We start from the raw sequence: 70,756 nt of genomic DNA on the forward strand, positions 1-70,756 counted from the left end.
ATTCTTTGAATTCAAGGACAGCTCTCTTCCCCACTCACAAGGATTTAAGAAGCCGGGCACTCTGGGGCCAGAAGGTGCCCCTATCGGCCTCTCCAGAAAGGGGGGAATTATGGATGCACCACATCATTAACTCAGACCCTACCTGAAGGTCTGCAACAGGAACAGCCTGTGCCCTCTGCCACCCAGAACCAGTCATGGCTTCTAACTTAAATGACCACAATCTTCTCACTACAGCATCTAAGGAGACGTGTAGCTGCATGTGATGAAACCACAGCGGAGGTTCACCTGCCTCCTCCAGAGCCCAGGTTAACCAGCAGGCTCAGCGAAGGCCTGAGGGCAAAAAAAAGGCACTCGCTTACTCTCAGGGGGTTTTCATTGAGGTAGGGGGGTTCTCCTTCGATCATCTCGATGGCCATTATCCCCAGTGACCAGATGTCCACTTTGGGCCCGTAGGCTTTTCGTGTCACCACTTCAGGCGCCATCCAGTACGGGGTCCCCACCATGGTGCTGCGCTTGCTCTGTTCGGGAGTGATCTGGGCACAGAAGCCAAAGTCAGCTGGAAAAGCAAAGAAGGAGGGAAGAAAAAGTTAGAAACCAGCAGGTTTCTCCAAAAACAACACGTACTGATGCCAATGCTGTGGTACAAGCTAGCCTGTTGCACTGCCTGCTACATTGCTGCTGCAAAGGAGGCCCTGGTTTTGTGGTTAACAAGGTGTTCAGGAGTAAGCTTCTAAATCTGACTCGCTGAGGCCATCAACATCACAGAGCTGCTCACTTGTCGATGTGATGTGATGGTGATCAGTAAAGAGCTGTACATGGATGCTGTGAAACGTGGCAGTGCAGCATTTGGCAGCTGTAATACACTGTGTAACACATGCTCTCAAGCCTGTTCCTGGGTCTGTGAAAACAGAAACCAATGCCCAGTCTGTCCTCCCTCCACCCACACCCACCAGCATTATCTGGTCGTATTTTCAGTCCCAGAGATAGTATTTCCCCAGAAGATGTACCATCTCTCAAACACGATTTGCTTTCTAGAGCAAATACTGTGTTCAGAATAAATTTAAGGACCTAATTTGGTACTTATTATTTTCTTTGAGAAGACAGAAAGCTGGAGAGCCTTCCTGTGGAAATTGCTTGGCCCTGTCTTATTTGCATTTGACTTTCCAAAAGATCACAGAATAATAGAATCATAGGAAAATTAAGGTTGGAAAAGCCCTCCAAGATCACCTGGTCCAACCATCCCCCTACAAACAATGTCACCCACGAAACCACGTCCCCAAGCACCACGTCCAACCTTGCCTTGAACACCCCCAGGGACAGGGACTCCACCACCTCCCTGGGCAACGCGTCCCAATGCCTGACCGCTCTTTCTGAGAAGAAATGTCTCCTAATTGTTTTAATTGGTGAAGAGTAGCACTCTTTGTTCAATTCTTTGTTTTAATTGTTGAAGAGTAAGGGCATGACGTTTCCATTTTTCCACTCACCAGTGACATCACCCGACTGCCAGGACTTTTCAACTGTGATGGAGAGCGGCTTGGCAACCCCATCAGCCAGTTCCCTCAGGACCCTGGGATTCATGTCACCAGGTCCCATAGACCTGGACCTGTTTACATTCAGCAGGTGGTCTCGAACCTGCTCTTCACTTACCGTGGGTGGGACTTTGCTCCCCCAGCCTCCACCTACAGGTTCAGGGAAATGAAAGACTTGGGAAGCCCATCTACCAGTGCAGACGGAGGCAAAGAAGTTGCTGAGTACCTCAGCCTTCTCCGTGTCTGTCGTTACCAATTACTCAGGTATAGAAACTCACTCCTAATATAAGAAATTAGCCACCTCTAATCGCTTCCACACTACTATTTTCACCCCTCAGTTTATTTTCACAAATGTTAAAGGCGCATGGTGGCCCCTGGGGACTCCTCCTGTCAGCCCAGCGCAGCAGCCCGAAGGGAGCTGGGTCCTCTCTTGTGCTCTTCCTCGAGGCTCTGTGCAGAGGGGCTGACACCTCTCGCACAAGGGCTGGCGGGTGGGAAAGAAACACGCACACAAGCCCTGAATATCAGCAAGAGTTCTTTATTGCCAGTTGTTTGGTGGCTCCAAGCTAATGCCTGGGATGGAGCCTGCGCGACGAGGAGTAGGGAGCTCGCCGGGCCCTGCTGCGTAGCTACCGGTGTTCTCTCATGGCACGCAGCAGAGAGCTGCCGGGGTAGTCCCAGGTCTGATGTGGCCGAGGTGGATCCACTTCCATGGGTTCCTCCGCCTCTTCTTGTGGATCCACCTCCATGGGCTCCACGGTGTCAGGCAGGAGGACAAGCCAGTCCTTGCCTGGGACTGCCCACACGGGATGCCTCCCATCAGCTGTGTTCTCCGGCCAGGGTGCCGAACGAGGGGGTCGCCCAGTTCCATTGCCTGGTCCCATGCCACTCTCCACTTGATATTCATTCGTGGGTTTCACGCCGCCATCTCTTTTACGGCCACGGCTGGGTCCCTCGCTGCGATCTGGCCGATGGGCACGCCTCTGCTCCCCACGGCTCTCCGCATCACGCTCCCGTCTTCGCTCCACACCACCACTGCACCTCTGGTTAGGCCCAGGCCCCCTGCTGCTGGATGTCTGAGGGGCCGGCCTGTTCCCCGCATCGCTGCGGTGCCAGTGATATCTCCAATAATCGTCTCTGGGCCGGGCAGCAGACTTCCCCCAGGCACTGATGTCTTTTGTGCCGCAGGTGCTGTCCCTCTGCCCATGAGACATCTTTCTCCCATTAGCTGCCATCTTCTCGGTGCTTCCTCAGATCGCTTCGCGGTCCTCACACCGAGGAGGGCTGCCGCTCGCCTTGCTCCTTTCTCTGGCCTTCCTCCTGCCGCTTACGCTGGCTCTCAGAGGACCGAGTCGCTGAGCAAGTGGCGGGCCAGCGGCAGGGGGCCTCTTTTATAGGGCCCGGGGCAAAGGCGTGACAGCGGTGGCCACTGTGACCTCAGCAAGGCTCTGTGATGGAGTGGCCCGTGCGAGGCCAAAGGCGGCTGCGTTGGGAGAGGCCTGGAAGATGCCCTCATGTGGACAAGGAGGAGGGCTGGGGGGGCTGAGGGGCCCCTTTTCTGGGGCTGGCTCCCCCCCAGGCCATTTGGCTTGACAGAGAGAAAGGCTGCCCCATGCAATCCTGCCTCAACCCATTTTTTCTCCCCATCTCCAAGGCTTAGAATCTCTAGTTAACAAAAGAAAACTCCATCAACAAAACCAAACCAGACCCATTCAAAAGGCTAAAGCGGTCACAGCTGAAGTACCCATCTTCAGGAGATCTTTGATCTGTTTGAGGGCAGCACAGCCCCAGGAATTGGAGGGGAGCAGCCAGGTTAAGCCCGGCAAGCTCACGGAGTTCAAGCTCTAAATTCTCCCAAAAGATGAGCCTCGGGACCAAAACTTGGGACCCTTCTGGGCAATAAAAATCAGGGATGCAGGAAAAACATCACTTATATAAAGTGCAGCAGTTTTCCCTGAAGCATGCGATAATAACCCTCTCTTCCTCTCTTGTACCTACCAGCGTATTGCCTCTGCTCCTGCTCATTCCCCCCACTTCGCTCCCAAATAATAAGACCCTGCAGAACTGTTCCCACCAGTGAAAACGCTAAATTTAGGTATGAAAAAGTAAAAGTTTAAAGATCCAGGGCAGGTTTTGTGTGTCCCAGTGCATATTTAGCCTTGGGACACCCCTCTGAGATAACCACAGGTACATTTCCCTCCCGTGCAGGTGGAAAAAAAAGGCAGCAGTGGGATGAGAGGACTGGGGTTGGGAAGCATTTTGCAGCCACGAGGTTTCAACCAGGACCTCTGCAGAAGCTCCTCTCCTTTGCCATGGGACTAAAAATAAAATAAAATAAAATAAAATAAAATAAAATAAAATAAAATAAAATAAAATAAAATAAAAACACTCAAGTAATGGTGTTGAGGGAAATACTGGCAGAGCCACCAGCCCCGTTACCACTTTTTCAGGCACTTTTGGGGTACGTTACCAGGCCCTCCGGTCTGCCTGGTGCCCGGCTTTGTGAAGTTTCACGAGGGGAGCAGCAGGATGCAGGATGACACAGTTTGGCTGCCGGGCTCTCATGGGACAAGGACATGGACATGGGATGCACATCGCAGCAGTGCCACCACCAACTAGTTTGCCAGCTCCCCCTTCCAGACGTTCCCTTTTTCTTCCCCCTCCGACGTGGGGCTCAGCACCCAAATGGCTTGTGAGAGCTCGGCAGGGCTCCCAGTGCCAGGAGGCTGAGCTGGGAAAGTCCTCTTCACGTTAGGCTTGGTTTCTTGGACTTCCAGCACCCAGCTCTGCCCTACAGCCACAAGCGGATAAAATCCTACAGCAGGGGGCTTGTGGGGGCACATGTGTCCTCCCCTTAATATTCCTTAATCCAAGCTGGGACGAGGCACTTGCACAATTATGTAGGTGATAAACTCCTGCTCTTGTCATCAGCCTCACCCTACTGACCCCACATGTAAAAGTGATGCTGGGGAGGGCAGCTTTAGGGACCGATCCCAAATCCTCCCCCGTTTCCTCCTCTGCACCTGGAGCCGCAGATACCAAGCTCTACCTGGGGAGACAGCAAGCAGCCAGGAGGGTCCATTTCATCATCTGCCTCCTCCTCTTCCTCCTCAAGCTGGGCTCTACATCCTGCTTCCACACTGGTGTTTCTCAGAGCATTAATGACTTCCAAACAGGTGAAAATAAGCAGTAGAAATCACACTTTCTGCATCAGCTTTCAGTGTAAAGTCACTTTGCTCTATCAAGTAAGATCTAATTAAAACAGATCAGAGAAACACAACTCCTTCAAGCACCCCCCAATTCATTTCTGCAAGCGTCATTGAAACAAAGGGGAGGAGAAGCAGGTCATTCATTCAGGTTTTATTTAAGGTTTCAGCTTTGCTTTCTAAATGGCTGAGCTGACCCTAACAAACCGGGCACTACCGGAGAGTTACACCAAGGCAGTACAAAGAAAGAGAAACACGTTTTCCAGCTGATTTTAAAATGGCAAAGGCCCTTATTTCCCAGCAGGACAAGACACACAGACACCTGGCAGCAGGTCAGATTAGCTCCAGCTCACTTAGCACGGGTTGTTGCTCAAAGACATAAGGCTCAGTCCTCACTCTGAGCACCCCTTCATTGCACAGGAGCCCCCCGCTCCTTCCTGCTCCCAAACAGGATGCCTCAATCCACCGTAGGCTGCTCCAGCATCCTCCAAATTCCCTCAGCAGTTGGGAAACTGAGCTTTTACCTTTTGCTTCCACCTACACCTGCAACCATCCTCTTCCTCAGACCAACACCATCTTCTGTTGCCTTCCCACCCCTTCCCTGGGGGCATCCATTTCGGCTGCAAGTTTCCGTCCAGCCCCTGCCGGCATCGCTGTTCTGCCACCACCGGCAGCTCCCTGCTTCTCCAAGACCCCAGCCTTGATGCTGAGAGCTGTCATTAGCAGCAAACCATGAGATCCGCCCTAGGACATTATCTATATGCTCAATCCAGTGTGTTTACAACCCCAAAATACATCCACATGTTCTCTATTACTATCAAAATAAGCCACTGAAAAGTCTCCGTATTTTATGCTAGGGAGACAAACAGACTCAGCCTTCACCTTTGACAGCTTCCATATGAAAGATGCTGGGGAATCTGTAAGCTCATAATTAAGAAAGGCGTTCAGATACGTACCGTTCTTCTTGGACTTTGGGCTGGACCTTTCACTGCCAGCTGAGCTCAGCAAACTTGAAGTACCAGCAGCCTACAGGCCACTTCAGCCCATCCTTGCATGGTAAATATCATCTGGTGATACCAACCCGTGATACCTTGAGACAGACACGTTCGGATACTAACGGAGATCTCAGCTCAGAAGCGATCTCAGCTCAGCCAGCCCCTCTCACCCAAACTCTTGGCCCCACTGAACTTAAATCAATCATTTGTTTAAAGAAAACCTAGGGCTGCAGTAATCCAGCTCAATATCAGCTCTTTAAATATAGGAAGCTTGAAATGCACCAGCTGCTTCTTAAATACGATATTCTTCAGTGCTTTGGAAAAAAAAGAGATGGGTTTTACCTTCCGCCACCACCCGGAGCTCTGGGAACTGTAGCACGTTGTGCCATTTCGGCACCTAACCTGATGGGGTTGCTGAGGATCCCATAAAAACAAAGCAGGTTTTCAGGATGGATAGTCAAACTGAATATTTCATGTTCTCATATAGAAGAGAGAATCTAATAATCAAATAAATAAGGGCTGTGATTAAAAATGGTTCAGACTCAGTAGAATTTGTTCATACTGTAGGTATATTAAAATATATTTTAAAATGCTACCAAATCAGTTCTCTTCTCTTGGAAGTTGCGTTCAAATCCCAGCAGTAAGGATGTTCTCAGAAAAAAAAATAAGAATTATTAAGTCAGACACTTGTGCTAACAGCTCTCTGTAGTGACCAGAAAGTGCTGTAAAAGGCTATGCAGCAGCTGCCACCAGTGCTGAAGCTGAGCGATGCCCAGATGAACCTAAGAGTAGAGAAAAGGATCCATCTCTGGACAAAAAAAAATGTATCTCATTCTCCTAAACTAACTACATTCTTTTATTTATCTTTTTATTTAAGATTTCTGAGACCATGAAAACACGATGCGTCTGTTAACTTGGAATTGGGGCTAGGTACAAAGTAGCAAGTCAAACTCTTTCGCATCACAGGTTGGTAAAATAAAAACAGGAGAAGATGACATGTCTACAGCCGCTGTCTTACAGCTTCCCAGTGCATAGCTCTCAGTCCTTACCAAACCAGTAAGGACCAATCCACAGTCGAAGTCAATGAGACAGAAGCACATCACGGGCTTAAGAATGGGGAGAAACAGTCACTCCTGCAGATTCCTTTCCAATAGGCAACAGAGAATCCAGCAGAGTAACTTAAATACAAGTCACCCTTTTTACCATTTTTCCTCCTGCAGAAAAATAAGCTCACGGATTTGCTCGCAGGTAGGGCACATCTGCATTACCACTCTCACCTCAAAGGGGTGCCAAGGATGGAGTGGGAAGGGAAGGCGAAGGGAAGTCAGCAACACTCAGTACATTCATGGATCAGGTTTAATCCTGTGCTGTCAAAAAATGTCAATTGATGGGTCAATAAGACCAGAGCAACATTAGATTTTAGACCTAGTGAGATCTAGCCCATCATTCCTTCCCATCTACCCCACGCGTGGCATTTGAGACTTGCACAGAAAATAAAAGCAAACTCCTCACCAAAGAGAATTATCCGAGGGTAGTGGCCTTCCCTTTCCCGATCTCCACCCCAGCCCCAAGCAGAGGAGCTCATCAAGAGATCAGGTCCCCCCCAGGGCTGGCAGCTTTGCTGCTCTGCCCAAGGAATTCATCTTGCGAGGGGAAACTCTCCATATTACATGAAGATGAAGAATGTATACAAGGGGAGGAAGGCAGAAGATTTGGCAATGGGCTTCAGACATTACAGACTCACGTCAGACAGTGGCCACCCTGTAGCCTGAAGGATGGGAGAAGACACCAAAAAAGCAAGGGACCTTACAGGCTTTATCTACGCCTGTAAAACCAGTGCAAGGGCTGTCACGTATCGCAGAGTGAATGGGGAAAAATATATGCATATATTTCAATCACAAGCCCAGGGCAGGGAGGAAAGGACTGATCCAGCAGCAGGTCTCAGCAAGAAGCAGGAATGAGTTTCTGTGCAACACAAGTGCTTTGGGGAGAGGAGAACTGGATTAAACTCACCCTGGAAATGACCAAAGCGATACGTACAGAGAAAGCAAGATCTTTTATCCGTTCCCTCTGTGTGCAGTTACTCCTCTTCAGAGCCACTCGCTATCCCACAGGACTACAGAAGCTTGTATCACTTAATGCATCGCTTGTAAGCGCCCAGTGACGATAACATGAAAACCCATCCCATCCGACAGAATTGTCTGGTGACAGTGAATTCTCCAACCCTCCCTCAGCCCCGAGTTAAGAAATGCAGCAGTCCTTTTATTAAAAATCAGGATACAGTTCAACATAATGCCAGTGTTTACACCCGATCTCTCTAGTAGTTCCAGGATCGCTGTTGTTTTACATATCATTAGCAACCAAAGGAGTCAGTAGCATAAAGATATCAGTTCACTCGCTCATTTCAAAAAAAAAATAAAATGAATGCCCCTATGCTTCCAAGGAAACACTGTCCATGATCAGTTTGTTTTCTGTTGGCCTTGGTCTAAGAAGCAAGAGTTTTCACCATCATCTTGCAGGCAGATCTTATCTTCCTAAGAGCAATTTTTCTGTTTGCTTTCTCTTACAGGGCAGGTCTCCACGAAGCCTGACAGCACTAATAAAATAACCCTAAAAGAAATCCCAGTTGATTTTTCCTGTGATTTTTCTAGAATATCAGAACTCTTTGAAAGCTGTTTAATTACTTGAGTTGAAACGAAAGTGTGCGGGGAAGGACCTTGATTCACACAATTTGGCAAAAAGATCACGCGTTGTCCAACAGCTGCAAGAAGCACACACAGGCTTTCTCCTTGCTCCCCCGAAGCATCCAGCGGTGCTGCAGGAGGGCTGCATGGTCCTGCCCTCGTTCCCCTTCCAGTTGTTTTAGCTGTTCCGATTGCTGCTGCCTGCTTCCTTCCCTCCTCAAGTCATCCAAAGCAGAGAGCAGCCTCAGTGCTGGAAGAGCAGCTTGGCAAAAGCAGGAGGAGTCCAGCCAGCAGAAGATTTACTTTATTAAGATAAACATGGTCTAAAGGCTCCACATTATCTTTAAAAATAAACACAGTAAGAAATACGAAAACAAACTGGCTTTGCTACGGGTAGGTCAGGTTCAGATGTTCTCAGAAGATCTTCCCAGCCATAAAATATACCCTTCCCCTACCGTGCCCATCAAGGAGGATGGAAAGACAGTTCACTACGCAAGATCAGCAGCGTACCTGTTGCGTGCCCTCCCACATTCAGCAAACGATACATCTGCTACCCTTCAAGGCAGATCAAAGTTTTAAGAACACCCCTGTGAAGGAGGAGCGGGAGGGGACAGGGACAGGTAATTCGGTTTCTGTAGGGAACATCTAAAAGGCTTGACACGACGGCTGTGCTGGCTCCCCCGCTTTAATGGTTGTTCTTTGCTGCTTCTTTAGCAGCAAGAATCAGAGGAGTGAGACTAGAAAGAGGCTTTGCAATTTTCAGGAACTGGTGCTAGGAAGAGGAAAAAGGAAAAAAAAAGGTTACATTTCTCAGAAAATGTCCCAAAAGCCTGGTGTTTACACAAAATATCAGGACCTAGACCTGTATGAACTCCAACAACCTCCAAGCAGGCGAAACAAAAAAGGCACGATGAGCAAGAAAGTTCACCGTGACTTTTGGGCCTCACCTGAACTGATAAAGATCTTTGCACCCAACACATCCTAATTTCTCCAATGTTTATACACTCTCAAGACTAAGCAAGTTCTCCCAGGAAATAAATTTATGCAAAATCTGCAGGGAAATTCTTTGTGGAAGGGAGGTGTAAGTAAAAGCAACCTGTGCAGTTCCAAAACATTGCACAGGGCTTCCTGAAGCAATCATCTCTCCATTCTTCCTTTCCTGTCACCACAGATCTGCTGAAAACATTGCCTTGGCCTTCTAAAGCTATTAGAAATTTTCAGAACAGCTGGGACTGAGGAGCACAGCACGGAATTCACAACAGGACCAGTCAGGCCATCTCCTATACCAGGTGCTCTGTTCTGTTAAACAATATTGATTATCGAGCACGCAACAAGCAGTAGGTGGTGTCACAAAGTGCTTCTTGCAGCACATGTGGTGTTTGTTTCGGGGGCAAGGCTTAAAAAATAACATCTGGAACAGAGGAAGAAGTTTTCCCTGTGTTCAGGGTTAAGTGGAAAGCTTGCAATACTCCAGCCTCGCAGAGAAAGTCTAGTGGGGGACAGAGACTGACACAAAACAGCTAATCAGACGAGTGGAGGCATGAAGCCCACAAGCTGTTCAGAAAACCCAAAATAATTAAGTCCCCCAGGACTTCTGAGCACCAGAAGGGATCAACCACCCAATCTGAACACACTTCAGAGGTGGAAAAATCCGAGGCTAAAAGGTAAAGGCAGGCAGAAATGCTGCAGTCCCAATGTTCTCCTGCCCCAAGGAACACAACCCTGCTGCTGTCTGATACTCTGGAGCTGGCAAGTCCAGGAGAAAAAGTCAGCTTTCATCTACTGCCATTCTTTCTGCCGGTGATTAATGCTTCATTAGTGTCTCAGAAAGGCAGCAGCACTCCCAAAGCTGAACCCAGTAGACAAACTAAAGGAAAGAAAGGAACACCAAAAAAGAGACAACTGTCTCACAGTTGACGTCTGAGGGCCCCATCATCACAGATTTATTTTACAAAGGGATGAAGCACATTTTCCACCCCCGTGGGAGGTCTGACAAAAGGAAACACATGAACACTCCTCATCTGTGTTGGTAAAAAGCCTGGCAGCTTCGTCCTTCACTTTCACCACGAGTCCAGACAAAGACACCAGGTTTTCAGTGAAATAACTGAGGATTTCTCACAAGCTTGGTTCCATCACCTCTGCAGGAAGAGCTGTATCTGGCAAAATGTGTTAACGCCAAACTGCTGCAGTTAATGCAAGACGTGTCCCTTCCAGAAAGCTTTGGGAACTCTCCCCCAGAAGGGAGACAACCAGAGCATTCGATAGCTGGAAGCCCTCCTGTTATCCAAATGGGAACAGGCATGGCCAGACCGCAACACCACAGCCAGATGTTAGGGTGAGCTGCGTGAAGAAGCCACGGGAATTAAGGGGCTCAGCAGTTGGCAGGCTCGGGGCACGGCAATTATTTGAGGTTGGTTACAGAACACGCTGCACAGATGCTGCCAGTAGCAAGTACAGCACAAAAAGGAAAGTACTCTGTTAACGCTTCGTTAGGGATTTGGGGTTTTTTGGTTGGTTGGTTTTGGTTTTTTTTGTTCGTTTCTTCATGGTAAATTATCTCTGCTGTGCTTGTGACTTCAGATGATGCAGTATTTAAGACCCCAAATGACATTTCTCCACATGCCTATTCTCACTCTAGAATGCTTAATTCCGTCCTGTTCCCCAGCACTTACCTGGAGCAGCTCTTTTGCAGAACCTCTTTTTTCCACGTCCATTTCAAGACAGCGATTTAGGAAGTCTCGGAATATGGGTGAAAGCTTTTCTGGATTCTGCAGTTCCGGAGTCCCGTTAGTAGCAATGAGATACAGGGCCTAAAGCAAAGCAAGCACCAAAGAAACAGGAGGTTACGAAGGTCAGACTCCAGCTGCAGATTACAGAGGCACCCATTTTTCCTCTCCCTCCCCACAGTTCAATGGGGAAAAACAAAACCAAAACAAACCCTTATCAGGGTGACGAAGAAATGCTTAAGTTTCAGCAAAGAGAAGAGCTGCCAGCCCTATTTTTATGTGGATGGGATCCAATCCTTTATTGCTTTACCCTCGTAATCTGGGTTTGGATCCTGCAGCCCTCTCAAGGGATTAAGAGGACAAAACCAGCAGTCCAGACTGTGTTTACAGAGGGAAGTTGGCTGGCACAGCTCTGCCGGTGCTCGACTCCTGCAATAACTATATCCTCATGGGAAGGTACCCCTGAAGAAACAGGAGGCTTTCTTCTCTCGATACTTTGCCCAAATGCACAAGGCCTAAAAAGTCAATACTCTAAAGATGCAGTTGGTCCTTTACAAAAGATGGCCAGTAGGTTCTCAAGCAGCACTTAACACCCTACAGAAACAAGTGGAGTCGTTTTGCTGCTTCTTGGGAATGAAGAATTCTCTAAGAATCAGGAAATTCAGAATTCATCCACTGCAAAATTTTACTATTAAAAGAAAATCGCTAGATGCCTTTTAAAAGGAAACAGACATCTGGCAGAGGCCTTCTGAGCTCACTGCTCATCACATCTCAAGGTAGAGGTCTGATAGCCTGGGAACTGCAACAAGTTAAGTTAAATGAGAGCAAAGCACCCCGTTGCTTAGCCATCCTCATTTAACTCCACACCAACTTTTTCCTTTCGCATTTCTTCACTGCTGCGCTTCTCTCCCAAAATCACCTCCAGTCAAAGAGGTGGAAACAAGTTAAACAGAATTGTTCTAGATCCCTTCGTCCTGTTTAGCTTAGAAAAAAAGCCATAAAACTGGCTTACACCAAGAACAGCCGCATTCCTACAAACAGACAGAATTTCCCCCTTCATTAAAGAATACGACGGGAAAGACACCAGCGGGGCAAAGCCTGACTAAAGGCTTGTTAAACCTGGAGCTTTACTGGGAGCATGCAAAGAAGAACAATGCACCAGCAAGAAAAAGGCCTGTTTATAAAAGAGTAATGTGGTATTCTTTGAATTCAAGGACAGCTCTCTTCCCCACTCACAAGGATTTAAGAAGCCAGGCACTCTGGGGCCAGAAGGTGCCCCTATCGGCCTCTCCAGAAGGGGGGGAATTATGGATGCACCACAGTATTAACTCAGACCCTACCTGAAGGTCTGCAACAGGAAGAGCCTGTGCCCTCTGCCACCCAGAACCAGCCATGGCTTCTAACTTAAATGACCACAATCTTCTCACTACAGCATCTAAGGAGACGTGTAGCTGCATGTGATGAAACCACAGCGGAGGTTCACCTGCCTCCTCCAGAGCCCAGGTTAACCAGCAGGCTCAGCGAAGGCCTGAGGGCAAAAAAAAGGCACTCGCTTACTCTCAGGGGGTTTTCATTGAGGTAGGGGGGTTCTCCTTCGATCATCTCGATGGCCATTATCCCCAGTGACCAGATGTCCACTTTGGGCCCGTAGGCTTTTCGTGTCACCACTTCAGGCGCCATCCAGTACGGGGTCCCCACCATGGTGCTGCGCTTGCTCTGTTCGGGAGTGATCTGGGCACAGAAGCCAAAGTCAGCTGGAAAAGCAAAGAAGGAGGGAAGAAAAAGTTAGAAACCAGCAGGTTTCTCCAAAAACAACACGTACTGATGCCACAGCTGTGGTACAAGCTAGCCTGTTGCACTGCCTGCTACATTGCTGCTGCAAAGGAGGGCTGGTTTTGTGGTTAACAAGGTGTTCAGGAGTAAGCTTCTAAATCTGACTCGCTGAGGCCATCAACATCACAGAGCTGCTCACTTGTCGATGTGAAGGCTGGTGATCAGTAAAGAGCTGTACATGGATGCTGTGAAACGTGGCAGTGCAGCATTTGGCAGCTGTAATACACTGTGTAACACATGCTCTCAAGCCTGTTCCTGGGTCTGTGAAAACAGAAACCAATGCCCAGTCTGTCCTCCCTCCACCCACACCCACCAGTATTATCTGGTCGTATTTTCAGTCCCAGAGATAGTATTTCCCCAGAAGATGTACCATCTCGCAAACACGATTTGCTTTCTAGAGCAAATACTGTGTTCAGAATAAATTTAAGGACCTAATTTGGTACTTATTATTTTCTTTGAGAAGACAGAAAGCTGAAGAGCCTTCCTGTGGAAATTGCTTGGCCCTGTCTTATTTGCATTTGACTTTCCAAAAGATCACAGAATAATAGAATCATAGGAAAATTAAGGTTGGAAAAGCCCTCCAAGATCACCTGGTCCAACCATCCCCCTACGAACAATGTCACCCACGAAACCACGTCCCCAAGCACCACGTCCAACCTTGCCTTGAACACCCCCAGGGACAGGGACTCCACCACCTCCCTGGGCAACGCGTCCCAATGCCTGACCGCTCTTTCTGAGAAGAAATGTCTCCTAATTGTTTTAATTGGTGAAGAGTAGCACTCTTTGTTCAATTCTTTGTTTTAATTGTTGAAGAGTAAGGGCATGACGTTTCCATTTTTCCACTCACCAGTGACATCACCCGACTGCCAGGACTTTTCAACTGTGATGGAGAGCGGCTTGGCAACCCCATCAGCCAGTTCCCTCAGGACCCTGGGATTCATGTCATCAGGTCCCATAGACCTGGACCTGTTTACATTCAGCAGGTGGTCTCGAACCTGCTCTTCACTTACCGTGGGTGGGACTTTGCTCCCCCAGCCTCCACCTACAGGTTCAGGGAAATGAAAGACTTGGGAAGCCCATCTACCAGTGCAGACGGAGGCAAAGAAGTTGCTGAGTACCTCAGCCTTCTCCGTGTCTGTCGTTACCAATTACTCAGGTATAGAAACTCACTCCTAATATAAGAAATTAGCCACCTCTAATCGCTTCCACACTACTATTTTCACCCCTCAGTTTATTTTCACAAATGTTAAAGGCGCATGGTGGCCCCTGGGGACTCCTCCTGTCAGCCCAGCGCAGCAGCCCGAAGGGAGCTGGGTCCTCTCTTGTGCTCTTCCTCGAGGCTCTGTGCAGAGGGGCTGACACCTCTCGCACAAGGGCTGGCGGGTGGGAAAGAAACACGCACACAAGCCCTGAATATCAGCAAGAGTTCTTTATTGCCAGGTGTTTGGTGGCTCCAAGCTAATGCCTGGGATGGAGCCTGCGCGACGAGGAGTAGGGAGCTCGCCGGGCCCTGCTGCGTAGCTACCGGTGTTCTCTCATGGCACGCAGCAGAGAGCTGCCGGGGTAGTCCCAGGTCTGATGTGGCCGAGGTGGATCCACTTCCATGGGTTCCTCCGCCTCTTCTTGTGGATCCACCTCCATGGGCTCCACGGTGTCAGGCAGGAGGACAAGCCAGTCCTTGCCTGGGACTGCCCACACGGGATGCCTCCCATCAGCTGTGTTCTCCGGCCAGGGTGCCGAACGAGGGGGTCGCCCAGTTCCATTGCCTGGTCCCATGCCACTCTCCACTTGATATTCATTCGTGGGTTTCACGCCGCCATCTCTTTTACGGCCACGGCTGGGTCCCTCGCTGCGATCTGGCCGATGGGCACGCCTCTGCTCCCCACGGCTCTCCGCATCACGCTCCCGTCTTCGCTCCACACCACCACTGCACCTCTGGTTAGGCCCAGGCCCCCTGCTGCTGGATGTCTGAGGGGCCGGCCTGTTCCCCGCATCGCTGCGGTGCCAGTGATATCTCCAATAATCGTCTCTGGGCCGGGCAGCAGGCTTCCCCCAGGCACTGATGTCTTTTGTGCCGCAGGTGCTGTCCCTCTGCCCATGAGACATCTTTCTCCCATTAGCTGCCATCTTCTCGGTGCTTCCTCAGATCGCTTCGCGGTCCTCACACCGAGGAGGGCTGCCGCTCGCCTTGCTCCTTTCTCTGGCCTTCCTCCTGCCGCTTACGCTGGCTCTCAGAGGACCGAGTCGCTGAGCAAGTGGCGGGCCAGCGGCAGGGGGCCTCTTTTATAGGGCCCGGGGCAAAGGCGTGACAGCGGTGGCCACTGTGACCTCAGCAAGGCTCTGTGATGGAGTGGCCCGTGCGAGGCCAAAGGCGGCTGCGTTGGGAGAGGCCTGGAAGATGCCCTCATGTGGACAAGGAGGAGGGCTGGGGGGGCTGAGGGGCCCCTTTTCTGGGGCTGGCTCCCCCCCAGGCCATTTGGCTTGACAGAGAGAAAGGCTGCCCCATGCAATCCTGCCTCAACCCATTTTTTCTCCCCATCTCCAAGGCTTAGAATCTCTGGTTAACAAAAGAAAACTCCATCAACAAAACCAAACCAGACCCATTCAAAAGGCTAAAGCGGTCACAGCTGAAGTACCCATCTTCAGGAGATCTTTGATCTCCTTCTATGACCAAGTGACGCGCTTGGTGGATGAGGGAAAGGCTGTGGATGTGGTTTACCTTGACCTCAGTAAGGCTTTTGACACCGTTCCCCACAACATTCTCCTCAAGAAACTGGCTGCTCGGGGCTTGGACTGGCGTACGCTTCGCTGGGTTAGAAACTGGCTGGATGGCCGGGCCCAGAGAGTTGTGGTGAATGGAGTCAAATCTGGTTGGAGGCCGGTCACTAGTGGAGTCCCCCAGGGCTCGGTACTGGGGCCGGTCCTCTTTAATATCTTTATTGATGATCTGGATGAGGGCGTCCAGTGCACCCTCAGTAAGTTTGCAGATGACACCAAGCTAAGTGCGTGTGTCGATCTGCTCGAGGGCAGGAAGGCTCTGCAGGAGGATCTGGATAGGCTGGAGCGATGGGTGAGGTCAACTGCATGAAGTTCAACAAGGCCAAGTGCCGGGTCCTGCACCTGGGGCACAACAACCCCAAGCAGCGCTACAGGCTGGGAGATGAGTGGCTGGAAAGCTGCCTGGCCGAGAAGGACCTGGGAGTATTGGTGGATAGTCGGCTGAATATGAGCCAGCAGTGTGCTCAGGTGGCCAAGAAGGCCAACAGCATCCTGGCTTGTATAAGAAGCAGTGTGGCCAGCAGGTCTAGGGAAGTGATTGTCCCCCTGTACTCGGCTCTGGTGAGGCCGCACCTCGAGTACTGTGTTCAGTTTTGGGCCCCTCGCTACAGGAAGGACATGGACGTGCTCGAGCGAGTCCAGAGAAGGGCGACCAAGCTTGTGAGGGGTCTGGAGAACAAGTCTTACGAGGAGCGGCTGAGGGAGCTGGGCTTGTTCAGCCTGGAGAAGAGGAGGCTCAGGGGCGACCTCATCGCTCTCTACAGTTACCTGAAAGGAGGCTGTAGAGAGGTGGGGGTTGGTCTATTCTCCCACGTGCCTAGTGACAGGACGAGGGGGAATGGGCTAAAGTTGCGACAGGGGAGTTTTAGGTTGGATGTTAGGAAGTACTTCTTTACCGAAAGGGTTATTAAGCATTGGAACGGGCTGCCCAGGGAGGTGGTGGAGTCACCATCCCTGGAGGTCTTTAAAAGACGTTTAGATGTAGAACTTAGGGATATGGTTTAGTGGAGTACTTAGTGTTAGGTCGGAGGTTGGACTCGATGATCTTGAGGTCTCTTCCAACCTAGAGAAATCTGTGAATCTGTGAATCTGTGGGAGGCTGTGCTTAGTGGTCTAGTATTCCTTCCCAGTGATCCCTTACACAGCCTGAGACCACGTAGGCAGCAGGTGAATTACGTGGGGACATTTTCATCTCAGCTCCAAAGCATGCACCACTGCTGAATGTAGCTTACCAGACTGATCAAAAAACTCCCGCTCCTGTTTAGAGGGGTTGGCAGCCCATGGAGACAGACCAAGTCCTGTGAGATGTCTTCACCCTGGTGGGTTTGTTCTACTGGGCAATATTCTTTCATTGTTGCTGCCCATCTCCCTCACCACCCATTGCCATCACCCCTTCTCTTGTGGTTAGAAGCTTTTTTTTTTTTTTTTTTTTTTTTTTATTTCAGTAGAAAAGGTGCTTGGGTAGGGTCCAAAAGGGACTTTTCTGAGCCCTAGGAAAGGTAAAATGACTACCTTTGGACACAGCGGGAGACAGATACTCTGTAAAACTGTGAATAGCCACTTGGTGTAAGAGTTCTTTATTCTGGTGTTGTGAACAGCCTTCCAGGTGAAGCACTGGTTACACACAGTCCATTTTATCCCTGTAACCTCTCCACCTTTCCTTTTGCTTTTCCTTTGCCACCAGGCCACCACCCAAGCACACCCTGAGCAGGGTCATGATCACCAAGAGCCGTGGGAAGGACAAGTTGTGGTGTTACACCCGTGAGCCCATCAAACAGCCGTTGCTGAAGAAGATCCTGGGGAGCGAGGAGCTGTCCCAAGAAGCCTGCATGGCCTTCATTGATATCCTTCCACTTCCTGGGGCACCCCTTGGGCAACAGGGCTGACAGGCAAAGGGCTGAGCAGCTTCTTCAGAGACCCAACTAAAGCCCATAGAAAGGTTTCTGGTCCCTCTTAAGGGCTTTGGGACCATGTCATGGACTTGGAGATGGATCTGATCCCGAAATCTGTATTTGAGCATCCTTGAGAGCTGATGGGTGTCTTCTCCATAAGCAAGGTCCAGGGAGTAAGTTACTGAGTCTTGCAGGTACACATCGCTTAGCGGTTAACTCAACAGTTCTGTTTTGGCTTGCTTCAACTCTCCAGGATGCATCTGCTGTAGAAGGGAGTAGACCTAATCATTATGGATACAAACTAGTCCTCATGGCCTCAGGGACAGGGCTTGATGCCTGAGTATCACTTTCCTGGCAGAATAAAGACAGCATGGGAGAAAGAAGCTGAGTACAAATATAAATCTAACCTGTGGAAGTCGCCTTTGTGTTTTGGTAGGGTTTTGCTCTAGGATACAGACTTTAGTTCGAACAGTTCTGTTGGTATAAACCCGGTACTGATGCTACAGCACAGTTACTGCTGCTACAGTTTTCCTCCTAGCAGCAAATAACAGCAGTAGTAGGAACTAAAAGGACTGGTAAAAATTGAGAACATCTGCAATTTTATCATTCTCCTTTCCATGTTAAACACATTTATTCAGAATACTGTGACCTGTTGTCATGCAGAATAGGTACAATATGGTGAAGTGGTGAAGGTCATCATTTGGTTTATGTTACCACAGCTCCAGTGCTGTCTGCAGAGCTCTGCCTCATGACACCAGCTGAAAATCTGGTCTTTTATAGTGGTATCACTATGTGTGATCAGGTAACACAGTAGTCACAGAACTTCCCTAGGCCTACATCCCAACCACAAAGTGGTTCTTTCTGACCTGAGATGATGCATGAAAAAGAGAGAGAGCTCGCTGGACATCTCCTAAAGAAATTTAAAGCCTTACCACTGTGCCCCCTCCACCAAATTGCAGCCACTTCTGTAGTCAAATGTGGGATGTCTTTTATCACATCATCAACAGAAGGGCTTCTCCAGACCTCCCGCTTAGCTGATCCTTGACTCCTGCCTCCCACCAGTGCTGAAGTACATGGGTGACTACCCATCCAAAAGGACCCGCTCAGTCAATGAGCTGACAGACCAAATATTTGAAGGTGCCTTGAAAGCTGAGCCTCTGAAGGATGAAATCTACTGCCAGACCCTGAAGCAGCTTACGGACAACCACATCAAGTAAGAGTCGTTGGTTTTGCTTGGCCCAAAGACACTAGCCTCTGTTGGGCAAAGGAGATCTGGAGCCTAAGCATGTCTCCTCCCCTCTAGCTGAGAACCACCCACCCATGCCAAAGCACAGAGCAGTGTCCATGCCATAACTTTTTTCCTCCTGGATCTCTCCTCGTTTAGGTACAGTGAAGAGAAAGGCTGGGAGCTGCTGTGGTTGTGTACAGGCCTTTTCCCTCCAAGTAACATCCTCCTGCCCCATGTCCAGAGGTTTCTGCAGTCCCGAAAACATCACCCGTTGGCAGCAGACTGCATCCAAAGACTCCAGAAAGCCCTAAGGTACAGCACCAAAAGACCTCCTAGTCCTGACCATGCCACAGCATCCAAATATGCATTAGAAATTACAAGTAGGAGATGTTTTGGTAGTAGTTGGAGGGACACTGGAAGCTCACAGCCTTTCTCTGCATTCAGCCAAACTGAACTAAAAGGACTTTGGGTGGAGGATGTTGCTGATGCTATGGCACTTGCCTCTCCCTGTTTTGCAGGAATGGATCCAGAAAGTACCCTCCCCATCTCGTAGAAGTGGAAGCCATTCAACACAAAACCACCCAGATTTTCCACAAGGTTTACTTTCCTGATGACACCGATGAGGTAAATGGGATAGAAGGAAACTTCATTTTTGTCAGGATGGATGTCAATTTTCTTATTAAAATCCCAGAAAAGGCTACTGTTGTTTCTGATTCAGAAAAAATTCAGCCTTCCCAGAAGAGTCTGAAACAGCAGCATCAGAAAGATCCATCCTTATCTACCTTGGTGAGGCAGGATAGAAGACTGGAGCTCAGGGGTCTGATTTCCTGCAATTCACCTTCTCCAGACATGGGTGCTGAGTCAGTCTTCACTGCAAATTTTGACTCCAGGAAGAGAGAAACAGGATGTGTTCATCTCCATCCACGCCCTCAGTGGTTCACAGGCCTTGGCCATCAGTTATTTGCAGCCTCAACTGACAGATTCAGTCCACCAAACCATACCCAGCTGGGTACCAGTCCCAGGGACTGGGCTGGGAGCTGGCAAGAAGGAAACTAAAATTATTCCCCATTCTGACCTGAGATGATGCAGAAATCATAACATCTGCACTCAGGAACCTTTCATTAATCATCTTAGACATTAATAAGGCATGTAGATAAATTGAGGCTGGAGCAGATAGGCATGTCCTTGCAGGTACTGCTCTCTCATGCTACTGATTAGTCTCCCAGTGAGGTTTGCCTGCTCCTCTCTTTCATCATGCCCTTGGGCACAACTAAATTCTTGTATTTCCAAGGGAGTTTATGTGAAAAGCAGTGCACACCCATGAAGGGAAAAGGGTATTCTTCTCCAGTAGCTGTGTGTGTGCCCATGTTTTTCTGTAACGGGGTTTTACAGATCTCCTGGGACTTCTTATCACTCTGAGTATTTTTTCTATGTGACTAGTAATAAGCTGCTTTATACACACGCATCTGTGTGAGAGCCAGTAGAAGGAGGCAGAGGGGACTTCGGCACGTGTCTGTGGTCCCTTTGACCATGGCAGTCACCCAGGTGGGCTGGCCAAGTAGTGTCCCTGTGGTACAACACGCATTTGCACTGAGGGGCAGTGGCACTGAGCTCCAGGCCATTCTCTCATGGTATGTGGAACATGGGTTCTGGTGGTTCAGGCAAACGTGGCCATGCATGGGACTGGCAGAAGTTTAAGTTCCCAATAAGTTCCCAATAAGAAGTTCATGGCTGAACTTCTGCAAATTTCCTTTTCACATGTCCAGAGCCACAATCCATAAAATCACCGCTTTTGTTGGTGGTGGGCACTTACATCTTTTCACATATCTGAGCCTAGAGCTCCTCGAAGAGAGCATGAAGCAGAAATTAATCTTGAGGTAGCAGTGGTGATGATCTTCCTTTCTTTGTAGGCATTTGAGGTGGAGTCCAGCACAAAAGCCAAGGATTTCTGCCAGAACATCTCCAACAGGCTGCTCCTAAAATCTTCTGAAGGCTTCAGCCTCTTCGTCAAAATCTCTGACAAGGTGAGTGACCCACACAGAGGCTGGGGTAATGCCAAAACACTCGGTGCTTCACAGCAATCATCCCAAAGGGCTTAAAACACAAACAGGCAAAGGTCTCCTGTGTTGAGAGCAGGTGGCTTTAACGCCCGATGATAGCACTGTGGCAGCCTGCTGTGTCCTGCTGACTGAGTGATGCAGCCAGTGCCACCCTATGTGCAGGATCTCACACTAATTGTGGCCCACCGAATCCCTGTGTGATCCAGAGTGAGGCAAGAGTCACTCTTTTTTTGCCTTTGTTGTCATTTTTGTCATTTTTTGCCCAAAGAGGTCACTGCATTGCGAATTAATTGAATGTTAAAGAGCACATGGGGACTGCCAGATGGAGCCAGCCTGGTCCCCTCTGGGTAGCTGTTCCTGTGGTGCTGCATTGATCTGGGGCAAAGGAGATAGGGTCCATCAGGAGAAAGAGGTAGAAGACCCATGTTGCTGAGACGGTGTCCTGGTTTTGGCTGGCTTATAAGGATTAAGAAAAATGTGCAAGCTTAGAGCTGCCTTGGGCAACTGGAAGAAATCTACAGAGATAGTCATCAGGAAGGGAAATTAATTGCTCCAGGGAAACAGGAAGGTGCAATAAGAATTAATGGGTGGAATTAGAGCGAGTTGTTGGCAATGGCTTTCTGGCATCAGCAGTTTGTAGCAGAGAAGTCTAATTGAGACAAAGCAGTGAGCAAAAACTGCAGGAGATGGGGCAACAGCCAGCCCTGCCTGTGGCCTCTCGCTGCTTCCTCAGCCTTTGTAACCATGTGCTGTGCCCCCAGGTCATCAGTGTGCCCGAGGGCGATTTCTTCTTTGACTTTGTGAGACACCTGACGGACTGGATAAAGAAAGCAAGACCAGCGAAAGATGGTAACAGTGACTTTTCTCCCTTTGGGGTCACGCACAGCCCTCCTTGAGCCCTCCAGCCCTTTTAAAGATGGGCCACGCTGCTGTGGTTGTGCTGCCCGTGCCAGCCCTGGGGGCAAAACCTGACAGATGACCTGGCTGGTGCTCTCAGCATTGCTCTCAGATCTGCTCCCTGCTTCCTTCGCACAGGTATAGTGCCTTCCCTCACCTACCAAGTGTTCTTCATGAAAAAGCTCTGGACCAACACAACGCCTGGAAAGGATTCGATGGCAGATTCGATCTTCCACTATTACCAGGTGCTCTGGGAACCTGAGATAGCAGCAGAGACTTTGGGAGGAATTAGGGTGGAAAGACTGTGTATGTGCAGATGCATGAAGTTTTACTTTTAACAGAACAAAGTCCTGCCTTCAACAGAGAGCTATGAAGAACAGTTGGGTTGTATGGCAAGGACCAGGCTTCATGCACTGTAAGGCAACCAACTCAGCTGAGATTTGGGCCAGATGTTCTTGGGAAAGTAGCAAGAAGTGGGACACAGTAGCACTCAGCCTTAGCAGGGAGTACAAATTCACAAGCATTCTGAAGGTTTTCAGCTCCTTCATTCTTGGGCGTGAGCTGTGATGGTCCCAGCAGCCAGTCAAGAAGCTGCAGCTCTTCTGCACTTGTTTCATCTGGGAAGAAAGAGACACGTGCATGTCCCAAAGCTTTCTCATACACTTATGCAAATACACAGATGTTCCCTGTGTTCTTGCCTGGATAAAGCAATTATCCTAATATTATCATAGCCTCTGATGCTTTGATAGTTACCTGACACATTTTCAAGCATCTTTTCGTAATGGGGGAATAGATTGAAAAAAAAATGAAAAGGAAAAATAAAGGGAGGAAAAAAAACACATTCAATTCCAATTGTCCATTACAAGGGTTGGATTTTCAGCAATGAGGGAGGGAGAACAAGACTGTAGGTTCACACATCTGATACCTACCACAGGGACCACCCTGTAACACGAGAACGTTTCAGGCCAGAGAGGATCTTTAGACATCAAGTGTGGTCTCAGCTGAGCAGCTGCCTGTCCACCACACTTGGTACAACAACTATGAGTGTTCCTAAGGCAGAGCCTCATATCCAGGAGCTGGAGACCTCCAAAAATGTGATTTAGCACCAGAGGGTGAAGGTCTGAGGTCACCCCCTCTATTTCTGAATGGCTTTCTTCCACATACAGGAGTTACCAAAGTACCTGCGCGGCTACCACAAGTGTACACGGGAAGAGGTCCTGCAGTTGGCAGCTCTCATCTACCGGGTGAAGTTTGAGGATGACAAATCCTATTTCCCCAGCATCCCCAAGCTTCTGAAGGAGCTGGTGCCTCAGGACCTCGTCCGGCAGCTCTCTCCAGATGACTGGAAGCGGGTAAAACAGCAGCTTTAGTCATAGGTCAGGCTTGGTGGGGGGAAACCCAGCATCTCGTGTGACTTGTCTGATGTTCAACACTGAAGTCAGGTTGCCAGAAGGAGTGACCCATGGTCCCTCTTGAGCCTTAAAAGGGCCACAATCTCTCCAACAGCACCAAGAGAAGGAATTGTACATGTGTTCAGACACACACACACGTTGTGGGCTTTGTGCTGCACGTTGCTGTGACTGTAGTGGTGGATGCAGTGCTGTATGGACACATCTAGGGGATGGTCTCATGTAAAGCTTTGTTGTTGAAGGCAGACTGCTGAGCAGAAAGGCAATTCTCCCCGCTTTACACAAGGAGAGCTGTGGCACAGGTACGGACAAGTCTAGGCCATAAAGTAATGTAGATGTCTCACTGCCAAGAAACAATCTTGTAAGTCCTTTCTGTTTGCTGGGACTTGAACTTGGCCATGTGTCTAACAAGCAAATTATTGGCTTCTCTGTGTCGAAGTCCCCTCAGTCCCTTCTGCTCCCAAAATTGAAAGATCAAAATTTATAATCCCTATAATGGAGTCATCAGTACAGCTTCTAAGAAAGGACCTACTTTAGTTCCAGGCTCTGCTCCAGTGACCCACCAACACTTCTGTGAAGTGTTCATTGGAGCAGAGACTAGAATAGATGTCTCCACCTGGAAAACTTCTCCAGCTACTTTCTTGGCCCAATTAATATTTACTCATCCCAAGAAACTTGCCATCTGAGAACAGCTAATAGGCAGGAAGAACTGATCACAGGTTCACCATATGCTGTGGTTTGTTAATGAATCTCAGCGAAAGCCCAGTTACCGTGAAGCAATTATGGTTTCTGGTAGGATAGTCCGTCTTTGTAGCATGATGCTTCTTTACCTGCAAAAATCTTTGGTCCAAGGTAATGCAAACCCTCCAGCTCTGCTGTCCTCTCTGTTGCAGTCCATCGTGGCATACTACAATAAGCACGCAGGCAAAACGAGAGAAGAAGCCAAGCTTGCCTTCCTAAAGATTATCTTCAAGTGGCCTACATTTGGATCAGCATTCTTTGAAGTGAAGGTACCTGCTCTGCCTGGGGGTTCCCTGGCAGCTTTGAGACAGTATCAGAAGTCCCGTATCATGGAGGGGTTCCAGGTATGCAGGGTTGTCCCAGTGCCTGGAGTGGAACAACCCTGATAAGACAGGGAAAGGATGTAAGTCTCTCCATCAGTAAAGGGCTGAGATACTCATTTATGGCTGCCCTGTCTCTTTACAATACTGGGGCATTGTAGAGCATCAACGTATCTCAGTCCTCTTCAGGTCTATCCTCGCAGCTGTACTGCTGAGGAGGCAAGAGCCATTCTCTGTTTTGTGAAGGGAAAGGGGAACGTGTAATTTTCACACACCTGCACACACTGTGAACCCAATCCAGATCACCCATCATGGCACCAGGTTCCCATCACAGGCAGGGGAGGCCAGTAGTGATGAAGTCCAAGAACTCTGGGCACCTTATTGCAACCCCCCATACTCAGGGACCATACATTAAGCATGGTGTGGAAACATGACGCTGAAACCGTTCATGATATCTTTGAACTTAGGCACCTTAATTTCTGTCATGTTCATTAGATGGCATAGTGGATCTGAATAATATCCTGTGATTTTTCCACCCAGAGTGATTTAGCTGCCAAATGTAAATGCAAATGCTGGCAGAAGATACTGGGTGAGGAAATAGGAAAGCACCTGATTTAGCACGACGCTTCCCCTAACCAGTTCATCTCATTTCCAACAGCAAACTACAGAGCCAAATTATCCAGAAATCCTTCTAATTGCCATCAATAAGCATGGAGTGAGCCTCATTGATCCCAAAACCAAGGTAAGCAAGACTGAGGTCTTCACCAGGTGCTCCTGAGCCAACTCCCCAACCCCTTACAGGGTTAATCCCAAAGGCTGTGCTATTCCACCAGCCACATGGACCTTCCAGTAGAGCAGTCCTCCACGAGAATGGAGGATCCGCAGTCTTGCACTTCACTGCTGTTCCTGTGAGGCCATGGTATATTCTCATTTCAGCAGAGATCCTTGGTCTGCTTGAAGGAAAGTTAAAGGTTGAGGCTCTCGTGTTGAGTGTGAGTCTTGTGTTCCCACCAGGATATTCTCATCACTCACCCCTTCACCAAGATCTCCAACTGGAGCAGTGGCAACACCTACTTCCATATAACTATCGGCAACCTGGTGAGGGGAAGCAAGCTGCTCTGCGAGACATCCCTGGTAAGGAGTGTTAAAGATTGATGGGCACAGTTAGAAAAAATCCTGACTTTGGCAGGCTAAAATAAACTGCTTCCCATAAGCCATGTCTCAGGGATTCTCTGGACTGAAAGTGGTCTCATAGAAGACCCAACAATGTGTGTTTTTCTTTTTTTATTTTTATATTTTTTCCCCTTGATTTCAGCACTGTCTGGTTGCTATCTCCAGAACAGCTTTTCCTAGGGATGATTTAGATATTAAGTATGGGGATATGTTAAGTGTGTAAGGCCTCACCTCCTATGCATCCATGGAGAGCTTTATGGCAGCACAGAGTTCATCCAAGACTTCCCTGCCACTGCCCCCAGGGCAGTAGCACTGGACAAGCCTGTAGTAAGCAAACAAGCAGCACTCACACCATGGCTCTGCCCAAGCAACTGGGGCTCTCATTAGGTCCATCTTCCAAGTTACAGGCAAGCCTGAGGTTCTTGGGGCATTGCCGACCCAGGAACATGGGACACTGCTCCATGTCACTGGAGTGAAAAACGTATCAAAGCAGATGTGGGCTCAGGGGGTGTCCTTTTACCAAGATCCTTTGCCCAGCTTGTACCTACTAACAGCCACAAGGAAAAAAAAAAAGAAAACAAAACACTTCTGCTTAGTCTATCTTAAACTCAAAGCATGTAGGATAAAAAGTCCTGTCCTGTTATTAATTTGGGGCGTTCACATTATTTTTGGCCATTTGAAAAATCCACTCCCCTTCCAAAGCTCCACACATCCTTAGCCTCAGCAGCCTCCTGGGAGAGACTTGCGCTGTAAATTGTGTTTGATCCTTGTGTCAGGGCCATATCACTCAAGGAGAACTGTGGAAAAAGGAAGAAGGAAAAAGAAAAAAAAAAAAGAAGGGAAAAATATACCTGGAAACATATATATAAGTTAACGACTTGTAGCAAGTGTGTTCAAGAGGCATGAGCCAGAGACCAAGCTGTGCTATAAAGGCAGGTAACATCTTCTCTCTCCTCACCAGGGCTACAAGATGGATGATCTTTTGACCTCGTACATCAGCCAGATGCTAACAGCCATGAGCAAACAGAGGAGTGCAAAGGGTAGCAAGTGAACTGCAAGAAGCCACTGGCAGGTGGCCATGGGGCTAATTCGCCAGCTGAGGGCTGTGGGGTACCCATGCAGCTGGGGGAGAACCTTTGCCTCCCAGATGTGGAAGATGAGCCGAACGCCGTCAGGGAGTTCGCTGGACTCTGACCTCGAAGGCTCCAATCCCACCTCCCCTTCGAGCGAGGATGACTATCTCTGACCCCCCCCCGTCCTCCTTCCCCACCCTGCAACCCGACTCCACCTTAAACCTCAAAGATTTCCAGGGGACACCACTGCTCTCAGGCAGTGACTGAGCAAAGAAACTCCGGCAGGACGTTTGCCTGAACCCAACAGCTGCCATCAAAAAGGCTCTGGGAAGAGGATTTGTGTGTGTGTGCGTGTGCGTGTGGCTTGGTTTGGTTTGTGTTTTTATTTTAAGTAAAGAGAGAGCTATTGAGATGCTAACGGCTTTTGGTGAGCTTATGGGCATTTCAGGTTTGAAGAGGAGTAGCAGAGCCCCAGTCCATGCTGGAAAGGTGTCTGATGAACACTGCGGGGCTTGTTTTTTGACATCACAGAAGAATACACCGTGTTCTTAAGGACAGGAAGAAAAAGCAGGCTGGGAGGAGCACATTTTAACCAGGAATCAGAACAAACAAACCACTGATCGAACAGGCTAGAGTACTGAAGTGCTGTCCGTGCAATGCTGGAAATATTTAAAGAACAAATTTTAAAGTTCTGTTTCTTCTTCTATTTATTTTTTAAAATATTAAAAAGAAAAAAAAATATCCCGCAATTTGCGCTGGTATCTGGACGATGACTCAGGGCTGAGGGCGACCTGCAGGACAATTCCTCGCCCTAGGATCCCCCTGGCACCGTGACAGCCAGTGACTGGGGCACATCTTCCCCAACCTAAGGGCTAAGCTGGAAGTGAAGCTCAGAAGATGTCATCTCCTTTTGCCCCCCTTGTGTCCAGACAAATTAACCCTGGGAGGATCTTTACTGCAAGCTTCAACGTGGACGTAGGGATTTCGAAGTTCCTGCTCTTGGAAGATTGTGGCCAAGCCCATGTGCAGAAAGGGCTCTGATCTAAACACGGACTTGGCCATCACAGCTGGAAAAAACTTAATGATTTTGTTGTGCTTTTGTGTGTGTTGCTGTATAAAAGGGCTCTCTGCCAGTCCCGGTTGGAGCCTGAAGCACTCTCAGAGAGCACAGGCCCATGATTTCAGAGGGTTTTTCTCCATCTTTGGTTGGCCCTGCCGATCTGCTGGCTGGTTGTCCCATTGTCCACCCAGCACCACGCAGTGTGGAGCAGCTCCTTTGGACCAGAGCTGGGACCTGCCGGCAGAGAGGAGGCTAAAGGCATGTCGCGTCTGGGGGGAGGTAGGGGAAGGAGCATGGGGTGCCTTTCCAAAATCCAGGCTTCAGAGGAGCACGTTCCTGGGCAGGTGGCATCAGGAGGGGTGAGAAGTGTCTGCTGAGAGCTGATGTTGGTGTCACTAACCAGTTAAGCTCAAGTAACCCTTGCTGGGCTTACTGGGCTCAGTCTCCCAGCGCTGTGGCACCAGGAGCACTACCTGCCAGGCCACCAGGAGCACGGCATCTGACGGGGATACAGCAGTGGCTTTGGACCTCGGTCTCTCCACCAAAGCAAACAAAATGCTGCTTGGAGACGTCCACCAGCCAGCCAGGGCTGCTAGGAGATCCCCCTTACCACCACGACGAGCCTCCAGCCACCCCTGCCGCCCACAACACGCTCAGTAGACGATGCAGCCTAGCAATGTTCTCCAGTGCTGGTCTGGGCCAGCTTTCCCCCACCGCCACCCTCGTCCCTTCGTTCACAGCTCTGTTGGCCTCCCGTGCACCCCACCATTTAGGGGGTGCTGGGACTCTTGTGTGCGTGTGCCTGTGTGTCATATGTATTAGCATCTGCTGGCCTCTTTGTATTCACACCGAGCAATGTAACACGAAAAAAAACGTATGTCCAAGTGAAATATTCTCATTAAAAGGCATAAAGTGGCTTGCGGGAGGCTGTCCTGCACTGTGCGGTCGTGGTGGTGGCTCCACGGGTGGGATCAGGGCCCCCAGGTCCTCAGCAGGGAGAGGACTTCTGGTGGAACGGGGCTCCTGGTGAGAATATCCGGCAAGGGGGAGCGAACCGTCAGTGGACACAAAAATTAAGAAAATTAAGAAGGGGGGTAGGGAGCTAACACCATCATTAGGATCCTTTCTGCACGCTTCATAGATCTGGAGCTGCTCTACACCAATCCTTTTGCCCTTTTCCAAGGGAAGCTACTGCTTTTTCGCACATCTAGCCTCCAAAATACCTCAAAATTGCAAGCTTAGAAAATTTGAGTGCTTTTCAGCACAGTTAACTTTGAAACCCTGTACTTCCCTTTCACCTTTTATTTGTGATGATATGTTTAATCAGCAAAAACACACCTCTGAATGATGATGATCTGAATGCCACGTTCTTCCCCTTTCCCAATCCCCTAGAATAAGAACAAAACAGGATTGGAGAGCCAAACTGTATTTAAAACATCACCTAAAATTTACAAAAGAAAAAAAAAAAAAGTTTTTATTATCTGTTCAAGTAGAAATGTATGGCTTAAACCTGGAGATGTTCACATCTCCCTTGCAGAACAAGGCATGGAATTCCTTCCCTGTATGTGCCAGCAGCCACCGGGAGAAATGAAAATCGGAATAAATCCCAGGATGCAGAGCAGGTAACAAAGACCTTCCCAAGGGAAAAGCAAACAGGACACCTCGTGGAACCAGTTCACACCCAGCTCGATGAAGAAGTGTTGTGCTCCTGGTTACTGTCCCGGTAGTCACATGGCCAAGGCACCAAGAAATCCTTTAGCATCTGTGGAAAATACTCCCTCACCCACAGCCAGGGTGAAGTCTGTCCCATTGGGGTTTACGGCAGGACTAGAGGAGGGGAAAGGAAAACCTAAGCTGTCCCTGCCTGTGTTATGGAGAGGCACAGACCCTGGTGAACCATCCAGCAGCACTTGACCGTCGTGGTGGGGCTGGGGAGCTCCTGGGGCTGGAGCAGACCTGAGAGGAGGAAGGGAGTGTGTGGACAGGAGACTGGAGAGATGTGGACAACCAAGGGCAAGGAGGACCAGAGGGTGCTCGGGTGTTTGCAGCGAAGATAAAAACAAAGCTGCACAAACAGAGGGCTTACACACTGCAGGAGGGCTTACAGGATGAGGTACAGTGGTCTCAGAGGGAAATGGTGGTTCCTACACGAATCCTGCCAGGGAGGTTTAATCCTTTCACCGTGGTGCACAGCTTCGTCATGGACGCAGCCCCATCTGTGCTCCTTTACACCCCAGGGATCCCTGCCAGGCATGGGACTGAGAGGAAAGCAACAGGAGAACAAGGTCAGTGCTCATCTCCATCGGGGTCGTGGTGGCAAATGGCTGCCCCTAGCCAGGCAGGCTGCTGTTTGCACCTCAGCAAGGGGCAGCAGGGCAGGCTTTGCTCTCCGATCCTCCGCGAGATGGCAGGTCTGCACCTCCTCCTTGCCCGCGTCAGGCCACGACAGCAGGCATGTTGCTGAGCTCTGCAACAGAAGACAAGCAGTGAGCTATTGACACACCTCCAGCTATTTTGCCAGCAGTCACAAGCAAACAGCTTGGCCAAAAAAAATCCTGCAGCCCAGGTTGGGTCATTTTGTCTGCTCCTTTAGTCCAGAAATCTGGCGCATGGGGGTATCCCCAACAGACCCCACCTTGCCGTGGAGATCTGAGAGTGCTCAGTGCCCTTCTGTTCTTTTTTCACAGCATCCCAGAGTAAAGCAGGTCAGAGGGGACCTCTGGAGCTCTCTGGTCCAACCTCTGCTTGAAGCAGAGCTCAAGGTTGCTCATGGCTTTGATGAAAAGTGATGTTCATCACTGGGGAGGAACCACAGCACTGCACCCATGCTGAGATAACCCATCCATCCTTCACCACGACATGGGCGTGACAGAGGTGACCCCGAGCAGGATCCATCTCCTGCCCCCCCTCACCCCGCTCACCTGTCCTGAACTTGTTGTAGGTGCCGCTCTCCAGCATCGAGCCACCATCATGGGCACAGCAGGAGAAACTCCGCTCTCGCCACCTGCCAGGGGCAAAGTGCTTGGATCAGGCCACTGCTTGCTGTGGTTCCCCCCGCAGCTCCCTGGAGCCCCGATCACCCTTTTTCTACTTTGTCAGGGCAGGACCTGGCCTGGTACCTGAGGGTTTGCTCAAGTTTTTAGTGAGAAGGGATCCTGATGCACAGCTGTGATGTCAAAGTGTCCACGTTTCACGTGTAAAACAGCATTTTGAAGGCGCCTTTTTGACTAATCCCTCTCCAGCCTTCCAAAGCAAAAGTATAGCTGTCTCTCCTTTTCCACACCAAAGCACTCCACATAACCACGCCATGCTTATAAGCAAGCCAGGCTGCTCACCCAGGATCTTCCTGATCTTTCCCCCTGCTGTGACCCGCAGCAGAGCTGTGCTCCCAGCACCCCTGCAGAAAACAGCCCCGAGCTGGCTGGTCTGGTCCCTCCACCCACCCACAGGCAGGTGAAGAGCTGAGCCCAGCACCTCCTGCTGTAGGAGCACAGCCTGGCTTCTGATCCAACCACGGCAGAGCTGAGCATCCAGCAGCCTGACCCCAGTTTCTCCGTTATTAAACATAGATAATGTCTTGGACAGCACAGAAAGAAAGAAAATAGTGTCTGTGACACTCAGGTATTTCTGGGTATATTTCATATTTCAGATAGTTCGTCTGGGAGGATGGATTCCTCAGTGACTCTGATATATGCAGACAGAGACATGAGGTGCACAAATATTAACAATGAGAGCTCTCCTCCTAAGTTACATCCAATGTCCAAATAATCTAAATAGTAAAAAATAGAAAAATCAGTTCGTTTTCCAGCTTTGATAACTGGATTCTGCTGCTACTCTAAACACACCAAGTCTGCACTGAATCCTTTGGGTAGGTGATGTCTGAGTTACCAAAAGGAAAGGGAAATATATAGCAAGCAGGAGCAGTGCAGAGGTTTTTGGAGACTTTAAGGCCTTTTTTTTTTTTTTTTTCTAATTCTTGAAGAGGAAGATGTCCTCTAGAGCAGTTTTAACCCTTCAGGTCACTGAAAGCATCCCTTCATTCCTCCAAGGGGGACAACAGATGAGGCTAGCACGGCCACTAGCAGCTCAGTAGTTACCAGTGCAGAGCGAAGATGAGTGAGATGAGGAGCACAGAGGCCAGGTCCGTCAGGATCCACATGATGTTGTACTGCTGCGGCGTCTGGAAGGGAACAACAGAGGACGTGTCCAACACCAAGGACCCCGAAATACGCAAGAAAGCTGCTCTAGCTCCTCCTTGCTTCTTGATCCTAGCAATTCAGCTCCCTGGTGTGCATGTGAAGTAATATCCTTACGGTGTTTAAGGTATTTGGTGGCATTTTAAAGAGGTCACCTGCCAGTGGGTGTTGGTGCAAAATCATCAGTCTCAATAAGGACAAGTCCGCTGGGTGGCCAAGGAGACTGGACCACATCACAGTAAATACAACAGGGACTTGTTTGGACAGGCAGGCCCTGTAGTTTCCTTTGCTTCCCTATGACATTAATATCAACAGATGGCATTTGGCTGCCCCTGGAAAAACTGTACTTAAGTGAAAACCAGAGAGGGGCTGGGTTGGCTCCTGCTTCAAGTCCAAGAGCATCTGAAGATTTGTCCTCACATCAGACCACTCCCGCCCTCAGAATGGACTGAAATGATGCGGTTTTCTGGGTGGGAGATGGAAGCACTGTAAAATCTACTTCAAGAGTGTGAAACCAGTCATTCAGAGTGGTAACCTGAATGCAGGGACTCTGGTGAGACCAGTGACCCAGGTGCTCCGTAGCCCTATAGGTTGTCAAAGGCACAGTAGAGGGCAGACAAGCAATGTGAAAAGTTCCTCACAGCAGGTTTTTTTTTTTTTTTTTTTCCCTTTGGGCTTGTGACAACAGACCAAGTTGAGAAGGAATGTAGGCGTTCCTGGGATTTAGGAACTTTTGACAGCAATAAGGTTCTTTAGAAGCTTAGAGATTGAAATCCTCATGCGATATCCACATGTACCCTCAAAGGCCCCTTCCTTTAACCCTAGACAAGTTTCAGTATGACTTATTTTCCCTCATGTCAGGCCTGAGTCTCCAAGTCCAGCCAACCAGGGTTCTTCTCCATGGACCAAAAAGAACCAGGAAATGAGGGTGATGATACCTGGTATGGCTCAGAGGAATGAGGTAAACCAGGTTCATGTTAAGTCCGTCTGCATGCAGAGGGACTTTATTCATGCACAAATCAGCCCATGGTCTCTAAAGGTAGCCATGAATATCTGCCCCCCATTTTGTACCCCGGGAACAAGGGAGGATCACTGCTTACCATGAGGAAGAGGGGCTGGCTGAGATTCTTCAGCGTGTGGACAGCATTAGTGGTCACAGAGTGTGCCCCCGAGCACCACGCCAGGGAGAAGAGCCACGGCTCGTTGATCACATAGAGGTTGGTGGTGATGTTTGCCTCAGCGTATTTCCTTTAAAAGACCAAGAGGCAATTGCCTTCATTAAGGAAAGCAAGGAGGTTAGTACTTCCTTTGGGCTGAATCAAGGAGAGCTGGCAATTCTGTATGGCAATTCTGTCCTAACTTGTTATAGGACGTAGGTCAGGAACAGAAAGGAAGCCCAACCAGCCAATAATCGGTTGATAATATCTAATTCCAACCCCTACATGGGCAGGGACACCTCCTGCTAGGTCAGGTTGTCCAGAGCCCCTTCCAACCGGCCTTGGGCACCGCCAGGGCTGGGGCACCCCCAGCTCCTCTGGGCAGCCTGGGCCAGGGCCTCAGCGCCCTCAGAGGGAAGAATTTCTTCCCAACGCCTCCCCGAAGCCTCCCCCCTGCCAGGCTCCAGCCGGTGCCCCTCGTCCTGTCCCCCCAGCCCTGACAAAGAGTCCCTCCCCAGCTTCCCTGCCCCCCCTGCAGGCCCTGGCAGGCCGCTGGCAGCTCTCCCCGGGGCCTTCTCTTCCCCAGGCCCACCACCCCCAGCTCTCTCAGCCTGGCCCCACAGCAGAGCTGCTCCAGCCCCTGAGCATCCTCGCGGCCTCCTCCGGGCCCGCTCCAGCAGCTCCGTGTCCTTGTGCTGGGCCCAGAGCTGAACGCAGCGCTGCAGGGGGGGCCTCCCGAGAGCGGGGCCCAGGGGGACAATCCAGCTGGGGGCTGCCAGCTCATATTCAGTATTCCACCTAAAAATGCATTTGTCATCTCCCAATAGTGTGTTTAAAATAATCTTCAAGGTCATTATTCACATTTCTTATGTTTGCAGCAACAGCTGGCCATCTGTGATGTCCTTATAAGTTACTGAAATTTAATATGAAGTGATACCATTTCTCTGTATAACTCTAAGGGAATGTATCATCAGTATGAGTATTTGTAAATTTATCTATAGTCTGCCCAGGATTTACCCAGATTTACCCAGATGGATCTACCTAGCATTTTAAATGTTGGGAAAATTATCATTAAGAAAACATGGACATTATTATTATCCAAAGGGCTAAACGTTTTCTTATACTTGTTTTTAATTATTTTTCAATGCTTTTGAGCATGGGAAAGAACAAAAAATCCTGTTTACAAAAGGAGAGCTGGATAGGTAAGACATTTCATATGTGTTTTTAAAAATATCTGTTTATGTAAGACAACCATTTTGGAGAATCCTTCAATAAATGTGGAGCTTTCCATTGGAGAGATTACACTGTTAGTGTGTCCCAAGCAACAGAGTACTGGTAGCAACAGAGACAATAATGAAGTCTCCAAAATACCATCTACAAGAGTGTTGTGTTCTCTCACCACAGCATTATGCACTCACACCGATGTTTGTGGAGGCCATAGGAGGTTAAATAGTTGTTTGTTCATTCTCTATGGTTCATTATTAGCAATACTGAGGATGGCATGTGTAGAAACCTGGAGACACCTGCATCCTTCTAGTCAGCAAATCCTTAGATCCCAGTGAAGTAGATATGGACTTGGACAAGGAGGGGTGCTACCCTCCTTGCTACGTATGCTACCTCTTGGCCCTACACGGGGTATACAGTAGGAATGAAATAAAGTCCTTCAACTCCAAAATGTAACAGGGTTGGCCACAACCTAAAAGAGCTCTTGCCAAAAATGCTGTAGATCCTAGAGCTGGTCACCGGAGGGAGGCATTGCCACACACATGAAGCAAATATCCTCTAGACAACAGCACTTCGGGCTGAAACTGCAACCTACCGGATATCTTCACTGGACATTTCAGTGTAGGCCAGATTGAGTTTGACAATATTGTCCATCAATAGGTCTTCAACTGGGCCAGCCTACCAGATTGGGTCTAATCCCGGACTCATTGAGGATGACTTCCAGGGTTCTGTTGATCCACGAGTACCTGTAAGGATGTTTCTCTGGAGGGCGGTAGAGATCAAATATAACAAGTTTATTCTGACTGTCTGCAAGGCGCAAGAAATTACTTAGCTTGTAAATTGACTGATTCATTGCCTGGTTTTGATCTGCCCTTGACAGTGAGCCCATGCATGAAAAGGGTTTGTCCTAGAAACAAACAGATGTAAAAAGGAAATCAGTCAGCCAGTCATATCTAGGAGCAAGCTGCATGCAAACATTTCATACCTCTGTAAGCGAAAAAGTTTGGCATCAACCCTCAGTAGGTGAGGATATTCTATTCTGCTTAGCTCTTCTACCTGAGAAACATGGATAATTAACCCAGATGACACTGCTTCTGGGACATAAATTGTGTAGCTAGCTCTGCTGTTCTTCTCTGTCCCATCACGTAAACCGTATTACACACAGCACCTTGCACAAGTACCTGTTTTCTTCTTTCTCCAGACCATCTGTTCTGCTGCTGCCATGATAAGGAGCTACAAGAACACCCACCAGCCAAACAAAATAGGTCTCCTAGGCCTAAAGGCCAAAAGGACAAAGCAAGGAGACCCCCAACTGAATGACTTCTACCAACTAAGTGTGGGCTCAACCAAAAGTTTCTCTCCTAACTTTCATACTAATAAGCTGTAGCCAGCCAGTGTCTCTTCTACAACATCACAGTCATTTATGGTGCTTGCCTTAAGGAACCATGCTCCAGCATTCAACTCCTTCAGGGTATCCCAGGAGAACAAGGCTGCATTTTGAGCAGTGTCGTTGGGATAGACCTCCCTGATGTTGGTTGTCCTCCTCAGGCTGCTGTCATGCATGAGGAAAGGAACTCCGTCGTAGCTGTTGGAGAGCAAGAATTCAGGTCACCTGGAGTGGAGATCATTCATGGCACAAGCAGAGTCAAACCAGGTGAGAACAACGTGTGGGCCACCATGAATGCAGCAGTACAGCCTCCCTTAGAGCAGCGGGTAGGGTAGGAAAGAAGGCTGACACTCAAGATACCAAACTGTTTCAAGCTTAAATATTTCTGGGTGACCTTGGTGAAGCTGTACCTCACTGTGACTCATTTTTCTCAGGGGCAAAGTGGAGATGGTGGCATTTATGCCTGCCAGCCCCTAAAAGAAAATGGGTAGTAACTTGTGGCCAAAGGCTCTTTTTGCTGACACCAAAGTGCTTCTACAGGTTTCAGAGGACTGAAGTTTAAATGGATAGAAAGGCAAAATTCTCTTTTATAGAAAGGTCTTTATTAATAGAACACCTAAGTATTAGTATTTTAGTTACTTAGTGCCTGGAAACTGCTCATCCTGCCCAGTAGGTTAGAAGGTCATGGCAAGGAGTCCCATACACAAAGGTAATTAAAGGTCTAGTAATTATATCAATGATGGCACAGGTCTAAATACAATTTTCTGGTGGTTTCTAGGCCTGATAAGACCTTCAGTGAGGCCTGGAAGTCAGACTACAGTAGGAACTTGTCTCTGTATGTTGCAAAAGTATTTAAAATATACTGTAGAAATAATGACTGTTAGATAAGAGCTTATTGAGAAGAGCCATGTCCCACAGCCCTTAGCATCATGCAGCAGCTGAGGGACCCTGTCCCAGCCGTTGGCAGAACCAAATTGCCCAAAATTACATGGCTCCAAAGGCAACTCTTAGAAGAAGTATCTGCTTTGGGAAGTGTGATGTTTTTCCCTTACCTAATGGTGACATCTGTTTCAAGACCATCCCCACCATGTTCAATTGTCTTCTGAAATGACATCTCAGTGTTTTCTGGTGCCAGCTGGGGAAAAAAAATGGGCCATGAGCAGACTGGCTTTAGACACACTCTGGAGGACTCTGTAAATACTTTCTGTCTCCTTGTAACGCCTGTTTTGTATTAAAGGACCACCATTATCTTGTTAAAGTCTCCCGTTTGCTTTCTTCCACCTTAGCCACCAAACCCACCATGTCTCTCAGGGTTCCCTGTTAGCAAACCCACAGAGCGATCATTTGGCACACAGTTCCAAACGGAAATGTCTCCCTTTCCACCCTCCATTGATTTCTTGGGGGGAAAAAATGATGATGATGAAGGCAACAGCACACAGGATGAGGAAATGATGTAAAATAGCTTCTCCAAACCTACCATCGGTGCTCCGCGGTGTCCAATGAGGGCTGGCTTTGGTCCAAGTGTCCCCTCCTCTCTGATGCAAGGAGAGTACATCCCCAGAGGTATCAAGAAAAGAAAGAGAAGGATAGCCAGGTATGGACCAACAATTACCACCTGAACAACTGCAAAAATTTGAAGGAGGAATGCTAGAGTTAATCCATTTGGTAGCACAGCGTTTGCCTTGCAGCTTGACTTTTAATACAGCCCTCCAGCTAAGTAACTGTTGGGCTTTGTCCCATCCCATTTTCCATCCCTTCTTCCCCTAATTTTCACCGTCTGTCCAAACAATACAGTCCAGGACAAAGAAGGATTTGGGCTGTTTAGGCTAGGATTGCAAGTTTTGTGCTGCAATTGCATCTCACTATGCCTTCCAGCAAGACACAGCCTTCATTTCTTTTTCATTGGAGATGATGCAATGCAATTTCCCCCACCTGTAGAGGAATGATCCTCAACAGAAGGATGCTTTTTTTTTTTTTTTCTTACTCAAATAAGAGCAGGCAACATTTTAAAGTTTCATTCCCCTCCAGGTGAATGCTTCCCTGGTTCCTTCAGACTGCTGTCAGTGGCTTTCTGTATGTGACATGCAGTCTCCTACTGACACTGACTGCATGGGTACTGCATCTCAGAAACCTGCCAAGTCATTACCTATGGTCTCTGGAGTCTGTTGACATATTACTCAAGAGTCCCAGTGGGCAACCTTCACCTCAGAGAATGAAACAGTTCCTCTGAGAAGCACCTGTGCACCAAAATTCCTTATTTAGGTGGGTACCACCACCCCTCTGCACACTGTATTAGTGGCTCTGAAAGAACTTGGGGTTACACCAAGTCAATGTATGGAGTTGAGTGACCATTAGGCACAGTGGGTTGTAAAGTCTTGGGTCCCAACATGTTCCTCCCTACCCCCAGGTGCAGTTAAATGTAGAGAAATTCCTAGGTAGGAAACAAAATGCTCCCACCAGCACATTCTGTCTGAAGTCAATGGTTTCTGTTACAACTCAACATCTGCAGATGGGTGTCATGTAGACAACACTGGATATATGGAGAAACTGGGTCAGAGAAAAAGAGCCAGAGCCAGGCTCTTCTGCAGTTGTTCTTGACTCCTTGCCCTTACACTTCCTGGAGCTCTCAAAGGGATAACACCAGGAAAGGAAAGCAAAATTCCTTAACAACCAATCTGAAAGCTCTTTTCCCCATCCTATCTGGCTTCTCCTAAGATCCTCTAGTATGGACTGACTTTCTGAGACAGTGAAACTGAGCATAGCAATTTCGGACACTGGTTGCTCTCTCCTGCAAAATTCTGACCAAATTTTCACGCATGATCTAGAACTTGGGGACTTTTGCTAATCTCCTTATCTTTAGGGCTTGTCACTACCTTGGTATACACCAAAACTTTGCAAGGTAGCATGCAAATCACTAACAAGTATGGACAGGCCCGAGACAGTGCATAGGCTAAGCCCCAGCCCTGCTAATTTCTCTGGAATACTCAAAAACTAAAATTCAACTCTAGCTGGAATGTGGATGTGGGAGGAAACGGCTCCTGCACGCTTGATTTTCCACACTGATATGTGTCTTTTGTCATACAGGGAGCAGGAAGCAGAGCTACTGTACCTTTCTTATCTGCTCTGATGGCATACAGAGCCATGGGCCAGGAGAGGAGGACCATGATAGTTATTGCCCCTATGTGGAGATAGGGGGCTGTGATCTGGAAAGGAGAAAAAAGGATTTTATTCAAAGGATGAAGTGTGGATACAGACAGAAACAAGCCCCAACACAGCTGCAGCCTCCCACATAGATGGGCTCCTGCTGTGGACATCAGCAGTTTATCTTCTCTCCCACACCCAGGTTGGATCCACAAAACACCTCCTGAGTCAGGGCAGAGAGATGTGCCTGGCTGGTTCCCCGCACTGAGGAGTGCTCCTCACTTCAGTATAAAGCTCTCCTTTCCTCTCAACCAGCCAAAAGGGACAAGTCTGTCCTTGTCCAGGATGGTTTGGCAAACAATCACCTTTACTACTACGTCATAACCTGTGAACATCTTCCAGAGAGCACCAGTTTTAATCCAATCTAATCCAGTCCAATCTTATCCATGTAACAGTCATCTCCACTGCAACTAAATCATCAATCTAATGTCAACAAACCGGAATTTCCTCAGCCTTTCCTACCGCTTGGCCAACTCTCTAAAATGTAAGGGTTGAAGAAAAGCAGAAGTCATTGAGAGATGTCATTGTGTGTGAGAACGTCTGCCCTGGATACCTGATCCCAACTTCTTTTGACCAGAAGCAGGATGCAGTTGCATAAACAAAGGTGCCACCTGAGATGTCCAGGATATTTGAGATAGTTATGCAGGGCTAGTGGACAGAACACAGGATCTGCTAAAGACTGGTGTCCTTTGGGAACAGCAGCTGAAGCATCTCAAAGGGCATGAACACCCAAAATAAACCACACCTGTGGGAAACCCAAAAGATTTTGTGTCTCCTTCTCCCCATCCTCCTCCCCTAGAGTCTGAAAAGGGGAGGAGAAGCTGACACTTTCTCTTTACCTTTGCCAGTGCATTAGCCCTGATTCCCTTCCTCAGGGAATGAAGTTCTTCTGGGTCGCAGGAGACTGAAATTGGGCTAATGCTAAAAGCTGCTGAGCTGGCATGAGCTGAGTAGGGAGTGAGTTCTCACTCCAGTAACCCCACCAGCCAAACGGATCTGATTTACCTGCCCTCAGCACCTGCTAATTAACAGTGCACTTAAAACAAGTTTGCCAAAAAAAAGGGAAAAAAAGATACGACTTCCCCAAAGGAGACATGTTATATCAAACAAATAGCTTGATACCAAACCTCAGGTCTTGGCTTCCTTCCTTCCTACGGGAAATGTAAAGTCTTAATAAAAGTCTATGCAAAACTGCACAGACTGCCAGGAAAACCCATGTGAAAAACATTTACCATATGGAATATTTTCCACTGATTGCCACACAATACTTCAAGAAACCAGTTGCTTTTTTCAAAGAACCTCCTTTCAAACAAACCTCTTACCTGGAATGAGAGGCGGACTGTTTTCCACTGATCTCCCCAGAGTACAGATAATATGAAGAGGGCTGTGATAGAGAAGCCCAGGACAAGAAAAGTCCCAATCTGGGGAGATACAAAGGACATTAATAAGCTTTGGTATTTCTGCATAGGGTGTGCAATCTATTTGCCTAACAGGCTTCTTTAATCAGCTTGGACTCAATACATTCGGGATGCACAAGCTTGGCTGTGCCACTTCATAGACAAAGAGATCTAATGGGACTAAAACCAGACCCACAGTGCTATAAATTGGATTTTCTGTATGGCAAAACTGATTTTACAAGTTAAGTACCTAACCTGAGTCAGCCCTCAAGGCTCCCTCTCTAGTCACGGGAGAAAGAGAGGAATTTACAGAGGTGATCCATTTCCACTTGCTTTATGATAAGGGATGCCTCTCTCTGTCTGTTGATGCAGATGGAGCCTAGATGAACAACTATCGTTAAATTCTGTAGTTGGCTGAACTCAGAAACACCAAGTTAAACCCAAAAGAGACATCAGCACAGCTTCCTTATGCTGAGTTGCTTTGGAAGAGGCTTCAGCAACTGCAAACTTTTCTGTAGTTCAGAAATAAGAATTTAATCTTTAACTAAAAGAAAAGTGAAGGGGTAGCTCATTCTGTGCTGTGGCTTCTTGCCCAGGTTGGTACCAAGCAGTTATGATGGCAGGCTCTTCCTGGAACCTTATTTGTCTGCTGAGAACTAAACACAAGTAGAAACTGGAACCAAGGCCCTAACTAGTCTTCAGGGAGATCCTACAGATCAGCATCCTAATAATCAGTCCCTAATCTCTTCCACATAGGGACGCAGTGTTGGTATTTTCCACAAATTGCTCTACAGCTTTCTGGATCTTCTGGAAGCCCATTTTTGATAGTAAAATTGATCGTTTCCACTGTGTAAATGAAGAAACAGAGGATGGAGTATTCTGACATTCAACTATTCCCCTTCACAGCAAGATTTGCAATCTTATTACGCTTTCCCCTAAGGTTCATGGCTTATTTTTTAAAAGCCTCACCTGGCTTTCAAGAAGTTCTTAAGAAAGGTGGTTTCTAAAGCATCATTTTGCAGCAACAGCTCCCTGAGGAGTTGTTTCTATGCCTTCCAAACTCCACGTGGCTTTTCCAAAACCACCCCAAGACGAAAAGACACGGGGCACCAGGATGCCTTGGAAAAGCCAGGTTTCTGTTCTGCAGAGGAAGCAGCCACTGTTTTTAAAGCTGTTGGGTCCTGCTACAGGGACTTACGCTGTGCTCCTCATGGAAACTTTGCCTTTGTCTACATGCAACCACATGTAGGCATGTCAAATGCAGACATCCTCACCTCAGTGAGTCACCACGGGCTCCTTTTAGAGCCAGTGGGGAAAAAAGGTACTTTAGGTGTGATTCATCTCATCTCAATTTAAGTGTCTATGACCAGCTGGATGATTTGCATCCTCGGAGGGTTCATTTCCCTCATCTGACTGCACAGGGAGCTTGGGGTGATTAGCTCACTTGGAGATATCATTAGTATGGATATTTAAAGCCTCCTAAGATTAACCTCCTCCCTCTCTCCTATGATCTAAGCTGTTTTGCATGCAGGGAAACACCACAGGCTGATGGTTTAAAGCATGGTTAGGGTTACCAGAAAACCCTCTCCCCACCTTGTGACTCCAGTGCAGGTACAGCTGCTGACCTTCTGCAAGCAAACACATCGCTAGGACCTGGGAAAGCAAGAAGAGATTGTTTGCATCCTGGTACAAAATGACAAAATGAGGCATTTCTGGAATTATTTTTGTATAGGGAAGTCACTTTACTCTAGACCTTTGTGCACAATGGCAAGGCAGGACAGGTGGATGGAGAGAAGCGGTTATTGCTACAGTAAATATGTTCCTGAAATGGCCAAGCACTCACCAAAACTGCCTTGTAGGGTCAAAACCTTCTCATGGGTGACAGATAGTTGAGCATTTTGGGGTACACACTTTGTGACTGCACTCTGATATATAGAATATGGCCTGGGCCAGCAGCCATGACATGAAAAATAGAGCAGCAACCTTACTTTTTTTCTATGTATTTGTTGTCACTAAAGGCACATCATCCATGGGGGACAGCTCAGGGAATAAAAGTCTCAAAAAAAAACCAAAAACACAAAACAAACAAACAAACAGAAAAACAGAGCAGAGAGCAAAGGAAAGCACACAGTGACAGTAATTGCAAGAAATGCAAGAAATGCACATCTCAGAACGTGGAAAACTGCCTTGGAGATTCAAAACCTCTGGTTTGTATTAGGTTAATTTTTAATTCCCAGCTGTGGCCCTATGGCTGGTGTGCTCCTTTCCCTGCTGGCAGGTTGGAGCCCTTGGGGATCAGGGTCCCTTAAGGACAGCAAAAACCCCAGCCAGGGCAGGGGACAACCTGAGATGCCCTGAACACCAAGTAAAGGATGAGGAAAACCAGTCCGTGGCTCTTCTGGAGACTAGCTTCAGGTTGTCACAGACAACTGATGAACCTGATGACAAGTTTCACCAGCCCAGATGCCTTGCTGCTGTGCAAACACGTGGGTCTATGCTCAGGTGCATGGAGCAAGCTTCCCAACAAGTGTAAGGGATGGTCTGGGAACCAGTATCACCAGATATGAGGGTTTAGAGAAAAAACATCTGTTAGCAGTCATCAGTGCTCCACTGAGACGATAATTTATGATCCAGGTCCTTGCAGACTGTAACACAGTGGGACTGTGTGAAAGCAGGACAAAGAGATTTAGGGCAATAATGTGCTGGGAAGGGGAGCTGTTCTCCTGAAACCCAACTATAAAGGAATGTAAGGTGATTCCGACCCAGCTACAAATACCCTCTCTTTCCAGGATGATGCTGATTTGAGGCAAGATAAGCTCAGCAGAGAATACAGATCAGCCTTTAAGGGCTACTTGACATGTCAGCCTCCTTTAATTGAATCCTACACCCAGGACATGATGAGTAACCGCGGGAGCAGTTCACAGAGAACTGAATTACTGCTGAAGATCTTAAACCAGGCACATTTAAATAAGCCATTTTAGAAAAATGAAGGGAAAAGACACTTTCAAAATCTCCCCTTTTCTTCAAGCAATGTTACGAAGACTTGGTCCATGCCTAAGGTGCATCCAAACGCCTACTTCAGAGGCCGTGCTCAACTAGACTCTCCCCTGCTACTCCTGTGTAACTTTCCTACAAAAGATGCAGCATATTTGGGGATGACATTGGAGGAAAAGCTCATTTTTATAGATAGAGGTAACGGCTCATTACCAGCTTACAAGAAGAATAATCACCAAGTTTCATCCTCGGATGGTGAAGGAGGAACTCTTGCAGTTGCTCCACTGGTCACTGGAGGAGAACACGTCTTGATGGACCGGTGAGATGATGTGATGTGGACAAGATCTGTCCTCTGTGTGCTCTGGCTCCTCAAAAGCTGCCTCAGGACCTGTCTGATCTGCTCTTCCATGGAGAGCAGCTGTGTTTAGCAGTGTCTCACACGGTTCCACCTACAGCAAGACTTCTTCAGGCCAAAGGACAACCACCACCAGCAGGTCTGGCTCCTCCAAACTGCTCCTACACATACCCTGGGATTCACTGCAATGGGGGCTTGACAGCACAAGCCAGGTTTCTACATTCACTTTCTGGCAAAAAAAAAAATGCAGGCTTTCAGAGCTTCCATGATACCCCAGTCCCTCAGGGATGAAGGCTTGAGGTCACTCTTTGGGCTTCAGTGCCAATGTACAATTTTGAGTCCTCTTCTTAGCGTATGAATGCAGAGGCCCCAGCACATCTGAACCCCTTTACATTATACAGTCAGGAGTTACCTCCTCAAAAACCCCTTGGAATGAATGTGTTTAACTGCAGAGAGGCAAATATCATCTTCTGTGTTTGAAAGACTGAACAAGAAAGTATTTTTCTTCTCCCCTGAGCCTGAACTGTCCTGCAACAAGACCCCGCAGCTTAACCTTTTAGCTCTAATGGGGATGAGAAGATTGCCTTGGGAGTGATAACAATTAAATTAATTGAAACTGATTGTCTGAAGAAAATTACACTGATGCATGCAGGCGGAGAGAGCCTCTGCACAGACAGCAAGTGCTTTGTTGTGCAGCACTTTGTTCAGCCACTGGTGGCTGCTGGGCAGAAGAGTGTTTGCTTCAGTGGTTCACAATAAGGACGTGGAAGGAGGCCTCCAGGCCCCAGTTGGGTGGAGGAAGAGACTACGATGCTCACAAACAAAACCACGCCAAGCACTGCTTGCTGTAAAAACTCTGCTCCAGCAAGGGCATCAGCGTGCTCAGCTTTCTGACACACGGGACTAGTGATGCAAAACATCACAAGGAAGCATTGCCTGGGTGAAGATCTCTGGTCCTTCCTGCAACACGTGGAATCCTCCCTCCTCCACATCCCCATCCCATGTCCCTGCAGGTCAGGATGTCTGTCCCAGGTGATTGAAATTGGCTGATTCAGCCAAAAACTGTTGAGAAATAACAGGCAGGCAGCACAGCCAGCCTCTTAGGAAACAAGGCAAAAGCAAGTTTTCACACGGAGCCAACATGGTCACAGCCCACCATGGTTCAAAAAGGGTTTCTACGTGTGCCTAAGACCTGGTGAAGAACAGACCATGGTTTAACCTAAGTCTAGCTACGATGTGTGATACCAACAGTCTTGTAGGGAAGTCACACATCACAGGAACCACCAGTGGCTCAATGCAGAAGGTATTTCTGCTGTGTTACGCCCCCTGAACATCACTTGGGTAGGAGGGAGAAGTGCTCAGGGAAGTGCCAGCTGGCTGTGGTTGCTCAAGAGTGCTGAACCTCTGGAGATGAATGTTTTTGCTGGGATAGCAGTAGCCTGATGCACCCCAAGGTGGGAGGTCCCTGACTTGCTGTAGCCATGCCCTGCCTCTTTTGCCTCTGTGGAAAGCCACTGCACATTTTGAGATAGCAGGAGCACGAACAGCCTTGTGCCTCCCAGAACTTAACATCAGTGCATGCAGGAGTCTTGCCAAATTAGGCACGATGGACATAATGATGCAAGCAAGAAGGGCAAGTGCCCTTAGAAATACCCAGTGACTTTAGGTGGGTTACTTAACAGCTTCATGAAGATGAGGAGCAAATGGATCCTGACCGCACATGCATCTTTGGCAAAGCTCAGAGTTGCCCAAAGTAACATTGCAACCACCAAACTACCCACACTGATCCATTAACACCAGGAAAGCTAGGTAGACCTAGCTAAATAACAGACATTAAGCTCTACAGCCACCAGCACGCCTCAAAATCCTTGTAATTAAATATTGTTATTTGACCTACTTAAAGATAAGTTATTCCACAGCTTTTATAATGCTATTGATTGCTTGTAGCATGGCCAAGCAGCTGTCCTATTTCTCACTTTGTTATTTTATTGCTAGCACTGAAATAAAATCACTATTTATTTGTACTTCAGCAGGGACAAAGGACCTTGGAAATCTGTTGTGTTGGGCACTGCGTGAGCAAGGCTAAGAGAGGTTCCCTGCCACGGGCAATTTACAGGCTGGCTATATGATGAGACGTCAATGAACGGGTAGGAGCAGCAGGAACTGATGATAAAAGCCAGTTGCCTTGGTCACAGAGGTGAGTCAAAGCCACAGCGTCAGCCCCAGCACCTGGCATCTCAAAACGCAAGCTGGAGCAGGAATGAGACTGAAAGTGGGGAAAATTTAATGCAGTTTGGAAAAGTGAAGACCTCAGGAACATAAACCTCTTTGGGCATAAATTTAAGGAGTGTTTTGTGACCACATCTGCGGTCTCCAACTGGAGACAAGCCCTCCAGCAAGGCAGAGAGAATCAAGGCAGCTTTAGTGATAATGTTTCCCTTCTTCTCATGAGTTTTACACTTCAGGGTTAGAGGAATAACTCTACTTTGACAACCCATCACCACTACAAGACTCAGATCTCCATACTTCCCTGCTGTCAAATAACAAAACTCAGCTTCCACATAACCAATACAGGCACAGCTTTCCTTGTTTTGATGGAGAAATGGGTCAAATTCACCAAAGGGAAATCACTGAGGGAAATCACAGAACCTACATCTAGCTCAGAGACACCTGTGTTGAAAATGCTCATCCGCAGGTGGGAGAAAGTACCACAAATGCTCATTGTGTTCCCAGTCCTCCCCAGGTAGCTACTGTCAAGCGTCAGGGCAAGGCTGAACTTTGGTCTGACACATTAAACCATCCCTGTATTTATTTTCTAGGCCCGTAACTCACTCCTTAACAGGAGCCTTACTTACCAACAGCAGCGCGATGTACATGAACAGGATTGCAGCCACTACCAGGAGAACAAGAGACCAGAGGAACCAGAAGCCCAGGTTCCCATAGTTATACCTAAAAAGCAATAAAACCTTATCATAGCATTTGTGGCACGTTAGCAGAAGGGGCTGCAGGGAAAATATATTTGAAGGAGAAAACGCCAGAAAGCTGGAGGAGCTACAGAGGCGTATCCCAAGCAGAGAGAGGGAAGCTTTCCTTTCTATCCAAAGGCTCAATAACGTTATTACACCTGAATAACATTATTACACATTATTATATATTATTATATATTACATATATATTTTATATATTATATATAATATAATATAATTATTATTATATATTTGTATTATATATTATATTATATATAATATTATATATATTATATTATTATAACAATGAATAACATTATTACACCTCCCCTTCTCATGGTATTTGAGCTATCTGGATGGCATCTGATTTTAGGGGCCAGATTTACATAACTGCTACCTACACAGTGCAGAAGGAAAGGATTTGCATAAAACCACACTGGTTATTTCTCTGTCTCCAGACTGGGAACATGAAATTCTCTTTGCTCTGCGATAGCTGCTGCAATACCTCTGATGCCAGCCACTATGCTTCTTCGGAGGGAACAGGAAAAAAGGAAAGATGACCAAGGGAAGGAAAGAGCCATTTAGTCCCTTTCATTCACCATTTTTGCAACAGCGGCTGTTATCTTTCTCACAAATCCACACTTAAACCTGTACACCGTAGCCAAGCAAAGGGCAGAGCCTCAGCACCTCTGGAGACCCTGGGAGTTCATTTAGGGTGCCAGAACCAAGATGTGAAGGGACCAAAGCTTTGGCTCGTGACTGAAGTGCCCGGCCTACCTGGGGTGTCTCATTAAAACCCGAGTGGGAAAGGAGGAAAACGTGGCACTTACCAGTCAAAGTTGTTGTAGTCATTTTTCGCTTCACCCCACATGTACAGGAAGACGAGAGAAAAGCAGAAAGCTCCAACGAGCAATGGGAAAAACACGCATTCCCGCTAGAGAGGGAGACGAAGGACAATCGGTCAGAGCCTTGTTCACTCCAAAGCAAGCAGAGCAAACAGCAGTCACTGCTTGCTTCTAGGCTGTCCGTGAAACACGTGGCTTGATGCTGGACCTTCTGAAGCCGACCTTCTCCTATGAGGAGAGGCTGCGAGAGCTGGGGCTGCTGGGCCTGGAGCAGAGCAGGCTCCGGGGGCTGCCAGCCATGGCCACCGGCACTGCCGGGAGGTGCCGAGAGGCCGGAGCCAGGCTCTGCTCAGGGGTGCCCGGGGCCAGGCCCAGAGGCCCCGGGCCCAGCCTGGAGCCCAGGAGGTGCCCTCTGCCCCTCAGGAAGCACTGCTGGGCTGGGCGGGTGCCGGAGCCCTGGCACAGGCTGCCCAGAGAGGGGCTGGGGGCTCCTCCTTGGGGATCTCCAGCAGCCGCCTGGACGTGGGGCTGGGCCCCCTGCTCGGGGTGGCCCTGCTGGACCAGGGCTGGCACCACAGGGACCCGCAGCTGCCCCACACCACCAGCCACACGGGGACACTCTCTCCATGGTGGCACAGACAAACTGAGCCTGCCAGAGAAGCACAGCAAGCCCTCCAGCCCCAGGAGCTGCCATCTAGGACACCAAGAGACCGCGCTGGGCTCTAAGGGAGGTGAGGCCTTTGACCCACAGCATCAACTGCTTCTCAGCTTGGACTGACTTTTCCCAGTGCAGAAATGAATGTCTTTGCTGATTCTGAGCTAATTTACCGTCTTGCAGCAGCATTTCCCAGGCTCGGTCCTTCTGCGTTGGTACCGCTTCCACCGGCAGCTGTAGAAACCCGCCAGGCAGGAGATGAAGGGCTGGTGCTCGTACCTCTGCAGCAAGTGCCGACGTACCACCTTCAGCTTCCCAAACTTGATCCTCTTGAGGCTGGTGGAACTGGCCTCCATCTGAAGAGCTTTATCTCATCTTCCTCCTGAAATGAGGTCACAAGATTGATGTGAGTCTCCTTGCCTTCGGGGTAAGCTTTTTGTGTCAGAAGGAGAGGAATTGTTCCCAAGAGGATGCAAAGACCAGCAGGAAAGGTGGCTGAGGACACCCCACCTAACTTTACACCCCTGAGAGAGATGTCTAGAAGAAAAGTACGGTCATTTCAAGTCCCCTGAGTGGTCAGTGGTTATAACTTTGGTGCTCTGCATCACCTCTGAGGGAACCTCTGCCTCCCTTTGACTCTACAGGGAGCTCTGGGAAAGGAAATCATTAACTTTAGCCCTCCATGCAGATTCCCAAATAATGTCAGATGAACCTGAGATGAACTTAGCCATGGGAATTAGCTCAATATCGCTGTGACCTCTCTGCAACCCCTTACCAGTTTAAGTAGTTCAGGTAGGAAAGGGACCAAAACTCTCCCAGGACACAGCCCTCTTATCCCAGAAAAACTGCAGCGCTGCAGAGACCGATCCCTGATGGAAAAACTATTTCCTGACTCAAAGAGCTCTACTGGCAGCGTGTTGGAAGGCCAGAAAGAACAGCTGTAAAGATGCACACATGGGAGATCTGTTCATAATCGGGACTTTAAACAAAGACTCCGGTGGTAAGTTGCAGCCGGTGTTAGCAGTGAAGCAAACAGCACAGGGGTTGTGCCAGCAAAGAGCAATTTGCCCAGCAGGGCACTGTCGAGACCACAAGGAAACATTAAGGAAAAATAGTCCTGTGTTGGCAGACGAACAGGCACCGCTATCCATCGCTTCTTTGGAGAACAGAGATAGCCTGAGATGCTCTCCGAGTGCCATAGTGCCCCTGAGTCCATACCGGTCATGTTCAGATGCAGGCATATCTGCTGCAAAGTCCCAGCTCAGGAGTCCAATCCCCTTAATTTATCTGATGTAATAACAGTAATTTAAGAGCAAAAATGAACAGATTGCTGCACTACACACGTGGGTAAAATGTACATGTAAATAGTTTGCAAACAACTCCAAGTCCTGCGTTTCTTTGCAGAAATGAATGGATAACAGCTTGCAAATTGACACTACATAAAAACAACCCCAAAAATCCAGCCCTATGATCAGTTTGCAGAAGGCACAAATAAAACAAGATGCAAGTTAAAACGGAAATGATGCTCTCCTCATGTATTTCCTGCTATATGTTCCCAGCCTAACAGCAGCTGGGTTGCAAAGGAGAGGGGATGGAAATGAAGCACAAGAGTTGTCAGATCAGGCTGGTCCTAACCAAGAAGTGCCCGCATGTGCCATGCCCTGAATGCCTTCCTGAGACAGAGGTGTTTGCCCATCCACGACACTCAGTTCACCAGCATCAGATCCGGAGGCAGCAGGAGGTCACCCCCTGGTAAAAAATTGATGCTGCTCTCACATGGCGACATGGTGAGCCTGCTCTTGAGTAACCCAGCACAGAGGGTTTGTGGGCTCTGTGCCACCGGTGAGTGGTGTAGATGACATTTGATCCTGCTGTCCTAGTCACCTGGACTAAAATATACCTGGCATAAGCCCAGCGATTGCCAAATTGCCCCAGCTGTGTCTTCTGAATACGTTTGAACCTTCAGAGCTCTTACCAGAAGGTTTACATGTGCCATGCGGGTGCAGTATTTGTTACCTTCTAGTAGGATCCCTAGACCATGATTTTCCCCATCAGTGAAGCACAGCATCGTTTTTTTCCCCAGCCCTTTATTTAATGCTTCATCCTTTCCCTCCAGCAATAGCAATGAAGACACTGGTTCAAAACCAGCAGCTTTGCTGTCAGAGGACCATGAAATTTGCTACTGCATTCTTAATGGAGACACGAGGCTCACACATCGATATTTATCCATCAGTGTATAGGATTTGACAGGAAAACTGATGGCAGAGACCTCAGCACATTGTCCTCTCCATCTGGCTGGCGGGATGTTAAATCTGGATGTTAGTCGAGATGTTAGACTAGCTCTCTCATAAAAAGGGTGATGGAGATACCACCAGCTCCCAAGACAGGCTAATCCTCTCTGAATTTGCTCTACCATTAACAGTTTTTTTTCAGTGCCTGGCCTCATGTCTAACAGTTTAAGCCCACCACTTCACGACCTGATCTTGATGGATCTAGAGAGGAGAGTAAATGTTTCCTCTGTTACGTATTTCACAACTGTTTGGATGACTGCCGTCTCGCTGGAGCTTTTGGAACGGGTAAGCACAACATCTCACATAATGGGAAACATTCACGTAGCAGCCTTTAAGAGAGCTTCAGTCTTAACCACGGCCAAACAAACCAAGAAATCCTCTTGAGGATCCACTTCCTGGCAGCATGAGGTGGGTTTGGGATGTCCATGTGCAGATCTCAGAGCCCTCGGTGCTCAAAGGGTTCATCTTGTCTCACGGCTGAGCCCTGGGACCCCGGATAATGTCCTCAGGGGACCCTGGCACCCACTGCTTGTCATCCTTTTGGGAAATGACACTTAGAAAGCTGAAGTTTCGGAATCTCAGTTTGCAAATTCTGCACCGAGGAACATCTGCAACCCAGGAAACGTCTTCAGAGCTGTTTATAAGAAGGAGCCCATCATCCTCAATCATCCTCTACCATTCTGCCTCTCCAGCATGGACTGACTAGGGGATGAGAGCTCCTGGGGCTGAAATCCTATCCTGCCCAAAAGAGAAACAGCAATGCACAGAAGACCTTGCAGTGACTTGCCAGCCCCATCCAGAAGTACAAGAGGCTGCCGGAGGTTAGAGACCAGGGATGCCAATAAAGCCATTATATCACAGCTGGTGGGAGCAGAAAGCTTTCAGCCAAAGCTGAACGTGCCCTGCTAAGCCCCAGATCATGACTTGCCCCACAGCTGCTCCTGCTCCCACTGGGCATGCGGGGCTCACACTGGAAAAGCAAATGGGAGACTTGGAGCCCCACGGCTGCAAGGGACTGCTGGGTCCACTGGGGAGCAAAGCACAGGAGATGCTTGAGATATCGAATAAAGAAGGCATTTATGTGTAAATTCAAAGGAAAGGGTTGATAGGGATAAAGAAAACCAGGCCTTTCACACAAGGGCAGGCAGAAATGTCCCTCTCAGCTCCAAATGGGTTCAAATCCTCAGCCTCCCCGTCCTTCTCTTTCTCTGTGTCCTCAGATATCGTGTTTAATTTAATGCAAGCTTCCTCACACCTCTGCCCCCTTTCGCTTTCTCCATGACCCTCCATCCCACAAACTCATCCTTGCTCCCAAATTTCCAGCCTGCTGTTACAGCTGCACTGGGGCGTTCAGAAGCCACAGAAACATCTCTCCCAAGGTATGGCCGAAACTGCAATGCCTCAGACCACATCAAGCACTGAAGCCTTTGACTTCACTAGCACCTGATCCCAACAAAGATAATATCCCAGCTTCTGGACCCAGCAACTGGGATAAAGGGGCAAAGAACATTGCAGCATATGGTGGGTGCAGAGTCCAAAAGACAGGAGGGCCACACGAGGATCTGGAGCAGTTCAGCCATTGTTAGGACACAGCAAGAGACCTCACAGTGCTTGGTCTAGATTTGAAGCAGAGTGCTCCTAAAACTTGGAGGCTGCCTGCAACCCCTCCCCAGCTCCACCAGGCAAAAGTAAATGGCTGGAAAAAGGGGACAGCATACCCCAAATCCATTCACTGGGAAAGCCATGGGAGCAAAGAGCAAGCAGGAAAACATGCATCAGCAGGAGAGCAAAGTTTAGGGCTTCAGCAAGTGAGCCATGACAGCAGTAACACATGTTTTCCAGCTCCATAATCCCAAGAGACCTCAGGTCTTTCCCTTGCAAACAGAGACTGTTTGCTCACAGATAAGAGTCCCCGTAATTGCAGGCATTTGAGCGGGGCTGCTCATTTCCCACTGCTCGACAGAGAGGGAGGAAAAGCATGAGAACTAGCCCGGGGGGTGGTGGAGAAATGAGCTGGAGAAAAAATTGGGAAATATATTCAGCTGCAAAGCCTGGATGCAGAAGGTAGTGCAAGCAGAGCTGGCTGGAGAGGCAAGCGCACGAGCAAGGAGAGGATCCTTGCCTCATTATTGTTATTATTATTATTATCTGATGCTTAGAGCTGGGGAACTCATCTTCTGAGTGGTAAACAGGTACAGAAGCCAAACCTGGCATCACCTATAGCTTTCTCCTTGAGGCTTTGAAGTCCATGCTTTCTCCTCAGCATCATGATGCTTTGTGAAGCCTGATGCAGGCGGCAGGTAGGGGTGATCCATGCTTTGCCCATCCCATTTCTAAGGAATTTGGACAGAATTTGGAGAGAAAGTAAACCCTGTGCCAAGGCTGAGCCTTCCCAGCGCCTGCAGCTCCTTCGCCTGATGGTGGAGATGCCACTGAAGTCGCCTGGCACAGGGACCCCCAGTGCCATCCCTCTGCTCTCTGGGGACATCACACCCTGCCCCTCTACCTGGGAATCTTCAACATTATCACACCAACAAATCAGAAGGACTAAAATCAACATCCAGACATGGTGCTGGTTGGTCACCGTCCCCATGAGCTGCACACAGACCTTGCCACCAGCCAGAAAACTCAGCAAAGAGCCTCCCTTAAACCTGCATTTCCAGCTCACGGTGTGCCCAAGGATCTGGATCACAGCCTTGGTTTCCTCTTGTTCCACTGCCATCAGCCTTCACTTTCTTTTCAGAAAACAGAAGAGGTTTGACACAGGGAAGGAAGAAGGTTGATATGAAACACGACTAGTCAACACCTCCCTGTGATACGGGATATACATCCTTTCCTTTCCCTGGCAGGTGATAATTATAATTTATCAGCAAGACATTCAACAGCTTCTTTATTAGCCCTAATTATGCCTTGCTTCTGCGTGGGATCCCAGGGAGGATGTGCAGCTCGACTCGAGTGTGTGCAAAGTAGCCCTGAGGACTGATTAGCTGTCGGTTTGAGGCAGATGACAGCCCTCAGCACACAGAAATGCTGGGCCTTACCCCAGAAAATAATGAATGAACATGGAAAGAGAAGGGGTTAATGAGGAATAAGTGCTCCCGTGGCTGCAGGAACAATACTCGTTTCATTTTGTGTGCTCTTGTACACCTCCAGCATGCAGTGGCTGTGGCTCTCAGAGCTCTGGGGAGGTTTCCAGCAAGGTTAATGTCCCATGTTTTGCAATATGCCTCCGCAGTTTGAACAGTCATAAATAATCACGCCTGCTTCAGACAAATGAACCTGAAAATACAGATGAAGCTTTGCATCTCTTCGGGTTGCAGAGGGACTTACAGAGCAGTCTTGGTGCTGGGGCTCAAAGGTCAGCCATCCAGCGTGAGTTGTGCTCGGAAGGGGTGCTGTACCCTGCTCAACACGAGCCACACTGGCTGGTTAGACCAGGATTCATCTGAGGATGCAGGCAAATGGATTTTCCGAGGCAACCAACCATGTATTTTGGGGTGGAGGTGGGGGTCAACTTGACAAGCCCTACAGGAACCCCAATTGATGAGGATGATCGGTGCGGTTTTGGAAACACTTCTGCCAGCCCCAGGCTTCTGCACATATCCCTGCGTGGAGAAGCAGACATCACTCCGATGGTGATGGGCTCACCTCAGAGCAAAGCCAGGCATCATCCATGAGAGTCTGGAGCAGAAAAGGTACCTTAATCCCTGCCTTTATTTCAGAGGGCTCATCATAGGAAGGAACGCTTCAAAGTTGAACCACGTTTTAGCCCAAATTACTTCTTTTTAAACCTCTCCTTTCCCCAAAAATTGTTTGGTCTCCCTTCACTTCAAGAAACTCTCACAGTACGCTCTCGTGTTTTGACCAAGTTTGTCCCCAGCCCCCGGGGTTGACTCATTATCCACAACCTCTTGCAGAACCCTCGTCTAATCCTAATCATCATCATCACAAATCACAGCTGGTTTTCTTCATCTTCAAAGCACTTTGCGGGCTGCCTCAGCGAATGCGTGCCTAGGAAATTATTGGCCAAGCCTCAGAGCATGTGCGATGGATTTTGTGCAAATGCTTTCAGTTTTGTGTTGAAACAGGCAAGGGGAAATTGTCGTGTTTGTCAAAGGGCCTCACAGCACTACAATAGATTTTTCCCTCTTTCCTGCTAGGAGCAAAATGAGTGTTTAGAATAAAGGCAATGAATAGTAGCTTAGTGGCTTGACATAAAAATAAAAATAAAAGGAAGAAGAAAAAGAAGGGGTGGAGAAAGACTTCCCAAGTGCCACAGCATTGGCTGGACTTTTGGCTGGAGCCATCCCTCGTTACACGGAGACTTCCCAAAAGGGCCGCGTGGTTTTGGGTCTGCAGAGGTTCGCCTGCTGCCCCAGTCCCTCCATCTTCGAGGAGCAAAGGTGTAGGACTGGCACGTATGGGGATGCTTTCATCTACAGAAATTTTCCTTTGAGGGGGAACAGGAGGTAAATCCCAGCATAGCTGTCCCGTCGGGTCGGGGTTTGAATTATTTTTGCCTGCCAGTTACTTGTAGAGAGGTTCCAGCCCACCTACCTTTCAGCAAGGTCCACCCAGCTCACCCCGCTGTCCTTCTGGGAAGTCCTGCCCGCCCCAACCCTCCTCACGGAAGGTTCCACCAGCCCCAACTGTCCTTCCAGAAACTTCCACCGCACCACTCGAGTGAAGGCCACCCCCAGCCTTCAGCCCATGCCAGTCTCAGGTCTCCAGGACCCCAAGGACTGAAGCTTCAGCCCCTCCATCATGGGGGGACAAGAGGAGGAGAGGGCAGAAGCTGCACCGACCCCTGCCCTGGGGCTCGTTCCTCCAGGGAGGGGATGCTCCAGGGCCAAGGGGAGAAATGGGGGAGAGAAAATTCTGGCTGAGAATAATGAAGTCCTAAACTCTGACATCAAGTGTTGACCCAAACGTAGCAGGTTTTTATGCTGTGGTGTCTCTTTCCTGTAATTTGTCATGAGCTAAAATGTGGAGAGGGTCCAGTTCAGCCATGGAAGGGCCTGAAAAACATCAGAAAACTCAAGTAAAATAAAATAAAAGGTCGACATTCACTCATAGGACATGGCTCTTTCTTTCTCCTAGAAGACGAATTATAAGGCCTGGAAACAAGGTGGGACTATGTAGGTGCAGAACCAGGGGTAGTGCCCCAGGAGAGCCCAGATCTGCACACCAGGGTTGCCAGATATCGGGGTGTTAAAGGGCTCCACTTGCAACGAGCCCCGGGATCGCATTGCTTCCCAAACTTCCCTTTCAGGCTCGTTTCATTCACGCCCACGAGAAAGCTGAAGGGTTGAGAAATCCCCCGCTGAGCAGCCAGCGTCTCGCACGCGATGCTGGAGCAGCAGCAAATGAGGTGGGATGTCCCGGCTGGGACAGGAGATTTTTTTTGCTTAAAGTGAAGAGGGAAATGCTGTGTGGCATTAAATATCCATTAATGCAGAAGCAAGGCTTCTTTTTGTCCTGTGGTACCTTGCTGCATATCCCTAGAGACATGATGCACTGCACAGCATCAAATTTGGGGTTAAAGGACCTTGTGGGGGTTATTACCCGCTAGACCAGAGCTTGGGGTGGGCTTCGAGCCTCCCTACATGAGACTCATCCCTCCTAGAACCAGAGGGCACTCCCTGGGCAGCCGTACACGGTGTCTTTACCTGCCCTGCCTCTTCGGGCCACTAGCCACCGTGGTGGCCAGCCCCCCAAAACACCCTGGAACAGCCACGGCATTGCCCCACCACATGTGGGGTGGCACACAGGTAGCTCTGGCCCCATTGCTGGGCCATCAGCAGTTCCTTTCTTCTGTTTTTTACCCTGAGAGCCTTCATATAGCTGATTTGTAACCCATGAGCTTGGGCTACAGCCCCACATTGCTCAACATGTCCGTTATATGGATGTCCAGTCTTTTGGGGGAGCTGGATTCCCTCCTCTGGGCACTACAGGTGGGCAAAGGCAGAAATTAGCCCCCAAAAGGGTCGGGAACTGTGAGCTTCCAGCTGTGAGCACAAGGAGGTGGTTGAAGCCAGATGTCGGCCCCATTCACAAGGCAGCTGACAGCCCCGAGATTAGGGACACGGTTTGGTGGGTGACATTGGTGGTAGGGGGATGGTTGGACCAGATGATCTCGGAGGGCTTTTCCAACCCTAATGATGCTGTGATTCTATGAGATGTCCGTGTCCACATGTCATTTTGGTCATGCCAAGAGCGAATGGGGAGCACTGGGGAGATCCTACCTACAGGTCAAGCCTGAAAACAAGCCTGAAACTCAAAGCGACTGGTTTGAGAGGAAGCTGCTCCCCACATTTCGGCATGGTCAACAGGAGGGTTTTGTCCTCACCTGGCTCATAGCAACTTTGCAGGTGGTGCAGGGCATGGGGCTGTGCTCAGCACGGTCTCAGGTCACACGTGGAGCTCAGCCTGGGGCTGTGCCCCTGGGTGGCCCCCAGCTCTCCAAGAAGTCTCCGCCACCCTTGAAAAGTGGCCACAGCGAAGAAAAAAGGGCTGGGGAAGGAGGAGGAATAAATCCCTTGGAAGCCAAAAAAAAAATAAAAAATTAAAAATGGTGCTCAGAAAAGGGGGGAAACATTCCTTTGAAGATAAATCCCACTTTGTGCAGTTCAGCACATCCTGGCTCGGCTCCCACTCTGCTCCTGGGAATTCCTAAGCGGCTCTTTGTGCCCTACTGCTCAGGGGAGATGATGAGATGGGGACGCAGCGTGGGGGACCCCCGCCGGCCCCCCCAGCCCTGCTGAGGGCAGCGCAATGCCGCCAGCGCCATCTCCAAGGGAAGACTTTGTCAGTCGGCCAAAAGGGGGAGAAGAAAAGAGGTCTGCAGATCACATACCTCCGCCGGCAGCTCTGCAGAGCCCTATTCAGCCAGGACAAAGGACGGGGGCCCTGGACGGTCACCGCCCGAAGCCCCCAGCGCCGGCCCTCCCGCGGGCTGCCCGTGTTAAAGTTCAGGGTTTGGAGCAAAACAGCCCTGCAAGGAGGGGAGGAAGGGACGCTTTCCACGCCGTCGGCCGGAGGTTTCTCTATTCAGCTATCCGCAGCATCCATATGCATCAGGGCTGGCCCGTTTTTACCCCGTAACAATGCCGCCCCGCTGTTCCCAGCGCACCCCCCTTTCTGGCTAATTCAGTGCTACGCGTTTCTGCATAAGTCATCGCAGGATAGTTTTGAAGGGATTTAGGGAAAGGATGGCCTGACACTCAAGATCCACGCCCAAGATCCCCATCCTGACTCCAGCCTCCCAGTGCGGTGGAGCCATCACCCAGAGCCTCCTTTTCCCCCTCATGAACATCTCCATCAGCAGTCATTCCCTGTGCCATTTTCCATGGGGCAGGGGCGTGCTGAAAGCACGGTGAAAGCAGCAGATGACGACTTCACAGCTCATTTCTTTTTCACCCATCGTGAAAATCTCCAGGGCCTGCTCAGCAAGGCAGGTGCATGGTGGTTTTCATCGCATGGGCACCACCTCATGCAGAAAACCAGCGTGCAGGACCCCGATGGACAACCTCAGGACCTAGGGTATGGTTGGCTCTGCTGGGTCAACACCCAGCAGCGCTCACATCCCAACAGATCAGAAGAGGGTAATTTATTTAGCCGTAGAGTCTGTGGTGGGTGTTTCAATTCCTCTGTTTTAATTCCTCTAGGACCCATCTCCTCCGTGTTTGAGTGGTTACAAGGAGTGAAGAGGAATGGGTACAACTCAACCCATCCAAGAGCAGGCATCTTGAACAGGTTGGATGAACACAGCCAGAGTGCCAGGGCATGAATCCAGCCCAAGACATAAGGACATTCATCACTCCAACCCAAAAAACCCAAGCACCATTTCTTGGGCCTCCCAAGTTGCCTCGATTTAAGTATGGCCCTTGGGCACCAAAGCCCATTGCTGCCTGGAAACCCTGCCTTTGCTCTGGGTCTGTCCCCGCTGCAGTAGGAAGAAATGCAGGATTTCTCCATGCATGGTTAAAGGAAGCAGTCACGGGGACCACAGAAGTTCAACAGGCTGATTGAAGGCGGTAGTTCCCAATGCTGTAGTGCCTCATTCTTGTGGAATGGCCCCAAAACATCAAGCCCCAACCAACAGTCACCATAACACAGTAACACAGGCACAGCCTGGCAGCAGGCGAGGGAAGGAAGAGGTAAAGCACTGCTTGTGTAGTTTGGGGGAAGGGGAAGAAAAATGGATCAGAGCCGTTCACCTGCATTTCACGCCCAAATTGGGATTTGCCTAAGCAAGAAGCTTTAAGAAGTTTTCAGGGAAACGGAGCACTTCGGAGAGCGCTGACCCCGCAGAACCTCTCAGACCGCTTTAAGGCATGAATCAATTAAAGCAATCACGGAGCAAAGGTTAATCAGTAGCAAGTACATCTTAAGAAATAAGTAGCCTTTTAAAAAGCCATTGCTCCTGCCAATTCCTCCCCCCTCCCCTTCTTTTCTAAAGTGGCTTTTAGTTCTCGGACTCTGGAGACCTTCCAAAATAAGTCCTGTTATTAAGAGCGGCTGCAAAATCATGCAGCGGCAGGGGATGGACCCGAGGTACTTGCAGCAGCTCGGTACCACGGGGGGCTGAACACCTTCCAGGGGCCTCCAGCTTAATTAGAGCAGATGGAGGCGGGAGGGACGAGGGATTGCTTTTTGCAGTTAGTTTTGAGAAGGGAGGAAATGAGGCGGGAGGGTAAGGAGGGGACTGGCTCCACAGCAGGTCTACGCAAGCAGCGAGGCTCCAGCCCGAGCATGCAGGCACACGGCGGTGCTTCGAGCTGTTCCCGTGCCGTGTCCTGCCTGCAGAGGTGTTCCTCCTTCGGGCAGCCTCCTCTGCTCCCCTGCACAGGGTGTCCGAGCCGAGCCCATGCTCAGCCTGGTGTGAAGCCCACCGCAGGCATCCTCTCCGAGCTGCTCCATCCGTTGCCTCCCTTCCTGTGGGATCTGGAGCCCAAAGGATCTTCCCAACTTCTTATCCTATCCACTCTTCTCTGAAATAGTCCAAGACCCTCCTGTCCCAAGCCACCAAGAGGTCACTTGGGCAGGATTTGCTCCACGTGGGGAGGATGCAGGAGCCCATGTGCCGGGTTAGGGCACCTCAGCTGATGGGTGATGCCTTCAGAAGCCGCTTGCACACGATTATTACAAATATTTTTCTGAAGCTTCTGGGCTCTTGCACAGCAAGCAAACAAAGCCTCATTGCCCCAAAGCTACAAATGTAGAGAAATAATGCTTCTTGTATGTCTTGGCTGTTATTTTATCACACTAAACACCACCATACATCAACTATTTGCACAGAGGAACTTCCTAAGACACACGCAGTCCCGCAGCAAGTGATCACCAAGATTAAAGAGCTGCTTTTTCATCACCCCTAATGACACCTCAAGCCCAAAAGACACCATCCAGTCACCTCCTCGGTCCAATGCCATGCCATATTCTGTGATTCTGTGATAAGAAAGCCACGGGACCGGCTGTGAAACCCAGCTTTCTATTTCTCCGCAAAGTTTCCAGGTCGCCCTGGAAACCCTGCACACCTTTTAAACATTTCAATTGCAAAGTTGCAAAGAGGCAGCTTTGGCTCCCTTCGCATGCGGAGCATTTTTTCAGTTAAAATCCAGCTGGTCCCACAGCACATTCTGCATTTTCTTTTGTTAAATGCAGCTAAACTCTTTGAGCAGCTGTAGGAAATTATTTCCCTTCTCCTTTACCCTTCCACCTGGTGTCATGTGCCGGAGAATAAGTCCAGAGAGAGACTCCCTTTGGAGACCTGGATTCCCAAAGAAAAAGTAGGAGGGAAGAGAGGGTGATGTACACCCTCTGGACCTCCAGCCAGATGAAATCTGCGTTATCCAACCCCAATTGGTCCCCGCGTTGACACCAGCTAACCGAGCTGCTCCTGATTTACACCAGCACTCAGCCCTGCGCCAGGGCACCCAGCCTGGGGAAGGGAAGAGGTCGCCCATCCGAGCTGGCTCGCAGCGGGTGGCAGACCCGAGAGCCTTTGCCCCCTTCCAGCCATCCCTAAGAGGTCTCGATGATTTGCAGCTCTTCCCAGATGTTTGCCCTTTCACGGGTTATTTGCTCCCGGGACGACCTCCCTGTTCACACGCCGGGCAAGCTCGCGGAAAGAAAGAGAGGCTCCTTTCTCCCGTTTGCTATGGAAACAGCCCTTTATCCGAGGCATTACAAATGCTCAGCTGCCAGCTCCCTCCCACCAGCCCCCGGCTCCAGCAGCCCCACCGGCCACCCACCGCTCACGTCTCTCCCCAGCTCCCCTTCCTCCCCTCAACAGGTGACGGCAAACTTCTCTGGCAGGGGTGCCAGAGCGAAGCCGGACTCCTAAACTCCTTTTTCTCTCCAAGAAGTCACCGGGAACACCCCCCTTTGCAAATAATCCCCTTTTGTTCCCGCTTCTCCCCATCCTCCTGCTTTTCGGGCTTTGTTTCTCTGCCACCCAGGCAGCAGCTGCGACAATCGCCCCGCTGTCGGACGCCAACCAACACTCTCAAAACTCCGAAGAATACAAGAAAAGTCCTAAAAATCCACCTTCCCCCTCGCAAAGCTAACTTTTAGGGCAGGCAGGAACGGGCAAGGAGGTATGCATTTCACATAGGTGGGGGGAATCTTTAGCACGAGGACGTTGGAGGTAACTCACCTCGCCGGGACGCACATGGAGGGGTTATTTTTTGCTTTCTGCTGCTCTTGGATCGCTGTGTCCTCTGCTCGTGACACTCAGGACCCGAATGGTGGCACCGCTGTGTGACACCCAGTGTTAGGGAGGCTGCCGGAGCCGTCCCTCCCACCGTAGGAGGGGCCACGTGAGGCTTCATAAATTCAGCCCCCCGAGGCTGGGAAAATTAAAATCCCATCGTGGGATGGGGGCATGGCTCCTGGAGGAGCTGGGGACTCGTGGGTGAAGCCGGGTTTTATCCGTCCCACGCCCTGACCACCCAGAATGTGAGAGGCTGGTGTTAAAACGCTGCCCTGGCAGAATTATGTGCCCGCAGGTTGGGATTCGAGGAGATATCCCAAAGGCGATTTGGGCAAGACATTGCTGATCTTCAGAATTAAAACTAACAAGCTTCCTCCTGGAAAGCATCTCCTGCAGCCATGAGCCCGGGGCATGAATCTGTAGCACACAATTTCTGAGCAGCCCCAGATGCAAACAGTGCTTATTTTATTTTATTTTATTTTATTTTATTTATTTTTTATTTTGCAATGGTTTTTGGCTTTAAGATCTTAATCCTATTAGAGACATAACTCCCTTTGGAGGGGGTGAGGGGCAGATCAGTGCAACAAGAGCAGTTTGTGCGGTTGAATTTTGTAACTTCCAATGCATGGTGGCCTTTTGGAGGGATATCCATGAAGTTTCTCAGGCTATAAGGCTTACCTTACACAGCTCCAACTTCTATTTAGTTCTCCACTGCACAAGAGGCCAAAAAAAAAAATCCCCCCTTGCCCCAAAGGGCTGCCTGAAATGCCACCACTGCAGGCTTTTCATCCCCATCACTTTTTACACTGGGATTTTTCCTGTTGGATGAAGAGAAGGTCCCTGAAAAGAAAATTCAGCAAACTGCTGTCTAAATGGAGAGGAGAAGAAGGGGGCAGAAATGATGGCCCAGTGTTTTTTAGGCAGATCACATTACAAATATAAACTTTTGATTAGAAGATGGGCCACAGAGATGACAGCCTGATTCACTCTGAAACCTAATGACGAGCAAAGGGCATATAACAGTTCCACTGTAAAAGCAGTACTGGTAATCCTTGGGTAGCACTAGATCCTACAGTACCATCATTTTCCTTTGGAGTTAGAATATTAAATAATGAGGGAGCCACAAAAGGTTGCCGAAGGCAGAAGCAGCTGTTTCTGTTGCTGCTTGTTTCTATTCCTGACCACCTTCAAGCTAACACTCAGCTGGCTGGGGTAGAGGCACGGCGTGGGGCTGTGTGCAAGCCTGTAGATAAATTACTTGGTTTATGGTCTGATTTCTGGAAAACTGATAGCGAGGGCAGGGAAGGGTGAGACTGAGAAGCCTGATGGCACTGATACGATGCAGGGAGCAGCAAGAGCAGCTTCCCCAGGTACCTGACAGGTGGGTGTCCAGCAGTTTTAGTCTCTGGGGTTGATGTGCTGGGTTATCCTCCTGAGCGGTGTGCTTGTGGCTGTGCTGAGCCCAGTTTCACTGCGGTCCTTGCCCGGGCTGCCTTTCCTCCAGCTGCTGCATCCTCAAGGTGTGGACAGGCTCCATTGGGTATGTGGGGAAAAAGGGGACAGGGCTGAGCAACGTCATCAGCACAAAACTCCTCCCTGCAGCAAAGGGCAGACCATGAAAAAGGAAAGGACCATCACTGAAAACACAACCAAAGCCCTACCCCAAACCAGCAAATATCCCTGCTTCCCCCCCCCCCCTCCAAAATACCAGCGTGCTTTTGCATCCTGCCCTTTCCTCTGGGTGCAGAGACGCAAAGCCCTCGGTTTGCTCTGCGATCACCTGGCAGATGACGTAGGGGCAGGGCGGGGGCTGCTCTGCCTGCGGTATCTTTGGCTCAGAGTTCAGCAGCTTATCTCAACCAGAAAATCCTTGCCCGGTGTCCCGGCCGGTGTCCCAGCCCTTCCAGCAGCTGACATTGAAGGGAGAGCAAGCGAGCGGGGTTGTTATCACGCTCCACGTGATGGACCTCATCCAGACCTGCTTTGCACCAGGACCTGCTGGAGCCCTGCCCTGAGGTTTATGAGCCCATAAAGAGGGCATCTGTAACAGCCCGGCTCGGGATATCAGCCTTGAACTCCGCTGAATTTTGCCTCTATTCGTGTCAGGAGAAGATAAAACCGCGGGGGGAACGGCACAAACAGGGAGCGCCGGGAGCAGGGACATCTCGGTGCCCAGGTGCCTGACTAGATGCAGAGTCCCGGGCTGCATTTTGGTGAGAAATAATCACATTTTCATCCTACCACTGTCCCCCAGTGGCTTGGGACATTTGTATCGATGGGGTCGGTCACCCCTGGGCTGAGCTTGTGTCCCCGCTCCGTAGGGTTGCACAAGGAGCTGCTGCGGAGCCTTGACAGCAGGTGACTCGTGCAGGGAGCGAGGTCCCCCTAAGATTAACCACAGAAACTGCAGTGTTTATGGGCAGGAACGATACAGGAGGAGGGCAGGAGGGGACTTCAGCCCCTGCTCTCCCCTGGGGTTGTTCTCCTGTGGCAGCAGGCAAGTCTGCCTTTTGCAGGGAGCTGTGTCCCACCGAAAGGCAGACGGTCCAGTTAGCGATGGGCTGGGGGTGGAAAGGAGCAGGGGTTCAGTAAGGAGAAGCACAAAGTCCTGCAGCAGGATGTGCTGGGGGCCCCCAGCTGGGCAGCAGCTCTGCAAAAATGGACCTGGGGGTCCTGGTGGGCACCGGGTGGAATGGGAGGCAGCCACGTGCCCTTGGCACTCAGAGGCCTCGTGGTCTTCTGGGCTGCCTGGGGCAGAGCAGGGCCAGCAGGCCGAGGGAGGTGATCCTTCCCCTCTGCTCAGCGCTGCTGAGGCCGCCCCTGCAGTGCTGGGCCCAGCGCTGGGCCCCCCAGCCCCAGCCAGAGCTGGGCACCCTGGGGAGAGCCCAGCGCAGGGCCCCCGAGGTGCCGAAGGGCCTGGAGCACCTCTGCCGTGAGGAGAGGCTGCGAGAGCTGGGGCTGCTGGGCCTGGAGCAGAGGAGGCTCCGGGGGCTGCCAGCCATGGCCACCGGCACTGCCGGGAGGTGCCGAGAGGCCGGAGCCAGGCTCTGCTCAGGGGTGCCCGGGGCCAGGCCCAGAGGCCCCGGGCAGAGATACCTCCAGACCCTCGACACGGGGCATGTCTGAATGTAAAGACTCTGAGGGCAGCTTCACGCTGAGCAAAGGAGGAGCAAAGCCCATGTAGACGTGCCAGAGGTTTCTTCTAGAGCCCGTGACCTGCTGGCTGCACACCTTACCCAAAGCGACAGAATTTAAACTCAAAAATCAGCTTTAGGCAGCCAGGCAGTTTCTCCTGAGCCCTGGGACTTACAGCTGGGCTTTGAGCATCTTCTCCTAATGAGCTACATCCCTCGGGCAGGCAGCCAGCTGGGACCACACAGATTTATCCTACAGCCCAATGCAACACCCAGCTACAGGGAGCACAAATACAGGCTGTGGTATGGCCAGGGAAACTTTCACACTGCACCCCAAAGCTCTCCCTCCCACAGCAACAAGCGCTCTGCCTCTTGTAACTCCATTGCCTACTCTCCTTCATGGGGCTGGTGCTGCTGCATTGTGGTCCGGCTTGCATGGCATTACAAAAAAAGGGTGAAAGCCTGTCCTCTCCTTTCTTCTTCTCTGTTTCATGGCTGTCTTTTAGTCATCATTTTGCTCTTTCCCAGCAGAAACTAGGAGTTTGCAATGCAGGTCAAACAGGAGGATGCAACTTGTGATAACCCAAAGGTCCAAGGAAGTCTCAGTGAAGCAGATTCAAGGAGCAGCGAGGAATGAAAACCCCTGGGAAAAGCTCAGGAAAATGCCAAACGTTTCTGTGCCTGAGCAGAGTGAGGTGGGGGAGACACCGCTGGATGTCGGGAAAAGAACACAGAGAAGTTTTGCTTTGTTTTCTGCCTGCTCTGCTGCTCTGCACTGCCTCCTGCCTCACGCTCCTCCAGATTCAGTGGGTCAATCTGGACCAAGGCGTTTGTCCCTTCTCTGGTGGCCCCCGGGTTATAGGGACACCCTGCTACACCCAGCAGGGACGTCACAGCGAGGTTCCCCCACCCCTGGGTTACAAACCCCATGGCTGGGCGCCCTTTAGGGACCAGCACCAGCTGCTCCTGAGCCCCACTGAGTTTGGAGGGGCTCAGATTTGGTGCTCCAGTTTCGATGTTTCCAACGGCCCAGGCTGTGCTTGGTGGCACTTGACCTCTCCAGAGGCTTCTCACCCTTCTGCCCATGGCCCTTTATGGCACAATCCCAGTGTGCTCGAGTCCTGGAGACCACTAGAGGACTTTAGCTTGAGCAGGACAGGGGAAGCCACCTTGCACTCATCCCATAGCTCTAAGCAGGCCCTGATGCTGGTGCCAATACCTATCAAACCCACCAGCTGTCACAGCACAGTGGTGACAGGTCCCTTCCCTCTAATCACGCTTAGTGAGTATGGGGCCACCAGAAGGCCCCGTTAGACCTGGGGAAGCACGAGGGCACCTGCAGGCACCCACCCTGCTGATGCTCAGACATGCACCCTGGGGGCTCTTCTCTTCTCTTCTCTTCTCTTCTCTTCTCTTCTCTTCTCTTCTCTTCTCTTCTCTTCTCTTCTCTTCTCTTCTCTTCTCTTCTCTTCTCTTCTCTTCTCTTCTCTTCTCTTCTCTTCTCTTCTCTTCTCTTCTCTTCTCTTCTCTTCTCTTCTCTTCTCTTCTCTTCTCTTCTCTTCTCTTCTCTTCTCTTCTCTTCTCTTCTCTTCTCTTCTCTTCTCTTCTCTTCTCTTCTCTTCTCTTCTCTTCTCTTCTCTTCTCTTCTCTTCTCTTCTCTTCTCTTCTCTTCTCTTCTCTTCTCTTCCCTGCTCTGCTCTCTTTTCTCTGCTCTCTCCTCTCCTCTCCTCTCCTCTCCTCTCCTCTCCTCTCCTCTCCTCTCCTCTCCTCTCCTCTCCTCTCCTCTCCTCTCCTCTCCTCTCCTCTCCTCTCCTCTCCTCTCCTCTCCTCTCCTCTCCTCTCCTCTCCTCTCCTCTCCTCTCCTCTCCTCTCCTCTCCTCTCCTCTCCTCTCCTCTCCTCTCCTCTCCTCTCCTCTCCTCTCCTCTCCTCAGGGCTAACCAAACATTAAAGCACATTCCTGAGAGCATTTTCCAAACGCCCCTTGAATGCTGGCAGGCTTGGGGCATCAACCACCTCCCGAGGAAGCCTGTGCCAGTGTCTGAGCACCCTCATGGTAAAGAAAATTTTCCTGCTGTCCAGGCTGAGCATCCCCTGGCACAGCTCCGTGCCATTCCCACGTAACCCAACGTCGGTGCCCAGGGAGCAGAAGCCAGTGCCTCTCTCTCTGCATTCCCTCCTCAGGGAGCTGCAGGGAGCAGCGAGGCCACCCCACAGCCTCCTCTTCTCCACCCAGGTGCCCTCAGCCTCTCCTCTCAGCACCTGCCTTCCAGCCCTTTCCCCACCTTTGTTCCCCTGCTCCGGAGGCGCAGGCACTCCTCAACGCCCAGCTCTCAAGGTGAGGTGCAGGACGCCTCCTCCAGACCGTGGCACAAACCTCGACCAGATGGAGGTGGAGGACGTGGGATGGTGGCCAAGGACCGTGCTGGAGCACCACAACCATCTCCTGATGCCTGCTGGGGTGTGCTGCCTGCCTTCAGCCTCCAAACTTGGAGCCTTGCAGTGGCAGCAGGGGAACACAAAGAGGAATTATCCCCAGTGCAGCTGCCCGGAGAGGGCAGCACAGCCCCAGGAATTGGAGGGGAGCAGCCAGGTTAAGCCCGGCAAGCTCATAGAGTTCAAGCTCTAAATTCTCCCAAAAGATGAGCCTCGGGACCAAAACTTGGGACCCTTCTGGGCAATAAAAATCAGGGATGCAGGAAAAACATCACTTATATAAAGTGCAGCAGTTTTCCCTGATGCTTGCGATAATAAACCTCTCTTCCTCTCTTGTACCTACCAGCGTATTGCCTCTGCTCCTGCTCATTCCCCCCACTTCGCTCCCAAATAATAAGACCCTGCAGAACTGTTCCCACCAGTGAAAACGTTAAATTTAGGTATGAAAAAGTAAAAGTTTAAAGATCCAGGGCAGGTTTTGTGAGTCCCAGTGCATATTTAGCCTTGGGACACCCCTCTGAGATAATCAGAGGTACATTTCCCTCCCGTGCAGGTGGAAAAAAAAGGCAGCAGTGGGATGAGAGGACTGGGGTTGGGAAGCATTTTGCAGCCCCGAGGTTTCAACCAGGAACTCTGCACAAGCTCCTCTCCTTTGCCATGGGACTAAAATAAAATAAAATAAAATAAAATAAAATAAAATAAAATAAACACTCAAGTAATGGTGTTGAGGGAAATACTGGCAGAGCCACCAGCCCCGTTACCACTTTTTCAGGCACTTTTGGGGTACGTTACCAGGCCCTCCGGTCTGCCTGGTGCCCGGCTTTGTGAAGTTTCACGAGGGGAGCAGCAGGATGCAGGATGACACAGTTTGGCTGCCTGGCTCTCATGGGACAAGGACATGGACATGGGATGCACATCGCAGCAGTGCCACCACCAACTAGTTTGCCAGCTCCCCCTTCCAGATGTTCCCTTTTCTTCCAGCTCCCCCTCCGACGTGGGGCTCAGCACCCAAATGGCTTGTGAGAGCTCGGCAGGGCTCCTAGCGCCAGGAGGCTGACCTGGGAAAGTCCTCTTCACGTTAGGCTTGGTTTCTTGGACTTCCAGCACCCAGCTCTGCCCTACAGCCACAAGCGGATAAAATCCTACAGCAGGGGGCTTGTGGGGGCACACGTGTCCTCCCCTTAATATTCCTTAACCCAAGCTGGGACGAGGCACTTGCACAATTATGTAGGTGATAAACTCCTGCTCTTGTCATCAGCCTCACCCTACTGACCCCACATGTAAAAGTGATGCTGGGGAGGGCAGCTTTAGGGACCGATCCCAAATCCTCCCCCGTTTCCTCCTCTGCACCTGGAGCCGCATACACCAAGCTCTACCTGGGGAGACAGCAAGCAGCCAGGAGGGTCAATTTCACCACCTGCCTCCTCCTCTTCCTCCTCAAGCTGGGCTCTACATCCTGCTTCCACACTGGTGTTTCTCAGAGCATTAATGACTTCCAAACAGGTGAAAATAAGCAGTAGAAATCACACTTTCTGCATCAGCTTTCAGTGTAAAGTCACTTTGCTCTATCAAGTAAGATCTAATTAAAACAGATCAGAGAAACACAACTCCTTCAAGCACCCCCCCATTCATTTCTGCAAGCGTCATTGAAACAAAGGGGAGGAGAAGCAGGTCATTCATTCTGGTTTTATTTAAGGTTTCAGTTTTGCTTTCTAAATGGCTGAGCTGACCCTAACAAACCGGGCACTACCGGAGAGTTACACCAAGGCAGTACAAAGAAAGAGAAACACATTTTCCAGCTGATTTTAAAACGGCAAAGGCTCTTGTTATTTCCCAGCAGGACCAGACACACAGACACCTGGCAGCAGGTCAGATTAGCTCCAGCTCACTTAGCATGAGTTGTTGCTCAAAGACATAAGGCTCAGTCCTCACTCTGAGCACCCCTTCATTGCACAGGAGCCCCCCGCTCCTTTCTGCTCCCAAACAGGATGCCTCAATCCACCGTAGGCTGCTCCAGCATCCTCCAAATTCCCTCAGCAGTTGGGAAACTGAGCTTTTACCTTTTGCTTCCACCTACACCTGCAACCATCCTCTTCCTCAGACCAACACCATCCTCTGTTGCCCTCCCACCCCTTTCCTGGGGGCATCCATTTCGGCTGCAAGTTTCCGTCCAGCCCCCGCCGGCATCGCTGTTCTGCCACCACCAGCGGCAGCTCCCTGCTTCTCCAAGACCCCAGCCTTGATGCTGAGAGCTGTCATTAGCAGCAAACCATGAGATCCGCCCTAGGACATTATCTGTACGCTCAATCCAGTGCGTTTACAACCCCAAAATACATCCACGTGTTCTCTATTACTATCAAAATAAGCCACTGAAAAGTCTCCGTATTTTATGCTAGGGAGACAAACAGACTCAGCCTTCACCTTTGACAGCTTCCATATGAAAGATGCTGGGGAATCTGTAAGCTCATAATTAAGAAAGGCGTTCAGATACGTACCATTCTTCTTGGACTTTGGGCTGGACCTTTCACTGCCAGCTGAGCTCAGCAAACTTGAAGTACCAGCAGCCTACAGGCCACTTCAGCCCATCCTTGCATGGTAAATATCTGGTGATACCAACCCGTGATACCTTGAGACAGACACGTTAGGATACTAACGGAGATCTCAGCTCAGAAGCGATCTCAGCTCAGCCAGCCCCTCTCACCCAAACTCTTGGCCCCACTGAACTTAAATCAATCATTTGTTTAAAGAAAACCTAGGGCTACAGTAACACAACTCCATATCAGCTCTTTAAATATAAGAAGCTTGAAATGCACCAGCTGCTTCTTAAATACGACAATCTTCAGTGCTTTGGAAAAAAAAGAGATGAGTTTTACCTTCCGCCACCACCAGGAGCTCTGGGAGCTGTAGCACATTGTGCCATTTCGGCACCTAACCTGATGGGGTTGCTGAGGATCCCATAAAAACAAAGCAGGTTTTCAGGATGGATAGTCAAACAACTGAATATTTCATATTCTAATATAGAAGAGAGAATCTAATAATCAAATAAATAATTAAGGGCTGCGATTAAAAATGGTTCAGACTCAGTAAAATTAGTTCATACTGTAGGTATATTAAAATATATTTTAAAATGCTACCAAATCAGTTCTCTTCTCTTGGAAGTTGCGTTCAAATCCCAGCAGTAAGGATGTTCTCAGAAAAAAAAATAAGAATTATTAAGTCAGACACTTGTGCTAACAGCTCTCTGTAGTGACCAGAAAGTGCTGTAAGAGGCTATGCAGCAGCTGCCACCAGTGCTGAAGCTGAGCGATGCCCAGATGAACCTAAGAGTAGAGAAAAGGATCCATCTCTGGACAAAAAAAATGTATCTCATTCTCCTAAACTAACTAAATTCTTTTATTTATCTTTTTATTCAAGATTTCTGAGACCATGAAAACACGATGCATCTGTTAACTTGGAACTGGGGCTAGGCACACAGTAGCAAGTCAACTTCTTTCTCATCACAGGTTGGTAAAATAAAAACAGGAGAAGATGACAGGTCTACAGCCGCTGTCTTACAGCTTCCCAGAGCACAGCTCTCAGTCCTTACCAAACCAGTAAGGACCAATTCACAGCTGAAGTCAATGAGACAGAAGCACATCACGAGCTTAAGAATGGGGAGAAACAGTCACTCCTGCAGATTCCTTTCCAATAGGCAACAGAGAATCCAGCAGAGTAACAAACACAAGTCACCCTTTTTACCATTTTTCCTCCTGCAGAAAAATAAGCTCACGGATTTGCTCGCAGGTAGGGCACATCTGCATTACCACTCTCACCTCAAAGGGGTGTCAAGGATGGAGTGGGAAGGGAAGGCGAAGGGAAGTCAGCAACACTCAGTACATTCATGGATCAGGTTTAATCCTGTGCTGTCAAAAAATGTCAATTGATGGGTCAATAAGACCAGAGCAACATTAGATTTTAGATCAAGTGAGCTCTAGCCCATCATTCCTTCCACCGCACACATGGCATTTTGAGACTTGCATAGAAAATAAAACCAAACTCCTCACCAAAGAGAATTATCCGAGGGCAGTGGCCTTCCCTTTCCCGATCTCCACCCCAGCCCCAAGCAGAGGAGCTCATCAAGAGATCAGGTTCCCCCCAGGGCTGGCAGCTTTGCTGCTCTGCCCAAGGAATTCATCTTGCGAGGGGAAACTCTCCGTATTACA

At 49.4% G+C, this 70,756-nt stretch overlaps 2 protein-coding genes across 2 annotated transcripts; one reads left to right on the plus strand and one right to left on the minus strand.

Moving 5' to 3' along the window:
- The first annotated feature begins 17,269 nt into the window (after positions 1–17,269).
- LOC310898720 (unconventional myosin-VIIa-like) lies at positions 17,270–26,571 on the plus strand. The gene is made up of 12 exons (XM_083834114.1): positions 17,270–17,593; positions 18,703–18,856; positions 19,028–19,183; positions 19,390–19,495; positions 20,782–20,895; positions 21,693–21,780; positions 21,967–22,073; positions 22,995–23,180; positions 24,131–24,247; positions 24,957–25,040; positions 25,313–25,432; positions 26,433–26,571. Exons 1-12 carry the CDS (start codon positions 17,467–17,469, stop codon positions 26,520–26,522), a joined length of 1,449 nt encoding a protein of 482 aa, XP_083690240.1. The 5' UTR covers positions 17,270–17,466; the 3' UTR covers positions 26,523–26,571.
- Positions 26,572–27,463: 892 nt separating this feature from the next.
- On the minus strand, positions 27,464–49,537 carry LOC310898731 (glycerophosphodiester phosphodiesterase domain-containing protein 5-like). The gene is given in 16 exon segments (XM_083834123.1): positions 27,464–29,862; positions 29,961–30,071; positions 30,526–30,608; positions 31,702–31,784; positions 32,901–33,048; positions 34,777–34,854; positions 34,856–35,088; positions 35,616–35,766; positions 36,621–36,703; positions 37,046–37,191; positions 38,678–38,771; positions 40,092–40,190; positions 41,760–41,819; positions 46,371–46,464; positions 47,312–47,415; positions 48,155–49,537. Coding segments are annotated over 15 exon segments (1,671 nt in total). The 5' UTR covers positions 48,338–49,537; the 3' UTR covers positions 27,464–29,862; positions 29,961–30,039.
- Between the last annotated feature and the right edge of the window lie 21,219 nt (positions 49,538–70,756).

The sequence above is a fragment of the Anser anser genome (genome assembly GCF_964211835.1).
Source record: "Anser anser genome assembly, chromosome: 1".
In the NCBI taxonomy this organism is placed as follows: Eukaryota; Metazoa; Chordata; class Aves; order Anseriformes; family Anatidae; genus Anser; species Anser anser.

What these genes read in the sequence shown, in the direction of transcription:
- LOC310898720 (XM_083834114.1), top strand. Translation starts at nt 17,467, where the DNA reads ATGATCACCAAGAGCCGTGGGAAGGACAAGTTGTGGTGTTACACCCGT. An exon ending in TCGTCAAAATCTCTGACAAG is followed by an intron (nt 20,896 to 21,692) that starts GTGAGTGACCCA and finishes CTGTGCCCCCAG; the next exon opens with GTCATCAGTGTGCCCGAGGG. An exon ending in TGCTCTGCGAGACATCCCTG is followed by an intron (nt 25,433 to 26,432) that starts GTAAGGAGTGTT and finishes TCTCCTCACCAG; the next exon opens with GGCTACAAGATGGATGATCT.